At 40.5% G+C, this 72,089-nt stretch overlaps 2 protein-coding genes across 2 annotated transcripts in view; both read right to left on the reverse strand.

Moving 5' to 3' along the window:
- Nucleotides 1-1,849, reverse strand: part of hsd17b10 (hydroxysteroid (17-beta) dehydrogenase 10) — a gene marked incomplete at its 3' end in the record, with an annotated part of 7,955 nt that extends 6,106 nt beyond the window's left edge. The window contains exons 1-2 of the mRNA XM_079580886.1: nucleotides 1,777-1,849; nucleotides 14-178 (exon numbers count right to left, since the gene is read on the reverse strand). Coding sequence (XP_079437012.1) covers nucleotides 14-178; nucleotides 1,777-1,806 — 195 coding nt within the window. The 5' untranslated portion in view covers nucleotides 1,807-1,849. The remainder of the gene's footprint in view (nucleotides 1-13; nucleotides 179-1,776) is intronic.
- A 19,424-nt stretch (nucleotides 1,850-21,273) lies between these two features.
- Nucleotides 21,274-53,026, reverse strand: fam120c (family with sequence similarity 120 member C). Its single transcript, XM_079580855.1, has 17 exons — nucleotides 52,160-53,026; nucleotides 43,871-44,117; nucleotides 41,474-41,556; nucleotides 39,903-40,031; nucleotides 38,708-38,810; nucleotides 38,570-38,643; nucleotides 36,577-36,845; nucleotides 34,370-34,529; nucleotides 32,195-32,278; nucleotides 30,165-30,336; nucleotides 28,576-28,825; nucleotides 28,379-28,493; nucleotides 26,370-26,579; nucleotides 26,045-26,282; nucleotides 25,836-25,971; nucleotides 23,882-23,945; nucleotides 21,274-21,814 (listed from the first exon to the last, which is right to left on the reverse strand). The coding sequence occupies exons 1-17, from the start codon at nucleotides 52,667-52,669 to the stop codon at nucleotides 21,593-21,595; spliced, it is 3,066 nt and encodes a 1,021-aa protein (XP_079436981.1). The 5' UTR covers nucleotides 52,670-53,026; the 3' UTR covers nucleotides 21,274-21,592.
- Nucleotides 53,027-72,089: the final 19,063 nt, after the last annotated feature.

Below are 72,089 nucleotides of genomic sequence, written 5' to 3' on the forward strand. Positions count from 1 at the left end.
TAACTGGACTCACGTCGGCCGGGGCGAAGGCGCAGCGCTCCCCGAGGCTGGAGGCCAGAGCGGCTCCTTCAGACGAGGGCAGGTCCAGGATCACGGCCGAGGCCCCGCTCTGGACCAGGCGCTCCACTGTGGCTCTGCCCAAACCCGAGGCCCCTCCGCTCACCAGGCCCACCATGCCCTGGACACAGAAGGGAGAGACGTTACTCCATCACCGCCATGAAACATTACAGCAACATTTCTACACAGGTCATTCTGTCACAGGAAAATCATCAGTGTTCATATCAATATTTGATCATCATTTTAGTCAAAGTAAATCAGTGAAACAAATGTTGTACAATGAATGATGAGAGAATTGTTTAATAGAACATGAATGAAAATCCATATTTCCACCTGGTTTCACTATGTGGCACTATGTAAACCCTTAACTCCCACCTGAACCGAGCACGTTTTCTCCAGTTTGGCTTTACCCCAGTCCAAAAGCTTCTGGAAAAAAGGTGTGAAAATAGCAACAAAACTGAGACGAAAACAATGATGGAAATGTGACAAAAAAGTGATGAAAACATTGACAAAAAAGTAACGAAAAATTTATGAAAAAGTGGCAAAAATGTCACAAAAATGTCACAAGAAATTGACAAGAAATTGACCAAAAATGACAAAAATGTGACAAAAATGTGACCAAAAAAATGACAAAATGTGACAAAAATGTGATAAAAAATTGACAAAAAAATGACAAAAAATGACAAAAAAGTGACAAAAATGTGACCAAAAAATGACAAAAAATGTGACAAAAAAATGACAAAAAATGACAAAAATGTGACAAAAAATGACAAAAATTTGATCAAAAAAGTGACAAAAATGTGACCAAAAAATGACAAAAAATGTGACAAAAAAATGACAAAAAATGACAAAAATGTGACAAAAAATGACAGAAATGTGACAAAAAAATGATAAAAAATTGACAAAAAATGTGACAAAAAATGACCAAAAAAAATGACAAAATGTGACAAAAATGTGATAAAAATTGACGAAAAAATGACAAAAATGTGACAAAAAATGACAAAAATGTGACAAAAAAAATTGACCAAAAAATGACAAAAATGTGACAAAAAATGACAAAAATGTGACAAAAAATGACAAAAATGTGACAAAAAAAATTGACCAAAAAATGTCAAAAATGTGACAAAAAATGACAAAAATTTGACAAAAAATGACAAAAATGTGACCAAAAAAATGACAGAAATGTGACAAAATAATGATAAAAAAATTGACAAAAAAATGACCCAAAAAATGACCCAAAAAAATGACAAAATGTGACAAAAATGTGACAAAAAAATGACAAAAAAATGACAAAAATGTGACAAAAAATGACAAAAATTTGATTAAAAAAATGACAAAAATGTGACAAAAAATGACAAAAAAAATTACCAAAAAAATGACAAAAATGTTACAAAAATGAGTTGAACACCCAACAAAAAAAATGATGGAAAAAAAAAAATCTGATGACGTGAGGAAAAAGATCCTCTCGGTTCAGGCGGGAGTTAAGAGGTGAACCTCACATTATATCTTCTATGAACAATGTACAACACATGTACATTGTCTGCAAAACCAACTTGTATAACGTTTCCCGCACACTTTCAATGAACCCGCGCGGTGCAAACAGTTAGAAACAAACCAAAGGCACGCGCAGGAAGCTGAAAGGCTGACGCAACGACTCGTTTAAAGCTACATTAATTCCTGAACGCACAAACAAACGGGAAAGAGGAAAGTTTCTCTCACCTTGACACACCGAATGTTCGCCATGTTCATTCACAAACACGGCTCACGCGGAGATCGTTAATGAGCGCGAGGAGGGGCGGGCCTTCGTCTCCGTGGTCGATTCGAAAATGAAGCAGACGAGGATTATTAGGACGAAATGTGTCGTTTTATAATTTAAGTGTGAAAGAAATGTAAATATAATCAGCTGCAGGCACGCGCTTCCGCATGTGTGACGGATTTAAAATATGTTGGTTTTGTAGCGGGGAGTGAGAGGTCTGTCCACTAACCGAGCTTTGGTCACAGCGTATCAGGAAGTGGTGTAGACGAAAATCCTCCAATCAGAGAGAGTCTAACGGAACGCCTCTTCCGGGTTTATAAACGTTATTAAAAAAAAACATGTTCTTTTTTAAAATTATTTTCTTTAATATGTGCACTGAACATAGTGAGGTCTTTACGCTGAACTTTTTTTGTATTTGAATTAAAAATAAAAATAAATTAAAAAAAAACGTTATTAACCCCTTAACTCCCACCTGAACCGAGAAAATAGCAATAAAACTGAGATGAAAACAATGATGGAAATGTGCCAAAAAAGTGAGAAAACATTGACAAAAAAGTGACGAAAAATGGATGAAAAAGTGGCAAAAATGTCACAAGAAATTGACAAAAAAATTGACAAACAATTGACAAAAATGTGACAAAAATGTGACAAAAAATGACAAAAAAATGACTAAAATGTGATAAAAAATTGACAAAAAAAATTGACAAAAAATGACAAAAATTTGATTAAAAATCGATGAAAAAACAACAAAAATATGACAAAATGTGACGAAAAAAATTGACAAAAAATTTGACAAAAAATGACAAAAATATGACAAAATGTGATTAAAAAAATTGACCAAAAAAATGACAAAAATGTGACAAAAAATGAGTTGAACCCAAAAAAAAAAATTATGGAAGAAAAAATCTGATGAGGGGGTGTTTTTGATAAGGAAATAGCAAAACAACATGGCTAAAAGCTCCAAAAAGTCGATTTTTTTCAAGTTAGCATAAAAAACTCCATTAAAAACGATGGTGACGACCAACCCCACGCATTGTGACAACTTGCCCCGCACATGGGGCACACTGTCACAGTTGATTTTGTTTTGTTTGATGGTTAAAAACTATTTATCTCAATATGATTAAAAAAAAAGAGAGCGAGGGCTACTTCAAGTGAATGGTTCAAGCTTTCATTTAAAGCAACACTATGCAACTTGTTTACCTTAATAAATCCTTCCCACAGTCCCTCTGGGGGTAATACAAGTGCTAAAGGAATAGTTCACCGCAATGCCCAACTTCGGAGGAGAGAATACGAAGGCGGATCAAGAGGAGGTCGGGCAACAAGTGGTTTCGAAGCGCCCTCTTCTGGATCAAAGCGGTACTGCACCGCAGATGTGTCAACCCAACGGTCAAATAACAGCAGGACTTCGAGAAATTCATTACAAATGAGAGAACAGCCAACAAGGCATCCGGTATACAGAAAAAAAATGGACAAATTGGAGAGGCTGGACAAAAGGACAAGTTAAACTTAAAGGGATATTTCAGGATTTTTCACATAGGGTCGAATTTCCTCGTTAGCCAGAGTGTTGTTGATTTCTGGAAATATTTATATTTTTTTATTCATGCAGTTCTTATATTTGAAGAGTTCCGTGGTGCTAGGCTAGTGCAAGGCTAGTGCATTTCTATGGTATCAGCTAGCCTGCATTAAAAACAGTGTGACCCGCTCCACAGAGCACCTGAGGCAAATCACTTACAACACCAGACTAACCATATAAATGTCTGTGTCCATAGAGTCATTTCAACCGTTTTGCATTTAAAATAACTTATATTTGAGCAGCTTCGTGGTTGTATAAGCTACGCAGCGGCGGAGTGATCTGCTCGGTTACCGGATCTACAGTAGTTTGTTTACCTGCGGCCGCCATTACTACACGTGGAATTCACAAAGGAGCTTTCTACAAATCAGATATGGCAACGTTTGGAGGACGAGCCCATGATTTGGAAGAGGTTTTTAATGCAGGCGACTAGTTACCATAGACATGCACTAGCCTAGCATTAGCCTAGCACCGCTAAACTCTTCAAATATAAGAACTGCATGAATTATAAAAAAAATATCTCCAGAAATCAGCAACACTGGATAACGAGGAAATGACGCCCTATGTCTAAAATCCTGAAATATCCCTTTAATATGGACTGGCTTTACCCCAGTCCAAAAGCTTCTGGAAAAAAGGTGTGAAAATAGCAACAAAACTGAGACGAAAACAATGATGGAAATGTGACAAAAAAGTGACGAAAAATTGATGAAAAAGTGGCAAAAATGTCACAAAAATGTTACAAGAAATTGACAAAAAATGTAAGAAAAAATGACAAAAATGTGATGATAAAAATTTTACAAAAAATTTACGAAAAATTGACCAAAAAATTACAAAAAATGTGACATAAATGTGATAAAAAATTAACGAAAAAATTACAAAAAATTTATAAAAAATTGACGAAAAAATTACAAAAATGTGATGATAAATATTTGACAAAAATGTGATAAAAATTTGACTAAAAATTACAAAAAATGGACGAAAAAATGACAAAAAAATCACGAAAAATGACAAAAAATGACAAAAATGTGACAAAAAATTGATTAAAAAATTGACGAAAACATGAAAAAATGTGACAAAAAAATTACAAAAAATGACAAAAAATTGATAAAAAATTGACGAAAAAATGAAAAAAATGTGACAAAATTTTTTTAAAAATGTGACGAAAAAATGACAAAAAATGACAAAAAAGTTACAAAAATGAGTTGAACACCCAACAAAAAAATGATGGAAAAAAAATCTGATGACGTGAGGAAAAAGATCCCCTCGGTTCAGGCGGGAGTTAAGAGTTTAACCTCTTACCGCCCGCCTTAACATTAACGAGTGCATTTTCCCCAGTTCGGCTTTTTATGATCATTTTTTTCATTAGTATCATCAGCAAAAAGAGCGGGGGGCCCTAGAGCCAGTGGCCCTTCTGTGCTCTTCCAGAATGGACACATGGCCGGTCCGCCCCTGGACTAACGGCCGCGCCAAACTGGAGAAAACGCGCTCGGTTCACGCGGGGGCTAAGAGGTTAACAAACACTTCTCGTTCGTGCCGCGCTCGTCCGTAAATCTCGAGATATTTTCCGCGCACGATAAAGATGGAGGACGCGCGGCACCACCTGGTTTAACTCCGAGACGGCTGGGTTTTTTTTTTTTTTGGGGCATCGCCTTTTTAAAACTCCCAAAGGGTAAACGAACCCGGCCGAGAGTCCCCGCCGGGGCCGGAGAGCGCCCGCGGCCGGGTGTGGAGCTCCGCCGCCCGGGTTAAAGTGAGTTCGTGTGCCGCTGTAGCCTGGCGCTCCTGGTGCTGCTGGTGCTAGCTGACAGTTAGCTGACAGTTAGCCTCGTCAGGGCCAGAGGGGGTGAAGAGGAAGTCTGGGAAGATTCAGGATTGTGCTGAACAAGGAACAGGACGCGGGGTTCGTGTCTCCATCGGAAATGCTAAGGTGCGTTTTGAAATAACGCGTTTTGTCTTGGATTACGTGGGTGATGCGTGTGCGCAGAGGCCCGGAGTGAAACACCGGGGTTTGGATCAGTTTATCGGGTTTACTTCAGGCATTCCTTGACTCCACGGTCTGGCATGTTTCAGTCCTGGTTTAGGCTTCATTTTAGGAAGACTTCGGCTTTAGTCAAGTCATTTTTCAGTCCTGGTTTAGCTGAGATCGGTCCAAGTTAAGTGATGGGGGCCAGGACTCCCTTTGCCAATACATTTTTGTCAATTTTTTTGTCAAATATTTATCACATTTTTGCCACTTTTTCAGCATTTTTTTGGTCAATTTTTTTTTGTCATTTTTTGGTCATTTTTTTGCCACTTTTTCATCATTTTTTGCTCTTTTTGTCACATATTTGTCATTTTTTCGTATTTTTTTTTGTACATTTTTGTCAATTTTTTGTCAAATATTTATCACATTTTTGCCACATTTTCATCATTTTTTCATCATTTTTTTGGTCAATTTTTTTGTCGTTTTTTTGGTCAATTTTTTGTAATTTTTTTGTCATATTTATCACATTTTTGCCACATTTTTTTGGCAATTTTTTCATCATTTTTTGAAAATAAATTTGGTCATTTTTTTTGCCCTTTTTTGTCACATATTTGTCATTTTTTGTCATTTTTTCGTATTTTTTTGTGTCAATTTTTGTCAATTTTTTGTCAAATATTTATCATATTTTTGCCACTTTTTCATAATTTTTTTCATCATTTTTTCGTAATTTTTTTGTCCTTTTGTCACATATTTGTCATTTTTTTGTATTTATTTTTTCTACATTTTTGTCAGTTTTTTGTCAAATATTTATCACATTTTTGGCACTTTTTCATCATTTTTTTGGTCCAATTTTTTGTCTTTTTTTGCCACTTTTTCATCATTTTTTGTCCTTTTTTGTCACATTTTTGTCATCGGGTTTACTTCAGGCATTCCTTGACTCCACGGTCTGGCTTGTTTCAGTCCTAGTTTAGGCTTCATTTTAGGCGAACTCCGGCTTTAGTCAAGTCATTTTTCAGTCCTGGTTTAGCTGAGGTCGGTCCAGGTTTAGTCATGGGGGCCAGGACTCCCTTAGTCAATAAAACAAGCAATTCCTGCAATTTCATTCAAAGCAATTGAGCCAAAAATAAGGCCTTAACCTCTTAACTCCCGCCTGAACCGAGAGCATTTTCTCCAGTTCAGCTTTACACAAATCCTGTAGGTCAGTGTAATGCCTCATTTGAAAGACCTACAAAACTAAATTGATCTTTTTCCTCACATCAGATTTTTTTTCCATCATTTTTTTCATTCAACTGATTTTTGTAACCTTTTTTTGTACATTTTTGGTCACTTTTTGTCACAATTGTCATTTTTTTGGTCAAATTTTTGTCAATTTTTTTGTCAAAAATTTATCACATTTTTGCCACTTTTTCATCTTTTTTGTTGTCAATTTTTTTGTCATTTTTTCTATTTTTTTTTTACACCTTTTTGTCATTTTTTGTCACATATTTGTCATTTTTTCGTAATTTTTTGTGTAAATTTTAGTAATTTTTTTGAAATTTTTTTGTCAAATATTTATCACATTTTTGCCACTTTTTCATCATTTTTTGTCCTTTTTTGTCACATATTTGTTATTTTTTCAAAAAAAAATTGGGTCAATTTTTGTCAGTTTATAGTGTAAATAGTGCCGAAAACGGAACAAAAATGTGCAGAAAAAAATGGGACAAAAAAAAAAAATGGGGAAAAAATTAAAACACGACGACAAGTGACCCGAAAAAAGTAATAAAAAGGCAACAAAAACATGTGACACAAATACATTAACACCGTAACAATAATGTAATCGCTTGGTTTAGTAGGTCTTAGCTTTCAAATGAGGCGCCACACTGTTGCTCTCCAGTGGAAAAGCTTTCGGATTCAATAATAGTTCGAGACAGATCCACGACGGTGACGCGGATCTGCCGCGATAGTGCGCCCTCTGCTGGAAGGAGCAGATCCACCACGGTATCATCTGTTAGTAGTTTATTGTTTTTACAATTATTGTTAGGTTTAGTTTAAAATCGTTAGGATTAGGTTAAGGTTAGGGTTGTTAGGGTTAAGTTGAGACCATTTACCATTGAAAAAATACCAAGAAAGACCTCAGCCCCCCCTGGGACAAATGTCTGGTGGCATTTAAATCCAGGGATTATCTTGTCTTGCAGGTCTCCGTGTTTGGACTCTCCGGTCTCGAACAGCCTCCTCCTCCTCCTCCTCCTCCTCCTCTTCTTCTTCCTCTCCTGCTGCTGCTGCTGCTGCTGAAGTCTGGGCGCTGTGGGCTGAGGTAGTAGTTTGTATAGTTTTGGATCACACCAGATCTGGGAGATAACTATACAGCCTACTGTCTTTCTCACGGGCTTACTTAACCTCAAACCGAGCGCCATCGAGTTCTCCACAGGGCGTGAAACTAAAGCTGGAGAGGCAGTTTCGACGACTGCAAAACAAAGCGCACGAGCTGAAACATTTTGCGCTTTTCTCGCTCGTATCATTCAGAAACTACGACGCTGAAGGACTGACAAGAATATCCTTTGACCCTCGTTCATAAAAATAGAGCGTCTGCCCCTCTGAAATAGCTTTAAATCACGTTAATTTAACCCCTTAACTCCCACCTGAACCGAGCACATTTTCTCCAGTTTGGCTTTACCCCAGTCCAAAAGCTTCTGGGAAAAAGGTGAGAAAATAGCGACAAAACTGACGAAAACAATGATGGAAATGTGACAAAAAAGTGAGAAAACATTGACAAAAAAGTGACGAAAAATGGATGAAAAAGTGGCAAAAATGTCACGAAAATGTGATGAAAAATTGACAAAAAAATACAAAAATGTGACAAATTTGACAGAAAAAAATGACAAAAATTTGACAAAAATGTGACCAAAAAAATAAAATAAAAAAGACAAAAATGTGAGAAAAAATGACAAAAATTTGACAAATTTGACAAAAAAAATGACAAAAATATGAGAAAAATTTGACAAAAATTTGACAAAAAAAAATACAAAAAAATACAAAAATATGATAAAAAAAAGACAAAAATGTGATAAAAATTTGACAAAAAATTGACAAAAATGTGGAAAAAAAAGTGATTAAAATTTGACAAAAAAATGACAAAAAAATGACAAAAATTTGACCAAAAAAATAAAATTAAAAAAAGACAAAAATGTGAGAAAAAATGACAAAAAAAATGACAAAGTTACAAAAATGAGTTGAACACCCAACAAAAAAATCTGATAACGTGAGGAAAAAGATCCTCTCGGTTCAGGCGGGAGTTAAGAGGTTAATAACTATTCTACATTAGCTTTATAAAAATGCTTTGAGGAAGTTTATGTCAAAAAAGGTTAATTTACTCTTTTCTGTTTAAATTAAAAAGCACATATAATTCATGGCCTATTTTGTAATGAATTGATGAGTGAAACGATAAAGAACCGTATCAATAAGAGAAACTATATTCAGCTAAAGTCTTCATGCTTTAAAAACGTGACTGTGCTGTAAGCCACTGAACCCCGAACCCACAGACGTCTAAATCACCGTCGCCGTCGCCGTGTGGAGGAGACCTGGACCTGCCGCCTGGACCCGCTCCTGTTGCCACGGTGACTGCCGCCTCCGTCGCCGTTGGAGACCGTGGTTCTGCTGTGCTGAGGTAGTGAGTTGTGTTGTTGTGGGGAGTTTATGTTGAGCCCCGGTTTTTCTGGAGATGCAACGACTCGACTCACTGCCTTCCACGGTCCGGCCGCAGATCCTCCCGGAGCCCGATCCATCACAAATGTTTTATTTTAACTATAATGTGCTTTCTCTGCGGTATTTTTACGTATTATTGTTGTGTGTGCGTGTCCTGAAATGATAATAAAGCTCACGTTAAGCCGAGACGGGGTTTGATTTGATAATGAACAGTGTTACTTTAAACTGTAATGTATTCTATGTTAGTGGTTACAGCTATTTCATTTTTGTCATATTTTTGTCATTTTTTGTCATTTTTGGATTTTTTTCGTCCATATTTAATTTAAATTTTTTGTCCATTTTTTGTAAATTTTTGTCATTTTTTCCTCATATTTTTGTCATTTTTTTCATCCATTTTAAATCAAATTTTTTGTCACATTTTTGTCCATTTTTTATCAATTTTGTCCATTTTTTTTATCATTTTTGTAATTTTTTGTGACATTTTAGCCACCTTTTCATCCATTTTTCGTCACTTTTTTGTCAATGTTTTCTCACTTTTTTGTCACATTTCCATCACTGTTTTCGTCTCAGTTTTGTTGCTATTTTCACAGCTTTTTTCCAGAAGCTTTTGGACTGGGGTAAAGCCAAACTGGAGAAAATGTGCTCGGTTCAGGTGGGAGTTAAGGGGTTGTTGAGACTAAAACTATGACTAAAATCTCAACTCATAAGAATAGAAATAAGGAACCTCAGTGTCAGTAGGCCTAGTCTAAAATAATAATTTCTGGTTAATATAGAGTAGACCCATTCATTGTTTGTAAACATTCTGGGCTCAGCTGGAGGTAGAAAGCTAAATTCCCATCTATTTTCATTGTAGCTGTTGTCATAGTAACGATAAACCCTGATGCTTTTTAATTGAACATGCGTAAAGTAAAAAAAACAAAAACAGCCTTTATCACAGTAACACTATTAATGGATTTGAGGGACTATTTTCTAGCAGATCACTCCGCTTCTTACCACCCGCCGAAACCAAATGCATTTTGTCCTCTTTGGCTGTTATATAGGCCTGTGTAGCACCTCATTTGAAAGCTAAGACCCACAAAACTGATCTTTTTCTTCGCATTGTTGCTGTGTTGAGTCACCTTTTGTATGTTTTTTTTCTTTAATTTTTGTCACATTTTTGTAGATTTTTTGTCACATTTTTGTAGAATTTTTGTCACTTTTTTGAAGATTTGTCACATTTTTGTAGATTTTTTTGTCACTTTTTGGTTGAATTTTTGTCACTTTTTTGTAGAATTGTTGTCACTTTTTTGTTGAATTTTTGTCACTTTTTTGTCACTTTTTTGTTGAATTTTTGTCACTTTTTTGTTGAATTTTTGTCACTTTTTTGTCACATTTTTGTTGAATTTTTGTCACATTTTTGTTGAATTTTTGTCAAATTTTTGTTGAATTTTTGTCACTTTTTAGTTGAATTTTTGTCACATTTTTGTTGAATTTTTGTCACATTTTTGTTGAATTTTTGTCACATTTTTGTTGAATTTTTATCACTTTTTGCTGAATTTTTGTCACATTTTTGTTGAATTTTTGTCACATTTTTGTTGAATTTTTGTCACTTTTTTGTAGAATTTTTGTCACATTTTCGTTGAATTTGTCACATTTTTGTTGAATTTTTGTCACTTTTTTGTTGAATTTTTGTCACATTTTCGTTGAATTTTTGTCACTTTTTTGTTGAATTTTTGTCACTTTTTTGTTGAATTTTTGTCACTTTTTTGTCACATTTTTGTTGAATTTTTGTTATATTTTTGTTGAATTTTTGTCACTTTTTTGTTGACTTTTTGTCACATTTTTGTTGAATTTTTGTCACATTTTTGTTGAATTTTCGTCACATTTTTGTTGCGTTTACATCCTTCTGTTCTTCTCATTTTTTGTGGCCATTTTTGTGTTTTTTCCCCATTACGTTTTTAATATTTTCCACGGGCCAATTAAAAGTGGGCCGCGGGCCACAGTTTGTCCACCCCTGATCTAACCCCTTTAACCAATCTAAAACCAATATAGTCCATTTCATAATTTGTATCTGGTTGACTAAATTTACATGACAGGCCAAAACTTCAAAGTCTTGACAAAAAAACAAAACACACTGCTTTTTTTTTTTTTACTAAAAGAATAAATTTTATTTCAGCACTGTACGTCATTTCCCAACCAGTACAAACATGACTGCCATCTTTGTTCTCTCTCTTCGCCTTTTCTCCCCTCCCTCTGTGAGATCAGACCAACGACCAGACGAAATTAACAAAAAAAGAGCTCTCTTTGCCTTTCTACGAACAGTCTGGTGCTTCCATAATGCTAATGACAAAATTATACCAACCGTAATTCAACAGCAATAACTGATATTAATCTATTACAATATTATATGGATCTTTATAGTCTTTATGCTGCACAGATAAGTTGGGGATGGGGTGTTTCAAACTACAGATATCGGTATACAAAGTCATGAAATAGAGGCATTATTCAGAAATACAGTATAACATGGCGGTGGCCCGTACAGGGGGTTTGAAAATGGTGGTTTTCTTTAAATCTTTGGGAGGGGCAGTGGCGGCGCAGAGACGACAGACAGGAAAAAAAAAGGACAACGGGCGCGAAAAAAAGGTCCAACAACAATTTCTCGTGGTTGCTTTTTAAACAGAGTACTTGCTTTGCTGTATAACCTTGTTTATAAAATCGGCGTGTTGCGATAACGGTTCATGCGGAAAAGAAAATATAATCGGATAAGTGACCGACAAAGGTTTTTCGATGACACACGATTCTGGTGGCACAGTGTTTTCAACAACAAAAAATAACTATTCCGCATAATGGGGCAGCACAATGTATGATATTGGGACGTTTGGCAACACTTTGTAATAACTACGCCTTATTTAGCTTTGATAAATCATGCATTCAAACTTAATTCTTCATAAACAAGTAGTTAAGAGTGATACTAAATTGAGAAAACATGTTTCTTATAAATTAATAATAATAATGAGCTGTGATTTTTAAAATAAAAGCAAGAAAGGATTGTAATAAATGATAATCACGGCTTGCGCTTTTACCGCGTGGCTATAGATAGTCGGCATCTCGTCATAGAAGGGGGCGTGGCTTCGCCGAGGGGGAAATAGAATCTTTAGAGAAACAATTTTCCCTCTTTTTAGCCATTTTCTAGTAGAATATATTTATCACACAAATAAAGTCAAGTGTAAATCGGGCCCATATGGATATTTTCTCGCAGCAGATTGTGCAGTAGAAGTGAAAAAACGGCAGTTGTAGCTAGCATTAGCCCGATGCTAACATGTAGCATCAAGTTAGCATTCTCCGTTATACATGTATTTATGGGCTGTTGAACCACTTTGCCCCTCCCCATGTGTTTATATCTTTATTTAGTAGAAACTATGTTCATAATTCAGCGTTTGTTAAAGTAGTTTTTGAATAATTAATTGTTTTCCCCCTTAACTGTTTTTAAAAATGACCATATATGGGCGATTCCAGAGATGCCGTCTGTATCTATATTTATATCCTGATCTCTTATATCAGTGCCCTCTGCTGGAAATGTGTGGAATTCTTTCCTTTTTTTTAAATTTAAGATGCCCCCTAGTGGCTGGAATAAGTAGGGAGGTTACTTCCTTAAAAAAAGGAAATAACCCTCTTCCTATTACTGGTTATTTCCTTAAAAATTCACAAATCCCCACAGGAAAGGGCAACTTTTTACTTTTTTTTTTTTGACATGCTCATCTGTGCTCTACAAATCAGGGGCCAGATTAAATTACATCATGGGCCAAATTCAGCCCGCGGGCCGCCAGTTTAGCACGTCTGATTTAATGTCATAATGGTTCTTCACATGCTTCACATATTCTTAGTTAAGTTAATCACAGTTAACTCATGAGTTGTTCATGATTAATTAACTCATGATTTATTAAGGCTACATAAGGTGTAGTTATTATTAAGTGTGATTTTTTTGTCCCGTTTCTCAATTTGAAAAAAAGTTTGACCGTTTTTGTGCTGAATCAAACATTTCCCAGTAACAAAAACACCATTACTACTTTCCTTTGTGTCATATTGTGCTGCTGCCGTTATGTTTCAGAGACCATATCTGTGATTTCAAACGTGGCGTCTGTTTCAGGGGCTGCGTTTTCAAAATGTCTTTCAAACAAAAACGTCATTTTGTGCAAAAAAAAGTTTGATTTCGGTGGATTTGCAGTAAAAATATGCACCAGCAAAACAACCAAACTTAGTGATTTAAAAAAAAGAAAAGGACTTAGAAAGAGGCTGCGTTCATGTTGTGGAAATACTTCTCATGATCTCGGAGGAAGAGGCCAGAGCTGCTCTTCAGAGTTTAATCTTTTGTCTAGATATAGGTCAATCTTTTTGTTCAGTCAAGTAAAAACTTTGTGCCGCTTTAGTTCATCGGCGCTGACGAAGACGACCTCGAACTTTACGGACGCTTTTGCTTTTACACGGAAATGTTTAGACCATCCTTTTGGTATTTTCAATTAACCTATACATGCCTTTTGTTATGGCGGCCATTTTGAATACTGAAATAGAATTATGCAGCACTACAACAATATCTCTACTCGGGATATTAAAGACATTCACATCATTGAAAACAGTAAAAACCCGGCCCCAGAGACACACATTTATGTGAGGAAACCATGGACAGGTGCTAACCGGTAGCATGCTAACGTCTTGAGCAGAAACAAACACTGACTCAGACTGTGATTTTGAGAGTTTTTCTTGTCAACAAAGAAAGGTTTTCTGTCTCCTCTTTGATGTGTTCAGATCTGCTTCACTCTGAAGACTAAATTAAGTAAAATCCTGCTGTAGCTCGACAGACAGAGCTGCTACGTCTTACGTTAAATCACATAAACTTTCATCTCCGGGGCCGTGGTTTAACTGCTACCTTCTTGAGCAACGATTACGAGAATATAAAAATGCCACCGTCAATCAGTTGCTTTTTATTTTCATCCTGAGTCGAGATATTCTTAATGTTGTAGTACTGCGTAATGCCGCTTCGGTATTCAAAATGGCCGCTGGAACTATGCGATGTCATTGGAAACGCATACACTGCAAAAAGTATTTAACTAGATCAGTATAAACATCTCACTTTGAGCACAATAATCCAAATTTTTGTTGTTTTGACTAGTTAAGAAGTTGTTGGGCATTTGTCCTAGATTATTTCACTTGTTCTGAGATGTTTCTGACTCGTTTCGAAACATTTCGTCCTTATTTCAGGTAATTTTCTTTGCCAATGGGGAAAGAAAATTGTTTTTTTTTTCTCATTGGCAATATTACTTTCATATTTCAAGCGAGATTTACCCCAGAACTGGTCTGAAATGTCCTCGAACAAGCAAAGTAAACTCGGTCCGATCAGGAAAAGTGTCTAAATGAGTGAAAACCGACAAAAACAAGATACATTTCCTCAATTCAAGTCATTTAAGCCAATGCTTGATATTCACTTTTTGTAGTGTATACATAATAGAATGTTCAGCAATGTCATAATCTTCCAATTAATTTTGATTTAAGGCCCGTTTTACTCCAATTAATGACATTTAAGGACTTGTTCTTGGCGTAAATTCATTCAAAAACCCAATTGAAGATGTTTATTGTGATGTTACGGGAGTGCTCGCATTAAAGCTCCGCCTGAATGGAAAGTCTCACGTTCGGTTCTCGAGATATCTACTTTTATCGGCATTAGATTGAGAACTGATATTGAAAAATGTGTCGAGCTCTGGCCTCTCCTCCTCCTTGTGTTTTGTAACAATTCCCTGAACGCAACCCATTTCCAAAAAATCAATCAACTTGGGCGACTTCTTCTCCCCCGAATAAACCGCCCGTTTGTCCCTCTCTCGTCTGCGTTTCCACGCCGACCACGATGCTCTATCTACTCGGGTGACCTCACTTGTGCTGTATGTCGTTTCACATATAAACACATCCATCGGAAGAAAAAAAAAAAAAAAACGCGTTACTTTGGGGGGCGAAGTGGGGGGGGGGGGGGGGTGAACTTTCAATACGGGGCGATAAGCAACAGCGGAGGGCTTTAAAAAGTGGATTCCTAAGCGTTAAACTTTGGTAGAATTTTCAACTCTTATTGTGCAAAAAAGGGGCGCAGCGGCGATCGATATCACGACAAAGTTTTGCAAAATCGACGGGGGTGTGTGGGGGGGGGGGTGTGGGTGTGTTGAAACCGAACATAGTGCAGACAATAAGTTTCTGATTCAAACGAGAATAAAACGGGCGGTAGTCACTTATAACTACGCGTTTCAAAAAAAAAAGGTGGCGAAGTGGACTAAGGATGCCATATAAAGTACAGGTTAAGGAAAATTGCAATCGTTTACAAATCTCTAGGTTGGCTAAAAGCGTATCTTGCTGCTAAACCGAAGCGATGGTAGAAGGATTAGATAACATTAATAAAATAGTAAAGAGTAAAACACGTTTGCACATTGAATAAACAGTTTTCAATTATTATTTTTTTGATTTTTTTTTTGCTAATTTTCTTGTTTTTCCACTTTGAGACTGGCTAGATACATATAGAAACTGATTAATAATATAACTTCATTTACTGTTAGTGGGGGGGGAAGATTAAAGGGGGCGGGGCAGCCCAGAGAAAGAGAGAAAAGTGGCCGATAATAAGAAATGTTTCCAGAGCTAAAAGAGGGAAAAGGGGGGGGGGTGGGAGCGAACGGACAGAAAACGGAAAAAATGGAATAACGGGAGCTCGCGTGTTTCGTGTTGTTTATATATGTGGAGAGTGTGCGTTTTTTTTCCTTCTTTTTAAAGCCTACACAAGTGGACAGAAAGCTACACCAATCGAGTGAGTGTGTGTGTGTGCTGCGTTCTGGAGAAAGATTCGGATTAAAAGGTCCCGTGTCGTGCGAAATCGAGAATTTTTCACTTCGATGCCACCGATTTTTTAAGACGTCGTTGGCGAGCAGGTCGTCAGTAACAAAGTATGTTTACTTCAGTAGCTCGAGTAGTTCTGTGCTTTCCTCGGCGAGTCGTTGTGAAGTTTCAACTCGTGTGATTGGGCTTTAGAGTTTAAGTTTTGCCCGAACCAAATGGTTTATAGACATATTTTCCCACCTCAATATACTGAACTTAAAGAGTTATCCTGACAAGGATGTGGGGAATATCCAATTGTGTTTTCGTATAGTATTAGATTTGCCACTTATATAGATTACTTATGTTTGAGGGACGTCTAAAGTAAAGGATTAGCAGGCTTAGACCATTATAGTCGAGATGCACCGATCCAGCTTTTTTGCTCGAGTATCGGCCGATGTCCGATATTAACCGATACCAATAGACTTTCTTAAAATGGCTGCTGAGTAAAGAGTGAATGTTAATCTTTTCTCCAGTGTGGGATCAATAAAGTTACAGATCAATTATTAATTGTAGCTATTCATAAACATAATGGAAAAACAAAAGGATCCGAGAATTTTTCTAGTCTTTGGGTAATGACTGGCTATTTCAGTCACATTGTATCAACAACTTCCTGCTGTTAGATGTTATTCTTTATCATCTAAGTCAAGTAAAATACAAATACTTGCCCACTCCAGCAGTGGCTGATTTTATTTTATTAGGCTAATTTAGATGATTCAATCATAGTTTCCGTCCCAGCCTTGATTAGAGGCCGTTATTAGCAAACTGTTGCTAGCCACGGTATTTAGCGTGGCGATCAAAATACATTTATGAAGATTGCGATTGAATTCTCCACGTCCTGAGCAGTGTTAAAATGTAATTTAATTTTAGTCAAAAATGATTTTTTCGATTTTAGTCTAGTTTTAGTCGACGAAAATTGCATGTCAATTTAGTCGACTAAATTTGAGACTAATTTATGCATTGACAATATTCATCATAATCATATTTAATCAAGGTCCTCGACTTAATGGAGCTGCTTCCACATGAACAAAGCACAAGCCTGTTCATTTGGCAGTGAATTTAAATGATATGAGGCTTTTTCAGACGGTCAATAGAAGTTTGGATGATTTTAGTCTCTCCTTTTCAGTTTTTATTTAGTCATTTTAGTCATAGTTTTAGTCTCATGAGAAACTTTTAATTTAGTTTTCGTCCAATTTTAGTCGTCAAAAATATAACTTTGACTAAAATTAAGACTAAATATTTTAGTCGACGAAATTAACACTGGTCCTGAGCTTCAAAATGAGCTGCATCATGTCCATATTCACTGAGATTTAGATGGTGAAAGTTGTGTTTTTAAAAGTGGTGAGAACCAGAACAGGTCTAGGTTCAGCATCAGATATTTGTATCGTATATATTTCCAGCGTCTGCTCCGATGTCCGAGGAAATATAACCTAAATAAATGCAGACACCGTTCAAACTCCAATAAATCGGTGGCATCTCCCAATTCAAGCGCGTTTGGAAAGCCTGGAAAACCACGGGACGGGACCTTCAAATGCTTCGTTCGCTGTCGAGTGCGGGTGAACGAGTGCGGCGGATTCAGGAAAACGGAAAACTATGGGACAGATGACGGTGGGGCAAGCGAGAGAGTGGGGGGAACTTGGGGGGGGGAATCACGAAGCATAAAAATCACCAAAAAACTATCGAAACTAAAACTGACACGGACGTAAGCGGAACACTACATTGTATCGTGTTGAGTTCTTCAAATCCTCTAGCTACGGCGTTACAACTCAGGGTTCAAAAACATCGATGTGGACGTGGGTGTGCGTGGCGCGTGTGTGTGTGTGTGTGTTTTCCCGGCGTATGCAGATAGCTGTGTGCGCTAAAGAATCGAAACATGGGGTTGTTTTCGTCGTCTGCAGTCAGTAGAAAATGTTACCAAATGATCTCTTGTTATGGGACTGACGAAACACTCCACGAGAGGAACTGAAAACGGCACGTAATCTACTTCAGCACGAGAGCAGAGAGAATGCATTGGCTGGTAACAGATGCGACTGAATGACCCGGTCTGAGCGTGAGCGCTGTGTCTATGGCGTGTTCGCGTGTCCGTGTGTGCGGTAACTGTCGGACGGCAAGCCAATCTAGAGTGGCGATCGTCGCGCGGACTTCACTCCGACCCGCCGTTGAAAATACCCATCTTCTAAAAAAAGAAAAACGAAAGAAAAAAAAAAGGTACTTCTGCGGTTACGCTTTGTACTAATATAAATGTCACAAGTTGAAAGTGATTGACTATAGTTTGTCTAGATTTTTCACCCGGTGGAGCTATATCTCTAGCCTACTCTCGGTGTGTCGAGTTTAGCCTGGTGCCTACACTAGCAGCACCTGAACATTGGATGTGCAAATCCAAAAACGTCTCTTTCCTTTTGGTATGGAGCCATTACCGAGCGAAAGGGTGTGCGAGTTTGATAAATCAAGTTGTCCGCAAGTGTGCGCTTTCTGTCTGTGCGTCTAGTGTGGTTGAGATTTGTGCGCGTCCAGTGGGGTTTAGATTCACGTCTTGTGGGGGTTTGGATTCGCCTCTTGTGGGGCTTGGATTCGCTTCTTGTGGGGCTTGGATCCCCGTCTTGTAGGGGCTTGGATTCGCCTCTTGTGGGGCTTGGATTCGCTTCTTGTGGGGCCTGGATTTCGGGTTTTGTGGGGCCTGGATCCGCTTCTTTAGGGGCTTGGATTCGCTTCTTTAGGGGCTTAGATTTGCTTCTTGTGGGGCCTGGATCCCCGTCTTGTAGGGGCCTGGATCCCCGTCTTGTAGGGGCTTGGATTCACTTCTTGTAGGGGCTTGGATTCACTTCTTGTAGGGGCTTGGATTCACTTCTTGTAGGGGCTTGGATTCACTTCTTGTGGGGCTTGGATTCACTTCTTGTGGGGCTTGGTTCCCCGTCTTGCAGGCTTGCAGGGGCTTGGATTCGCAACTCGTGGGGCCTGGATTCGCTTCTTGCGGGGCTTAGATCCGCTTCTTGCGGGGCCTGGATTCGCCTCTTGCGGGGCCTGGATTCGCCTCTTGCGGGGCCTGGATTCGCCTCTTGCGGGGCCTGGATTCGCCTCTTGCGGGGCCTGGATTCGCCTCTTGCGGGGCCTGGATTCGCCTCTTGCGGGGCCTGGATTCGCCTCTTGCGGGGCCTGGATTCGCCTCTTGCGGGGCCTGGATTCGCCTCTTGCGGGGCCTGGATTCATGCTTCATGGGGCTTGGATTCGCATCTCGTGGGGCTTAGATCCGCTTCTTGCGGGGCCTGGATTCGCCTCTTGCGGGGCTTGGATTCACGCTTCATGGGGCTTTGATTCGCCTCTCGTGGGGCTTGGATTCGCATCTCGCGGGGCTTGGATTCGCATCTCGTGGGGCTTAGATCCGCTTCTTGCGGGGCCTGGATTCGCCTCTTGCGGGGCTTGGATTCACGCTTCATGGGGCTTTGATTCGCCTCTCGTGGGGCTTTGATTCGCCTCTCGTGGGGCTTGGATTCGCATCTCGTGGGGCTTCGATCCGCCTCTTGCGGGGCTTGGATTCACGTTTCTGGGGCTTGGATTCGCCTCTCGTGGGGCTTGGATTCGCATCTCGCGGGGCTTGGATTCGCATCTCGTGGGGCTTGGATTCGCCTCTCGTGGGGCTTGGATTCGCTTCTTTAGGGGCTTAGATCCGCTTCTTGTGGGGCTTGGATTCACGTCTTGCATGGTCTAGATTCGAGTAAATCTTCTGTGGTTCAGATATTTGAACGTCTTGTTTGGTTCAGATATGTGTGCATGTTGTAGACGTCAACACAATTGCTCAAAACTCTCCCCACATTAACATAATTTTAAGCACATTCTAATCCAAATTTCAACACAAAGCCTGGCACATTTTAGACTAACGCTCCTCATTACAGACAAAGTGCTTGAACACACAGATCCTTTCGCAGCGATAGCGGCTCCATGCTTTTGGCGTTTCCCAGACTGCGCCCGGAGCAGAGTGTAGGCCTACACTCCGCCGGCTCATTCTGAACGGGGATTTCTCACAGCTACATTTACACACTCAGGGTTTATCCTTCAACGCGGTGTTTTCGTACGAGCTAATTCGTGTTGATATTGTGGCGCGCACAATAAGTGTAGACCAACGTAATAAGAGAATAAGGTGCTTCTAGTTGGCCCACGGTTTAAAAAAAGCTCAATGTGTCCTTTCAGAAAGTTGATGCTTTTGGTTAGCATGTCTCGCGTGTCGTCTGCTGCTTTTCTCGAGCAGCGGTGAAACCTGTACGGTTACTCAATACTCGCATGTCCTTTGTCAGATATATATATGTATATAATATCTATTTGGGGGCATCTCATTGTCTAAAACATAAGTGCTATAAACTAAGGTGTTAGGTCTTAGATTGTAGGCGGTCGGTCCCTCTCTTCAGGGCTAAGTGCTTCTGCGCCTCACGGGCACAGCTCAGTGTCGAACAGCGGATGGAGGGTCAGGGACAGCAGTGCCCTGTGTGTAAGACTGTTGGCTCTTTCAGCCAATCCATAAAATAGACTTTGGAAATGTTCAGAAATCTGAAATCATGAGTAGAAGTCCCTGATGGAGGGAGTCTTGGTTGTACTGTCGTGGTAAATGGAGGTGGTGACGCTCTGCCTGGCAGTGGTCCCAAAACCTCACCATATAAGTCCATAGATCTGTCTCTTTTTTGGCCTAACTCCGAAGGTGCCGCGAGTGTTGAACTGGCACAGGGCAGTCCAGTGTGGGTAAGATTTTAAAACAAAGTGCTTCGTCTGAACCACTCTGTTCACATTCGGACGTCTCAATAGAATCTAGCTGTAGTTCTACAGGTCATAGGTTTATTTAGGCGCAGGGGCCGCCCTCTCAGACTGGAGGAGCGTGTAATTCATTTAAATACAACATTAAGTGCTTCTGTTGACGATACAATCAAAGCTTTGGGGCGAGGGGTCGAGGGGGGCATACTCTAATGCACTTTAGAAGGAGCGGGGGATTCTCTTGCATACTTCAGGGCGTAAGGTGCATAAATGCTGGGGTCTCTTAGCACAGCAAAGTACTAGGCTATGCTACATAGGTCAGAGTGAATTAGCACCTGAGACCAGGATGGTGCAGAGGTGCTCCACTGAACCAATGGTTTATAAGGACTGTTTGCATGCACACATGCGTCGCTGATCAGAACAAGGGGAGGACACTGCACAAGTGTGAGATACTATTGAAATATTAGCAGAGAATGTCTTCAAAACCAATTTAAGACAAAACGATCAGTTTGTCCTGGTCACAAACTTCATCAATGACCAGACGCAGAGTTGGTCTGACCAGGCCTAGGGCTGTACCACGAAACACATCCAGTCTGTCTTTAGCTTTGTCTTTAGCTTTGCTGTGCAGAGATTCAAAGGGCGTAAAACAAATAAAACTTTAAAAACTAAAGGCGTCAAAGGTGGCTCGGGGGCGGGGCTTTAAGCTTATTCTGTTTGTGGCGGAGGGGCGGGCGGGGCGCTTACAGACTCATGGAGAAAATCTCTTCAACAGAATGGAAAACCACATGAAACTCAAGGGGCGGCCGCTGCTGCTTCAGCGCTGACGTGAAGCAGGACACACTTCCTGGTTCACGTGAGCGCGCAGCGAGGGCGGGGCTACAACAGGGAAGGCAGTCGAACACAGAAACTCTCATCATCATAATCATCATCATCATCATCGTCGTCGTCGTCACTCCTCCGTCCGCAACGCTCCGTCTGACGCGCAGTCTGCAAGGCAACAGGGCGCCTCCTCTGATTGGTTGTCTCTGCTGGCTAAGGCACATGGGATTGGCTGGGCCAGAGAAGCCAGGTCCAGGGGCTGGCCAATGGCAGCGGCCGAGCTCCCGTTCAGCTGCGACACGGCGTCTGGCACTGAGCCCGAATCCTCCTTTGGACTGGAGGGAGGAGAGGTCTGAGGGCGAGAGGAGAGCAATGAATCACATGAGCGCCGTGTTCAGAGCAGTGCCTGGTTTCTACTCGGCAACTGGAGCCTCGTGAAAAGGGGCCAGTTTGGAACCGGCGTGACGATTGCACTAGTTTTACTTTATATTTTTGCAGCAGAGTGAAACAATGCGGCTCCTGACTGTTAGCAATGTAATGTTTTCCTCTATTTATCATATTGGGTTAAGTACTTATAACACCAGACTAACCATATAAATGTCTGTGTCCATAGAATAATGTTTGGAATATAACTGACCTGCATCACATGAATGACCACATTTTGAGGGACTATTTTCTAGCAGATCACTCCGCCGCTGCGTCGCTTATACCAGTGGTTCCCAACGTTTTTTGTCTTTCGTACCCCTTTGGCCTTTCAGTGGTCAACCGTGTACCCCCTACCTCGAGGGTGTTACAGTTCATTTAGAAAGTAATTGGTATTTGTGGTATTTATAAGAAAAAGGACAATGTTGCAGTCAAAAATAAACCTAAAATTCTACCAAAGCAACACATTTTCCCCTTTTTTCAATCTGAACATTTATATGGTTAGTCTGGTGTTATAAGTGATTTGCCTCAGGTGCTCTGTGGAGCGGGTCACACTGTTTTTAATGCAGGCTAGCTGATACCATAGAAATGCACTAGCCTTGCACTAGCCTAGCGCCACGAAACTCTTCAAATATAAGAACTGCATGAATTACAAAAAAAATATATCTCCAGAGGGGTACTCGAGGACCTAGCAGGGGGTACTTGGAACTATTTCAGATTGAAAAAAGGGGAAAATGTAACAATTCTTTATAGGAAAGGCTATATTTCTCAGTAAAATGTGTTGGTTTGTGAGAATTGTAGGTTTATTTTGACTGCAACATTGTCCTTTTTCTTACAAATACCACTTTTAAGTAATTACTTTCAAAATAAGCTAGAACACCCTTGAGGTAGGGGGTACACGGTTGACCACTGAAAGGCCAAAGGGGGACGAAAGACAAAAAAGGTTGGGAACCACTGGTCTGGATAACTAGGAAATGAGGCCCTATGTCAAAAATCCTGAAATATCCCTCTAACCCAATATGATAAATAGCGATTTAATGTTATCCTCTAACCCAGGGGTCACCAACGTGGTGCCCGCGGGCACCCAGGGGCCCTTTGGGGCATGTCCAGTAGCCCTTGGGACTTTTTCTAAAGTATAAAACTCTTAATTTTCTTGAATCTAATTCTTAAAATTATAGTTATTTCGTTTTTGTGACTCAGTATGAGTTTAAAATAAAGCTATTTTAATATAATATGGGGTCAATATCCTATAAGTGAACAGTGTACGTTTAAGTCTTTAGGATTTGTTTTTAACTGGTAGCCCTCGAACAACTTAATGCTCCTAAAGTAGCCCTCAGCTGAAATAAGGTTGGTGACCCCTGATCTAAACCCTTAATGGCTTAACTTCAAGTTTTATTTAGTCAAGAATTATCATTCTCTAAATGTGCTCGATTTGGACGTGAATGAAGTATACACGCCGTTCTAGCCACTATACTTTCTTATTTTAGAAATCGGTACTTGGTACTTTGTTTACAATACCTGATACTAAAATATTTGTCATCTTGAATTTATTCCACAAAAGTCAATTTCTTTTTAATCTGTATCATTTATCTGAGTTGAAACAAAAAAAAAAACTTCTTTAATTCTGTCCCTGGATCAACAGCATCAAAACTTGGTCCAAAGATATAAAAAAGGAAATTTGGTGCCTTGTCTCGATACCAGCTGTATGTAAACCTTCCGATACTGGTATTGTAGCGGTATCAGTTTATATTCCCCACACCTTTATTTAGGCTCTGACTCGGTTATAAATCTGTAGATTCATCAAATAAAGCCTGAGAGCCACCGAAAACTGGTCTGAGATCCGGACATTTGGCACCCTGATCTAGATACGTGACACCAAAAGGCACTGACAAAAGTATAAACCAGGTGAATGCAAAAGTTTGAACAGGTGGGTTTTGAGTTTTCTTTGTCGCTCGTGTTTATAGTTCTGTAATATTCCTTCTGTGGAGATCTGTACCTGGGATCTGTTGGCAGTGGGCTTCTTTCCTCCCCTCATTTTCGCTGGAATATCTTTGCCTCTTCTGTTGAAAGAGAGAAATGCACAGTAAGAGAATCATAGTAAACTTGAATAACATTAATGCAATATTCCAGAACTAAACCGGCTTCTCATACACAGCGTTTTGGAAGAAAAAGAAAGAACAAACCATGTGGTAGGAATAGTTGGGCAGTGTCAGGGTTTACACTGAAGAAATGCAATACTTAAAGCAATTTTAATGCCAAGATACTATATTTTTATCACATTTCGATCACAGCCCCCACTCGCCGCCCTAATGATGCGTTCAAAGGGGAAAATTTCCATGTGTAGTAGGTGTGTTTTCTTACATTTAGAACATTCATATTTCTTTTAGAGCTCAACTCAAAGCCCAAGAGTCGTATTTTCTGGACTTTAAGTCGCACTGGTTTTTTATAGTTTGGCAGGGGACTCCGGAGCGACGAGTGAGATGGAGAGCTTGGCGTGATCTCAACTGTTTATGTGACATTAACATACCAGACTATTTAGTTTGTTGTTTATGCTTCGTGTAGCTAACCATCAATGTGCTACGTTAGCATTCCGTCCTGCACCAGGTCGGGTACCCGCATAAGTTGCTGAAACGGGCGGATTTTACGTCCTGGATTTTACCTGCAGGTTTGCGGGTGGGTAGTGGTTACACACAGACAGGTCGGCGGGAAGCTGCCACCAGCACAATATTTAATCTATATTATTATGACCGAACCACACGGCCTTCTAAGATATGAAAGCATGGTGAATGAATGGTGACAGTTTAGGTTTACGAGTGGACATTTCTCTGACACTTAAAGGGGCTGGAAGCAAGTTCGCCATTTTATACTCACTACTGCCACCTCAGGCCATATGTGTAACTGCACCTTCTATATTAAGCTCGTGCATGACGGCAATTCGGGCCGAAGTGACACATTTTTGAGTGACAGTACAGGATTTTAGAGGCAGTTGTGGTGAACAGGTCTGAGCTCATTCTACACATTAGGACATGGCTGGAACATGTAGGGGAAGGAAAACACTTAATTTTAACATTTTTAAACTCCTTATAGTCCCTTTAAGGCAAATCTCGCCACATTCCTCTCTCCCTCTCCTGGATATTATTTCAATTCGTGTGGGTTTGGAGTGTGTAGTACACCTGTCTGTCGAGCCAGTGTTAATTTTGACAACATATTTTATTTTAGTTTTAGTCTTTTGACTAAAATGTAATTTAATTTTAGTCGAGATTTAGTAAAAAAAAAAACTTAAGACTAATTTAGTCGACTTTGCATTTATAATATTCATTATATCGACTTCATGGAGCTTCTCCCACATGAACAAAGCTCAGAGCTGCTCCTTTGGCAGTGATTTAGATGATATGAGGCTCTTTCAGACGGTCAATAGAAGTTTGGATGATTTTAGTCTCTCCTTTTCATTTTTATTTCCTCCCGACCTCCATCCGCCTGCTGAATAAATGACTGTGTGGACATTGGTCTATCAAAGGCCCATTATATTGTTTTTTTAATGGATTTCTTTTTGCTGTATGTTGTTGAATGTCTGTGGATGTATTGTTTTTATCGGGCCCGTACTGGCACTTCTCCTGCAAATGAAGTTCCTAACGGATAAATAAATTTTCTTCTTTTCTTATTTTAGTCGACTAAAACATCTGGACATTTTAGTCAAAGTTTTAGTCTCATGAGCAACTTATAGTCTGGAAAATACAGTATCAGTATTTAAAAACAAGCTGATCAGTGCATTTAAATAAAAGTTGTTTTCAGAATTTTCGAATTTAGATTTAAGCCACATGAAATGAACTGTTCCTGTTTTTTAAACCCTGAATATATAGTACAGTCCTACAAACAAGTACGAGCAAATGCAGTAAACTTGGGTCACAGTAACCTCTGATGTATTATTGACAGTATCAACACGGCCTCACCCTCGTCCTGCTCCAACCGACACCACCTGCATGTTGAAGCCGCCTCTGCCGCGCACCGGCTTGTTCCCCGCCCACTGGCCCACCACCATGCCGGCGATCTCCAGCTTCCCCCCCTGCGGCGGGATGGACTGGAGGCCTGCGGGACAAACACGTTATTCACCTGTGTCGACACGGGCGAGGGGTGGGGGGGGCGTGTCAGAGCAGCTCACCTGGGAAGGCTCTTGGTCTGTGCTGGCCCGGGTGGTGCGGGTGATGCGGGTGGTGATGGGGGGGCATTCCCATGGGTCTGGGGGGGTACAGAGGGGGGAGCGGGTAGAAGGGAGGCACCATGGAGGGGGGCAGGAAGGCGGGCGGTGGCAGAGGGGGAGGCGGCGGAGGCGGGCGGGACAGGTTTATGCCCTCGAGGATGGCCTGGCGCATCTTCTCCACTTTGGACACGAGCTCCTCCTGAAAGAGACACACGGGTTCAGTCCGGCTCCGTCTCTCGGGCTCAAAATAAACCAAACTCTGACGGGACAGAAGCTCGACCCGTACCTGTCCTTCGCACATGTCCAGCAGGGCGGCGCGGTCTCGAGACGCTCGCGACAGTTTGCTCTGGAACAGTTTTCCGTCGAAGAAGCCCCAGGGGCAACAGTGTTCCCACGGCAACGGCTGCCCGCACACGTCATTGACGAACAGGGCCGTGTCGACCCCCGCCATGAAGAGAGAGGCCAGCTGCACGCCGCGCGCATCCACCTTCTCCACCTGGGGGCGGCAAAAACACAGGTAGAAATGAGCACAGAATGAGTTCGTAAGTCAAATTTTGTTTAAGGGGGGTAGAGGCAAGTTAGTCATTTTATACTCACTACTGCCACCTCAGGTCATACGTGTAACTGCAGCTTCTATATTAAGCTCGTGCATGACGGCACTTCTGACCCGAATTAACAACTTTCTGAGTGACAGTGCAGGATTTTAGAGGCAGTTGTGGTGAACAGGTCTGAGCTCATTCTAAATGGTCTCAACTTATATAGAAATTATTTAGTTTTAACATTTTTAAACTCCGTATAGTCCCTTTAAGGCTACACACTGCAGACAAAACACTTCTTTAAAACCTGGAAACAAAAGAAAATCATAAACTTCACAATAACATTTTTATTTATTGCACTGATTCAATGTTTCTCCAAGGATTTTTTTTGGGACATGGTCATTTCAAGGCCAGAAAAATATTGCTCAAAATGCATTTTTCTCACATTGTTGAGACAATATCTCCACGTCAAGAGCACCGATAGACTTCAAATGTTCCAGCCTTGTCAAAAAACAACAATGTCAACAAGATAAAACCATGAATTTAAACCTGGATCGATCCATTATTCAGATTTAGGAAATGTTGGGTAGAATCAAAGATCAAGAAAACATACATTTTTTGCCATATTGTCCAGCCCTAATCCCAAGGGTAGATAGTGCGTTTTTAATAAATATTTTAAGATTCACATGTGCTTTATATATGCATCTTGCTATATAACCACGTCACTAACAACTTCCTGGACTGACAAGTACTTTCCCCCTAGGGCACGAGCTGAAAAAGTTCCTCAAAAAGCGGCTTGGTGCCAGCTCAAAAAGTGATCAAAAGGGGAGCAGGTACTTCCAAAGAACCAATAACTGCTAAAGGTTCCTGTCCTTTGGTAAAAAATAGATCCATGATTTGTTAACCTCTTACCACCCGCCCAAACCAAATGCATTCTCTCCTCTTTGCCATTGTCATCACTTTTTATTTCCCTTATTTGTTTTTGTCACTTTTTTATTGCACTTTTTCTGACTTTTTTGTTACTTTATTGATGCATTTTTGTCACTTTTTTCTGGATTTTTGTCTTTTTTTTTGCTGGATTTTTGTAGCTTTTTTCTGGATTTTTGTTTTTTTTCTGCTGGATTTTTGTCTTTTTTGGGGGGGATTTTTGTCTTTTTTCTGGATTTTTGTCTTTTTTCTGATGGATTTCTGTCATTTTCTTTGCGGGATATTTCTTTTTTAGATTTGGAGAATTTGGAGAAAACATGTTCAGGTGGGAGTTAAGAGGTTAACTTATTGACTGCCAATGGCGTCTATACACGTCAATTGGGTGTTTCAATGGGAACAGCTGCAGCAAAGCCTTGAGCATGTCTGGGTTTAAAATCTTAGTTGTGCTGTGGTTAATGCTGCCACCTAGTGACTCAATAAAAGAACTTGTAATTATTTTATTGAGTCACTAGGTGGCAGCATTGCTCTTTCGTTTTCTCAGCTTTTTGGGTGATTTCACCTTTTTCTACGGACGATTACGAAAGAATGGAAAGAGGTACAAACAAACTTTTTTTTTAGATGAAAGAAGAGAGTCTAATCTTTATTTTGCTGGGTTTCATATTGACATAGACCTAGACCTAAATTTTCTGTGAGCCTTGAAAAAACAGTCAAAAACCTCTGGCAGTGGGAGCTCTCTGATTGGAAAATGGCTGGCAGTCAATGAGTTAAGTAGTTGATGAAAGAGCAGGCCTTTGTTTTCCCTCTGGCAGCTTCGAACAGTGAGCGCCGTTACCTTGAGTTCTTGCAGCTGGTCGGGTTCGTAGAGCTGACTGGAAACGGCCTGAGCCAGAAAGGCATCGAGTTCGTGTCTCTGCAGAATCCTCCCCCCGGGCCACTGCATCATATACCTGCAACGGGAGAGACCGGTCACCCCGAACTCCGACACCCCCCCGCCCCCCCCGTCAGACGCTCGGGGTGCAGTGTGTTCACCTGAGCACGCAGCACATGAGCAGCAGGTGTTGTGGGACCTGCGCCGGGTTGAGCAGCGCGGGGCAGTCCGAGCGGAGGCAGGCCAGGAAGGCTCTGGTTCTCCTGGAGCGGTCCTCGGAGGCCCGGCCCAGCCACAGCCGCCGCAGGTTGGGGCAGGTCCACTCCCTGAAGCACAGCGCGGGCACCAGCTCCGGGGTCAGCGCCGATTTAGCCTTCCCGCAGCTCCACTCCTTCACGATCACTGGAGGAACTGCGGAACAGACGGGGGAACACGAGGTCAAGGTCAGGTTTATTCACAAACAAACTGCCCCAAACTGCTGCACACCAGTGATTAGGGCCTGATATGGAAACGGATATATAGGCGGATATTGAAGTAGTTTAATTTTATGTCATTCTTTTTTATCTAAACATGTATCATAGTAACGGCTTCAATCATAGAAATGTACAGAAATATCTAATAGGGGTTTTTTCCTAAGGCCGATATCCATAAGCGCCAATGTCTGGTCTATAATCCTGTGTATGATGTTTCTTAATATCAGTGTTGAACTGTGACAGCAGGGGGCGCTGTATGAGGGGCATAGGGCTGCTTTATTCAGGACATTCAGGTTTAGTAGGTACTTTAGAGGGGGCTTATTCTACAAAATCTGTAGATTCCAAAGCAAAATATGGTTCTTATTGGTTCCAAGTCTACAACATAAGATACATAACATAGTGTACACATATTTTAGGTGTTCACTGCAATGTTCCCCCGCTCCCCTGAGGCCTAGGAAGCTATGGGAGGGTTTATTTTAGGGCTGCAACTAACGATTATTTTGTTATCGATTATTTTTACGATTAATCGAGTAATCGCTTGGCTGTGAATTGTGCAGGAAAATTGTATTTTTTCTATTTTTTTAAATCACATATAGCTTAAGTGGCGCTGCTTGAAGATGTGCTGATGGAGTAAACTAGAGGGAAATGTTTGTTGGAGGCTCCATTCATGAAATTTACAGTGATCTAAATGTACACAGACCCTAACTACAAAAACAAAGTAGGATTTCATCAAAAATACTACATTTTTATGTCAATTTTGATCCATTTTAGTCTGTGTGAACCAGAAAACGATTAATCGATTACTAAAATAGTTGTCGACTATTTCAATAATCGATTAGTCGTCGATTAATCGGACCGGAGTCACCAATACACACTAATGGAATCACGAAGAAGAAGCTAACAGGCTAACGGGCAAAGCTAACTGCGGGCTAGCGCCACTTAAACAGTATTTACAGCCAAGTTTGAGTGAATAAAATGATCTCCATTGTGTTGGATTGGATGAACAATATCCCTCTATCCCTTTGTCTTTTCTGTCTTGCTTCTTAGTACTGCGTTAATTTTCATCCTGGACCTTGACAGCTTGTATTGTCAGGGTCATTATGGACTCATTATGGTCTGGCTTTGAATTATTTTGAATATTTTAAGATGTTTTACTTAATAATTTACTACAGATGCTTTTGAAATACGATTTCCTTATTGCAGTCCCATACGAAACCAGACCTCCCTTTCTGACCATGTCCTCTGTAGATACAGTGTGTCCGACTGAGGAGCCGTACCCTCCAGCGGGAGCCTCTTCCTCAGGGCCAGCCTCTCCAGTCGGCGGTGCGTCTCTGCCAGGCTGAACAGGACTCCGTAGGCGTATTGTCGAGAGGCACGGAACAGCAGCGAGGCCGGGGGCAGCTCCGCGTTACACTCGTCCTCGATGCACACGGGCATCTTCATCTCCCCCTGAGCAAGAGCACACAGACGGTCAAGACACGGGACAAAGCCACTCAGGTCATACCAGTGGCTTTCAACCCGATGGGTCCCAAGAGAGCGGTATTGATGGATTAACCTCTTTTTGTTGGGTATTCAACTCATTTTTGTAACTTTTGTCATTTTTTTTTAAAAAAATTGTCGTCACATTTTTGTAATTTTTTGTCACATTTGGATCACATTTTTGTCATTTTTTTTGTCATTTTTTTTGACAGATTTCTTTCATTTTTTTGTCAATTTTTAATCAAATTTTTGTATTTTGTCACATTTTTTGTAATTTTTTTGTCCATTTTTTATCACATTTTTGTAATTTTTTTGTCACATTGTCAAATTGTTGTAATTTTTCACATTTTGTCAAATTTGCATTTTTTTCTGTCACATTTTTGTAATTTTTTGTCACATTTTTGTAATTTGTCACATTTTTGTAATTTTTTGTCAATTTTTTATCACATTTTTGTAATTTTTTTGGTCATTTTTTGTCACTTTTTTTTCATTTTTTGTCACATTTTTGTCACATTTTTGTTTCATTCTTTAATCCAATTTTTGTCATTTTTTTGTCACATTTTTTGTCATTTTTGTGTCAAATTTTTATCACATTTTTGTAATTTTTTTGTCACATTGTGTCAATTTCTTGACATTTTTGTGACATTTTTGCCACTTTTTCATCAATGTTTCGTCACTTTTTTGTCACATTTCCATCATTGTTTTCATCTCAATTTTGTTGCTATTTTCGCAGCTTTTTCCCAGAAGCTTTTGGACTGGGGTAAAGCCAAACTGGAGAAAATGTGCTCGGTTCAGGTGGGAGTTAAGAGGTTAATTCTGTCCCTGCAACAAAAGCATCTCTAAATTAGATCTAAAGATATATTTTTATCAGTGCCTGCTTTGGACGCTTTCAATCGTAACCATTACAAATCTCATAGCTTTGTCAACTGGACCTATATTTGGAACAGGACATTATCAGACACATAAATGCAGCGTATTCACTGTGTGGTTCTTTATTTGTGATGAGGACTTTAGATTCACGCTGCTGTTGAACCGGGGCCAATTAACCCCTTAACTCCCACCTGAACAGAGCACATTTTCTCCAGTTTGGCTTTACCCCCAGTCCAAAAGCTTCTGGAAAAAAGCTGTGAAAATAGCAACAAAACTGAGACGAAAACAATGATGGAAATGTGAGAAAAAAGTGAGAAAACATTGACAAAAAAGTGACAAAAAATGGATGAAAAAATGACAAAACTGACAAAAAAATACAAAAATGTGACAAAAATTTGATAAAATTTGACCCAAAAAATACAAAAATGTGACAAAAAAATGAAAATTGGATAAAAAAATGACGAATTAAAAAAAAAATTTAATTCAAAAAAAAAAATGTCAAAAAATGTGATAAAAATTTGACTTTTTTTTAATTTTTTTAAATGTGACAAAAAATGACAAAAATGTGATACAAAATTGACGAAAAAATTACAAAAAAATGACCAAAAAATGACAAAAATGTGATAAAAAAAATGAGTTGAATACCCAACAAAAAAATGAGGGGAAAAAAATCTGATGACGTGAGGAAAACATCCTCTCGGTTCAGGCGGGAGTTAAGAGGTTAACAAAAACAGCTGGTCAAAAAAGTGTTATATTAATGTAAAAATACAACTTCTCATCAAAACTTTTGGAAAAACGGCCTGTGAAATCCTGGAGGGAGTTCCGTTTGATGAACTCTGATGAACTATGAGCATTATGTTTCAGTATCGTAACCCTAGTACCAAAACCCTCAGAGTTAACTAGGCTTACAGACACACTCCAGCGCCCCTGGTGGTGGGAATATGCAGGTGCGGCGTACCTTGGTGAGGATGTGGTAGATCTGTGGATACATGAGTCCTCTTCTGTGTCTGTGCTCGGCCACACGCAGCACCTCCGCGCTCACCTGCGTCACAGGAGAACCAGAGCTTCAAACTCGCACAGTAAGTCGGCTGAGGACGGTTTTCGGTTTAGGCACTGCAGGAAAAACTCTTTCTTTTTCGTTTTCAGGTATGGGGCTCTAACATTCACCTGGAAACAGAACTGCCTGATCTTCCTTGTCCATAGTGATGTAAATCATTAGTGATAGATAAATAAATGTGCTGTATTTCCCCCACTTCCCATTTAACTGTGTTCATGTGGAGAAAGTGGCTGTGGGCCAGTGTTAATTTTGTCGACTAAAATATTTAGTCTTAATTTTAGTCAAAGTGATATTTCTGACGACTAAAATTGGACTAAAACTAAATTAAAAGTTGTTCATGAGACTAAAACTATGGCTAAAATGTCCAGATATTTTAGTCAACTAAAATAAGACTAAATAAAAATGAAAAGGAGAGACTAAAATCATCCAAACTTCTGTTGACCGTCTGAAAGAGCCTCAGATCATGGAAATTCTCTGCCAAAGGATCAGCTCTGAGCTTTGTTCATGTGGAGCAGCTCCATGAAGCAGAGGAACAACATTAAATATGATTAGAATGAATATTATCAATGCAAAGTCCACTAATGTAGTTTTAAATTTAGTCGAATAACACTAGACTAAAATTGAAACAATTTTTTTTGACTAAATCTCGACTAAAATTGAAGTACATTTTAGTCAAAAGAGTAAAACCAAATTAAAATATGTTGTCAAAATCAACACTGCTGTGGGCCAGAATACATTTTACACGTTATATATTTTCTTATTCTTTACAAAGTCCTGCTTTTGAACAGATACTAAAGCAGGCGTGGAGCTGATCAGGCGAAGGAAACGTAAGGAGCATCTACAGCAAATAGAGCCAAAACTAGCTCTGACTGAATGAAATATAAAGATGGCGCTTTGATGTCCTGCCTTTGAGCAGCAGAGGTGCAGTTGACTGAGGCCCCGCCCACTGAGGCCCTGCCCACAGGAGCTCCGCCCACTGGAGCTCCGCCCACAGACCCACGTTACAAAGAAAACGACTCTTATTCATCAACTCTTATTGATCAAACCTCAATAAAACTGCCACGTCTGTTTGAAACGTCTCTTTCACATGATTGTGTCGGTTCAGTCGTGTTTATGAGAAGTCGCAATAATAAAGTTTGTCCACAAGAGGTCAGTGTTCAGAGAGAATGAAACGGCTCAGAGACCTCGAAGCTACGACACTTTTTTGCAGCAGTGTTAATTTTGACAACATATGTTATTTTAGTTTTAGTCTTAGTCTTTTGACTAAAATGTAATTTGATTTTAGTCGAGATTTAGTCTTAAAAAAAAAACTTTGATTTTAGTCTAGTTTTTTAAATTGCATGTCAATTTAGTCGACTAAATTTAAGATGACTTTGCATTGATAATATTCATTATAATCATATTTAATCAAGGTCCTCGACTTAATGGAGCTGCTCCACATGAATAAAGCACAAACCTGTTCATTTGGCAGTGAATTTACATGATCTGAGGCTCTTTCAGACGCTCAATAGAAGTTTGGATGATTTTAGTCTCTCCCTTTCTTTTTTTTTGGTCGACTAAAACATCTGGACATTTTAGTCATAGTTTTAGTCTCATGAGGAACATTTCATTTAGTTTTAGTCCAATTTTAGTCACAAAAATATCACTTTGACTAACATTAAGACTAAATATTTCAGTCGACGAAATTAACACTGTTTTGCGGGAAAACCTCAAAGTGTTACAAGGCTTCACTCGCCCATCACTATTTTCAAAATGAATGAAAAAAAACACTATTTACAAGTTTATTCAAAAACTAAATATGATCTGAAATCCCCCTCAATTAATGTCATTAAAATAAACCCACACATATTTCATTTCTCGAGTTTCCAAAACATATTTTAGTGATAATTTTGGTGTTTACTATGAACTTAATCAGTAAAAATTGTTGAGCGATGTCATATTTTTCCAATTCAATGCTTTTTAATGACATTTATGGCCCGGATTTGAATGGCTTTAAATCCTGCACTTGTAGTGAGGCTAAATGGTCGCCTGGACTGGACTGACGATGTGTTCTCCCTGGACGAGTGAGAGCGGTACCTGTGGTAGTGGGGGTGTGGTGATGTCCATGTGGCTGCGCGTGGCCATGGACAGCAGCGACGGGATGTTGGAGCTCGGGCCGTTTCCTGATGGTGCGTCTCCAGCGCCGGAGCCGGGCTTCGCAGATGGCTCCTCCCACCGAGACTTGTCCGTCAAATGGCTGAAAACAACACGGCGTTCAGGGTGTGTGAAGTTTGCTGAGCTACATTAACCTCTGGGAAAGAACTACATGTGGATTTCAATATCTACACAAGTCAACTTTTACATGAGTGAAGGAACAGCCTGAATTATTGCCTTTTTTCCTGAAACCGGAAGCGATGAATCATTTAAGGCGAGACACTGCAGGTGAATAGAGGAAAAAATAAATGTAGAGACATCAATTTTAAACTTTTGCTGAACATCACAGATATAAATATGAGCAAAAAATTTATTTTTTTCTGTCATTTTATGTTTTCACATAAAAATAAGGCATTTTGAGCATTAAAATGGCCAAAAATGCCTATATTTTGGGCAACGAAATGTAAATAATGGATTGAAATTGAGATTTTTTCAGAGGGGATTGTGGATATTTTGTTTAGTTTTTCAATAAACTAATCATCAGTGAAAAAATCTGTAAAAACTCAAATTCCGCCTGTTTTTTTGGTTTCAAAGCTGAATAAATCAGGCTAGGAATTAGATATTAAAAAATCCTTCTGAAAAAACCTTCAAAATATTGTCAGGTCTCAGACTGAAAAGTTTGGAGTCTGTTGGAGCTTCTATAAGGGCTCAGGCTCTGCCCGAGTGCGGCTTCTCTCATTCAGAGAAAACCAGCCCTGAAGTTTTGTAGCGAGTGCTCATGCTCGGCCCGTTCTTCCCTATTTCCGCTCCAGCGTCTCGTAGGAGGAAAAACACCATATTTGGGTGAAAGCGTCATCACGGGGCCCCTTAGCAGGACACGTGGATGTAAAATCTGTCAATATTTATGAATGAAAACCCGCGGGAAAGACGGACTTTCTACGCGGCGCAGCAGCTACTTCCGGGTCGCCCCCACCTCGCAGACAAAACATCATAAAATAAACATCATCATTTTTATATCTGACATGAAAACTAAGATGTAAAGGGAGGAAAATAGATCAAAATCTCCACTTCGACCACTGTGTGAAAAATCAATACTTTCACCTGCCGTGCCTCGCCTTAATAGTTCAAGTTAAGGTCAGCAGCTAACGTAGGAAAGAGGCTTGAAACTGTTCAACAATAATCATCAACTAATCGATTATATTTTAGTCATGGATTAATCGTTTTCTGGTTAAAAAGAAAAATAGTAAAATTAAATGAAATTTTAGTCGAGATTTAGTAAAAAAATTATCTTCAATTTTAGTCTAGATTTAGTCGACTAAAACTGCAAGTAAATTTAACTAAATTTAATACCGTAAATGCTCTAATATAGGCCGGGGCCTTTATTTACTCAAGTGCATCCAGGACCAGGCCTTTATTGGAACCAGGCCACAATTAGAGACAGGCCTTTATTTCTATTTGAGCAAAACGGACGACCAGGAAAACGAAGAAAAACGAGATTTGTGTCGAAATATTAGGTTCATTTATTAATTAACATTTCAAACATCGAACATAAACGTAGGAGGAGTAGTTCGAAATCCACGCAGTAATCTTCACTTTACTGTGCAGATGCCAAACTACTCCTGGTATTATTACGCCTTACAATATAGTTCCCCCTTTTATCCGCTTAGAAAATCCACATTGTTTAATTTTGTGTAATTATACTTTGTAGTGGAACACTTCACGTAACCATATTTAAATCGGGAAAACGTGGAAGAGCTTGGTAGCTTCTATCTTGACCTGTTTTGGAGCTATAGAGGAGAGAGGGAGAGGCTAAATGCTAACGCCGTCTGCGCTGTGTTTACGTGACTGAAGATCAGACAGGTCCTAAAGAACTCGTCAAAGCTATGGTAAGAACATATCTCAGTGTGGAAAAACGGTGGAATATTCCTTTAACTTGAGTAAAAACATACTTTTTCTACTGTGAGTAAATATTTAAGCGGCAAATGTTTTGTTTTGATCAATTAAAGCAGTACTAATTAACTCTTGCCCCTAGAGGCCATAATCACCACTGCAGTGCTTTTGGAGATGTCGGCCATCGCTGCTTCACCAGATGCATTGTGGGAAGTTTCGAGAACACGACTAGCGCTTCAACAACATTCTCCGCCGCTTACTTTGCGTTGCTGTCGCTGGGCTCGTCTCCGTCCGATGAAGAGGAGGGCGAAGGGGAGGGGCCGGACTGCGTTCCTGCGTGGTGATTGGGTAATCTGTTCCCGCCCTGAGTGGAATCGTAAGGAGCCGACCAATCGGAGAAGCCCATTTTGTTTGACAGCGAGTCGTTGCAGTCGGAGGGGGGCGGGCCCTGGAACAGCGCGGGGCCGGGGCCAAACGGCGAGTTCGGGAACGGAGGCTTCAACCCGGGAGCCTGTGGGGGAGGGGCGAACTGAGGGAGAAGGAACAGTATAAAGGTTTCATTTTGTCAATCGAAACAACATTTTAAAAGCAAAGCGCCTCTGCACGCCTGTGGGGGCGCTGTAGCAAAACCTTCTACAGGAAAAACAGTGAACAAAAAAAGATGCTTCTCTGATTGGTCGAATCAGCTCCACTTCCTGTTCCGTATTTTGTTGACAAAATGGAGCGGAAAGGACTGACAAAACACCAAAACAGTTCTGAGGGAAGCTTTAAGATTTGTGGAGCTTGTTTTGGACCATCTTGTTTTGTAATTTAGTTGAACTCATTGAGTGATACGTCAATACCAGCTGGAATCCAGATGTAATAGACAAGATTATTAAAGCTTTACTTTTCTACACTGAAAGGCTTCATTAGCCCATGTCTAATTTATCTACATCATCACTGTAACAGTTTAACAAATCAAGTGCAAACTAGAAGTAAAAGTATAAACCAATTTTAAAGTTTTGCTCCATTTTCTTCCTGAAATCCACCTTGAAATCCTGCCCGTGTCGGGATCAGGATAATCCTGTTTTTTTGGATCAACGTTATCCAGATCGGACTGAAATGTTTTAAACACAAAGGTTTGATCCAGATTAAAACTAGGATTGGATTACATGATCTGCTCAGATTTCAGAATCCTTCTTTCCCTTTTGAACAACCCATTTTCAAGATTTGATTCAATCTGAAAACCAAAATTCAATCAGATTACCTTTGAAAAACTGTCCCCTAATGATGTTTGAGGCCTTCATTTTGACCAAATCCGTTTAATGACCATTAAAGCCGTTTAATTCCCTGCACATAATAATAAATCTACTTCTCTGAGCTTTGATTGCTTCATGTTTAGGTGGATTGATTTCTGCAATAGAGCCTTTGACGTGGCAAAACATTAAAATCGTCCATATAGATGTTTAATATTGGTAACACAGGAGTCTATAACACGCTACTTTTGTAGTAAAGCAACGAGTTCTCCAGAAGAGTGACAAGAAAACTTAACCCCTTAACTCCCACCTGAACCGAGCACATTTTCTCCAGTTTGGCTTTACCCCAGTCCAAAAGCTTCTGGAAAAAAGCTGTGAAAATAGCGACAAAACTGAGACGAAAACAATGATGGAAATGTGACAAAAAAGTGAGAAAAATTGACAAAAAAGTGACAAAAAGTGACAAAAAAATTACAAAATTGTGACAAAAAATGACAAAAAAATGACAAAAAATTCGACCAAAATGTAACAAAAAAATGACAAAAAATGGATGAAAAATTTACGAAAAAATTACAAAAATGTGACAAAAAGTGACAAAAAAATTACAAAATTTTGACAAAAAAATGACAAAAAATTCGACCAAAATGTAACAAAAAAATCACAAAAATGTGATAAAAATTTGACAAAAAATTACAAAAATGTGATAAAAATTGACAAAAAAGTACAAAAAAAATTACAAAAAATGACAAAAAAATGTGACCAAAATGTGATAAAAAATTGACGACAAAATGACAAAAATGTGACAAAAAAATGACAAATAAAGTTACAAAAATGAGTTGAATACCCAACAAAAAAATGATGGAAAAAAAATCTGACGACGTGAGGAAAAAGATCCTCTCGGTTCAGGCGGGAGTTAAGAGGTTAACAAGCAACGTTTAAAAGTAACAGCACCAACACTGGATACCTAAAGGTTTTAAACATTCCCTTCTGAAACTCCAGGCTCACGTCTCTAACCTACCTGGTTCTTTCCGGGCTGCATCGGTCCCATGGGGCCCGGCGGCCCCCCGAACGGAGAAGGCCCAAACCCGGGCACTGCGAACACAAGCAGCGTTAGACTCTCCTCCACCGACGCCGACTCGGAGCCGCAGATACTCACGGATGAAGGCGGAGTGGCCCATGTTCGGAGAGCGAGGTTTGGAGGCAGCGGAGAAATACTCGACAGCTTTTTTGAAACGCTCAATCTTGTCCTCCATTCGAGACTGGAAACCGAAGACAGAATAATCAAGACTGAAGGAATAACACGCACAAAAGACATTAAAGGGTGTTGCTGATTTCTAGAAAATAGTCCCTCAAAACGCGATCATTCATGTGATGCAAGGTCAGTTATATTCCAGACATTATTCTATGGACACAGACATTTAAATGGTTAGTCTCGCTTCTTGCTCTTTCTTTCTGCCGCTCAGTTAGCCTGCAGTGCCCTCTAGCGGCACGTGAAACTATATATTTCAATAAACCGCTTACCACCCGCCAAAACCAAATCCATTCTCTCCTCTTTGCCATTGTCGTCACTTTTTATTTCCCTTATGTGTTTTTGTCACTTTTTTTGCTGGATTTGTCACTTTTTTTGCTGGATTTTTGTCTTTTTTTTTGCTGGATTTTTTTCTTTTTTTTGCTGGATTTTTGTCTTTTTTTGCTGGATTTTTGTCTTTTTTTTTGCTGGATTTTTGTCTTTTTTTGCTGGATTTTTGTCTTTTTGTTTGCTGGATTTTTGTCTTTTTTTGCTGGATTTTTGTCTTTTTTTGTGCTGGATTTTTGTCTTTTTTTTTGCTGGATTTTTGTCTTTTTTTGCTGGATTTTTGTCTTTTTTCTGCTGGATTTTGTCTTTTTTTGTTGGATTTTTGTCATTTTTTTGTTGGATTTTAGTCTTTTTTGCTGGATTTTTGTCTTTTTTTGCTGGATTTTTGTCATTTTTCTGCTGGATTTTGTCTTTTTTTGTTGGATTTTTGTCATTTTTTTGCTGGATTTTTGTCTTTTTTTGCTGGATTTTTGTCGCTTTTTTGGGTCACTTTTTATCTTTGTTGCGTTTTCATCCTCATTTTCTTCTCGTTTTTTGCCTCTGTTTTGAAGAAGCTTTTAGATTTGGAGAATTTTGAGAAAACATGTTCAAATTAAGTATTTTCCTCCCCCTACATGTTCCGCCATGTCCTAATGTGTAGAATGAGCTCAGACCTGTTCACCACAACTGCCTCTAAAATCCTGCACTGTCACTGCTGCAGTTACGTGTAAGACCTGAGGTGGCAGTAGTGAGTACACAATGGCAAACTTGAAAATTTCAACTTAGTCTTAGTTACCTGCGACTGTTTGAAGACGTCTTTGGCGATAGCGTCCAGGTTGTTCAGGTCTTTTATGGAGGAGACGTACTCGGACACAGCTTTGATGACCACCTCACACGGCGGCAGCACCAGCTGATGCGCCCGAACCTGAGAAAGAACAAAACGTTAGGCTCAAAACAAAACCCTTTTCTGGACCCGCTCCACATGTAGGCATATCCGGCTCCACTCGAGTGGGTTTAAAGCACATTTACTGCCCCGAAAACAGTGCCAGAGGAGCCGCAGGCCGTGAGAAAGAGTGAAGTAAAAAAGACCAATCAGAGGCTCAAGAGGAGGCCAGGCCTTTGTGTTTGCAACAAATGTATGTAATGAGCTGCCTCTGCACATTAGCCAGGCCTCTAATGTGACTTTTTAAACCTCTTCCTTGAATGCATTTGTTCAATTTGGTCATTTACACAGCCGAATTTTGACATTTTCTTAAAAACCGCATAAGAGAACCGTCTGTTGTGGTCACACCAGCTTCAGCTCATCCCTGGGGTCGACTGATAGGGTTTTTCTCCGGCCGATGTGCTCCACCAATATTGCCGTCTGATTTTTAAAAATGCCTCAGCTATAATCCTGTGTACGATGCTTCTAAACTGTCAAATGTGACCGTGTTGAACTGAGACAGCAGAGTTAAACTGATAGTCTCCATCTTTTTCAGTGTTAATTTTGACAACATATTTTAATTTAGTTTCAGTCTTAGACTTTGATTCTGAAACATTATTGTAAGGCAAACTTTTGACAAAAATATTATGCGACTAATTTAAAACACGAGGAATAAAGAAAACTGAAACTAGCACTTTTTTGGTTAAATTTAATGCTTTTAAAGCAGTACTAAGTAACTCTTGCCCCTAGAGGCCATAAGCGCAACTGCAGGTGTCGTAGCAAGTTACACTTTAACTTATTAATTGTCTTGGAGAGTAAATACTACGCTGACAGAAAAGGCGAAGGGACAGAGGGATATTATACATCCAATTACACAATGGAATTTTTTTTTTTCACTCAAACTTGGCTGTAAATACTGTTTAAAGTGACGCTAGCCCGCAGTTAGCTTTGCCCATTAGCATGTTAGCTTCTTCTTCGTGATTCCATTAGTGCGTATTGGTGACTCTGGTCCGGTGGCAGTGAAGATGCAAACATGGTTTTCTGGCCAGAGACACCAGGGGGCGATGAAAGACCCTCCAATCATCCCATAAACACTTGTATCACCCCCACAGGGACTACGGGAAGGATTTATTAAGGTAAACACGTTACTTAGTACTGCTTTAAGGCGCCATGCTGACCACTCATGCAGCCGCCGGGTCACTGAAAGGTCAACTACGTATTAATATCAACTTTTTTTTAGTGAACCTTTAAGTACAGAATATAATAAATATTCTCCAACTAAATAAATGAGCTCCAAAATTGCAGATGACCCCAAGTATCACTGGAATAATCCAAAGTACCACAGTCTGAGACACACAGCGAGCGTCAAACCATCAACCTGTCGCTCCAGGCATCATAAAACTAACAAAACATGGAGAAATCTAGACGTCTCTTTGAAGCTGCACCTTGAGAGAAGCGAGAGGGTGCTCTGGTCCCAGAAGGCTCCAGTGGAAGGCAGCCAGGTCCTCATCGGGCAGAATGTGGTTTCCTGCAGAACACAGGGCACACGTGTGAAACAGAGCGACATGTGTCCATGAATTTATTACGAATATCAGCCGTCAAGCAGCAAGACTGATCTTTAACTGGAGGACAGAGTTTAAATTCACATAAACCAGGAGGAAAAACAGGATTCAAAAAGTGGAAAATTGAAACGAGATCAACGACAACTTCATTAAAATGTCCTCAGCTCAGAATAAATGTTCCTGTGTGTTGAATGGACACAAATCTGTAACAAAACACAAACACATGATTAAATAAAGGAACCCGTATCTGACATAGGGCCTCATTTCCTAGTTATCCAGAGTGTTGCTGATTTCTGGAGATTTTTTTTTTGTAATTCATGCAGTTCTTATATTTGAAGAGTTTCGTGGCGCTAGGCTAGTGCAAGGCTAGTGCATTTCTATGGTATCAGCTAGCCTGCATTAAACAGTGTGACCCGCTCCACAGAGCACCTGAGGCAAATCACTTATAACACCAGACTAACCATATAAATGTCTGTGTCCATAGAATAATGTTTGGAATATAACTGACCTGCATCACATGAATGATCGCATTTTGAGGGACTATTTTCTAGCAGATCACTCCGCCGCCGCGTAGCTTATACAACCACGAAGCTGATGCTGCTCAAATATAAGGTATTTTAAATGCAAAATGTTTAAAATGACTCTATGGAACAGTTACTCGCCGTTCTCTGCTATCGAGAACCTGCTCATTTTGAATGTAAAAGATGCAGGACATGAAGGACAGCACTGATGTTACTGTCCAGGATTAAGAGTTATTACAAAAACATAAACCAATGGCTGTGTCCGAACATCCACCCTCGTCGAAACCTGATTCACTATAAACCCGCCTGTGCAGACCAGTGGTTCCCAAACGTATGGCCACTACCAATGACTCAAGAATGACTTATTTCAAACAAATATACTGAAGTTTGAGTGTTTGATGCACCCGTAGTCTTTTCTCAGTCAGATTCGATGTTTTTTTTGCTCAAATAATGAAAATCCCCTATGACGTCTGCATTCCCAGGGCCCCAGGTTAGGAACCACTTTAATACAGTTAAGTGAAATGTTGTCGACCAGTACTTTCTCACAGCGCGTCGTCACACGAGCTGCAGAACTGAGTGACGACAGCTACAATAAGTCGCTAAACTCCAGGAATAATGCATTTCTATGACAAAGACCGACGCAGCACCCACAGACTCAGAATTAAAAATGGCCACGACCTATGGAGCTCTTTTTCACACAGAAAACCATGGATATATCTTTCAAATGGCGACGACATGTCTTGATATATAAACCCTGTCCACACTTACGACGCAAGTGCGGATGTGACACTTCCGTAGAAACCACAAGGCAAGTGCGCTTTATATTATAAGTAGGGATGAACCGATACCACGACTCATACACGAGGTCCCGATACCAGAAGCCGATACCACTTACAGGACACAGCTCCACTGAGGAGAGAAAATAGCAACAAACTGGAGAATTTTGTAGTGAAAATACAATAATCCACATGGAGCTGACTTTATTACAGACGACACTCCCTAAACCAGAGTCTGAGCTGGATTTAACCAGAGCTAAATGTTGTTAGTGCTGCAGCGTCTGCAGTGTTTACAAGATACAGGCTAACGTTGCTAACTAGCCGCTAACTCACAGCTAACAGTTCTGGCGATTCTTACACCTTCTTATGCCCAGGTGCTTATCCATCTGAAAAACTAACCCAGAGACTAAAAAGTCCTCAGAAAATCCAACGAAAGAGATACAGCATGTTTATATTGAGCCAAAATGAGCTGTAAATGTCAATCAAAATGCTGAAGCTACTGGATAAGCTACTATAAACACACGAGAAAATCCACACGGAGCTGAAGTAAAGACGAAAAGAGACCATTTATCTGCAGTAATGAGTAACATCTCAATACTATTGTTAAATAAAAATAGATAAATGAATAAAGCACAAGCATTGAGGAGCTTTAGGACATGAGCTGTTCTGTCTGTGATGGACAGAGCAATAAAGATTAATAAGATTGAATGCAAAATAAAATGGCGTCTGTTAAATTCTGATATAACTTCTCTTAAAAGCGTCGCCTACTTTACTCAAGGAAATGTAAATGAGTTAATTAATTAATTACAAACCATCTGCAGTGGAAAAAGTCTGTTGAAGAAAGTGCCTTGTACTCGTATCGGTAAGTACTTGAATCAAAGTACTGGTGTTGGTTTTAGATAAAGTGGTATCGGTGCATTCCTGATCTCTTGTATATAGTACACAGTGCAAACACAGTGACACAGCGGCGGTCCGGGTGGTACCTAGCAGAGCAGCGAAGCAGGGCAGGTGTTGTGTCTTGAGTCCGAGCTGCCGGGCCGCCTCGGACAGCAGGTACTGGTGTGTGGTCAGGTTTTTGCCGTTCCAGCTCAGTTTGAGGGCGTGAGACGAGAAATACGCCGGGACGTTGCACAGAGCAAACTCCGAGTCCTGCGCGATCAGCCCCGCGAACCCGAAGTCCCGGTACAGGGACAGCACCTCCTGGTGGTGGTCCTCCAGCGTCTGCACAACCTGCGGCAGGAGAGGAAACAGAGCATTCAGTTATAATCCTGATGAGTCAGAGCAGTTTACTGTGAAGACATAGACTCTCTCTTCCCTGATGGCACCGGCTTATTCCAAGATGACACTGCCGGGATTCATCAGGCTCAGATAGTGAAGATTCACTGACTCAACTTTATTATTGTCCTGATTAGGGCTGAAACGACTAATCGATTAAACTGTTTTAGTAATTGATTCATCGTTTTCTGGTTCACACAGACTCAAATAGAGACAAAATGACATAAAAATGTAGCATTTTTGATGAAAAGCTAATTTGTTTTTAAAGTTAGGGTCTGTAGTGTTTTGTATATTGTAAATTTCATGAATATCTGTCTGTGTCTCATCCAATCAGAAGCAGAATTAGCTCCAAGAGCCTCCAACAAACATCCACTTAAAGTGAATGTTTGTTGGAGGCTCTTAGTTAAATCTTTAGCTAAAGTTGGCGACACCACTTATGCTATATGTGACAACAAAAAAATTCCTGCGCCATTCACAGCCAAGCGATTAATCGTAAAGAATAATCAACAGATTATTCGATTACAAAATAATCGTTAGTTGCAGCCCTAGTCCTGATCCAGTCAAAGCAGAGTTCAGAGTTAAATCATGAGCAGACGACGACCAGCGCATTTATATTCCCATTCTTATTTATATTGACACGTCCAGATAACAAAACTATTTGTGTGTTTTTTTTTTGTATTGACCTTTATTTAACCAGGATAGTCCCACTGAGATTAAGAATTTCCTTTTCAGAGGAGTCCAGGCCCCATAGGGGGACCTATTGTACATGTTTTCTAGTGGTAGGGGAAGCCGGAGTACCCGGAGGAAACCTACACAGACGCGGGGGGAACATGCAAACTCCACACAGAAAGGCCCCGTCCAGGTGGTGGTAAGCCACTATTGTAGCCGCCATGAATTGTGCTCCGCCCCTTTTCTCCAGTCAGTAGGAAGCGTTCACGTGACATCACAACATTCTAAAGAGCCCATAGTTTAACATGGAGGTGGAGCGACTGACGGTAACTATGGCAACGGTGGTAACTGAAAAAATGTATATTTTTATGTCTTTGTTTTTTGGCTCATTTATCAGTCATTACTGGAGGAATCCACATGAAACAAAAACTGTCACAAAGTTAATTATCTCCTCTGTTGGCTCATATGAACTAATGTCCAAATATTCTCTCAGAAAACCCTCAAAAAGTGGTGACAATATGCAAAAACATGACCGTGATGCTGTCCAATAAAAATAATATCACAGGTTTGTGAATCCGATCACGATTAAACACTGAGGAGGAAAAACAATTGTCAATTTTGGTTTTGGAGATTTCTTCCAAAAACTACATTTCTCCTATAGTATTTTTGGCATTAGTCGTCAAAAATATTACTTTGGTCTAAGCCTCCCATCCAAGTATTGACGGATCAGGCCGAGCGAAGATGCCCGTGATTATTGTGACAGCTGCTGTTACAGCGTTAGTCATTTGTTTACAAAGTTTATTCGTCTGAGCGCTCGGAGGACAGACTTTCTCGTAATTTTCAATTTACCAGTTGCCTTGAATGCATCATTTACAGCTGGCGTCCGCGTGACACAAAAGACAACCGTAAATAGTCGTATTATGTCAGCTCAGCCTGATTGAACAGCCTGGCTCTAAACAATGTCCGTCAGCCATTGTTCAGCTCAGCAATAACAGGTTCTGGAGCCGAGTCTGGAGCTGCATAATGGAGTTTATCCTCCTACAGCCTCGGGAATACAACCAGCCCTGGTTCTTATCCGGGGCTTTCTCCACAGCGTCCGGAGGGGAGTAACCTACACTACTTAAGAGGAGATGGACGCTCCATTATGTGCTGGACTTCACTCACGGCTAGGGTTGCAAAACTCCAGGAATTTTCAACATGGGGAACTTTCCATCAGAATATATAGGAATAAACAGGGAATCAAATATAAATCAAAAAACAGCATCGCACACTCAAGGAGCCGATGTCCAAAAATCAGATCATTCTTTTTTCATCTTTGAACCACAGTGTGTGAAAAATAGGGAATTAATGCGACTGAAAGTTGCCTCTTAACAGATAAAGTTAAATCATCTTTTTCGTGTCTAACACCAGGGTTTAAAGAGAAGAGGGTTTTCATTTGTGGCTGATACAAAGAGCTTTTGGAAATGAATAGACTCAACCCATGTTTGTTTCTATCTTACTTACAGGATATTCATCATCGTACTACAGCAGCATTACAATATTATATTGCTATAACAGACTACAGGGGCGGACAGGGACTGAAAAACAGCCCTGGACTCTGACCAGCCTGGCCCAAATGAGCGTAATTGTGCACTTCCACAAATACATATTTTAACCTCTTAACTCCCACCTGAACAGAGCACATTTTCTCCAGTTTGGCTTTACCCCAGTCCAAAAGCTTCTGGGAAAAAGGTGAGAAAATAGCAACAAAACTGAGACGAAAACAATGATGGAAATGTGACAAAAAAGTGAGGAAAAATTGATGAAAAAGTGGCAAAAATGTCACAAAAATGTTACAAGAAATTGACAAAAAATGTAAGAAAAAATGACAAAAATTTGACAAAATGTGACAAAAAAATGACAAAAATTAAGCAATGAAAACAGTGACCAAAAAATGACAAAAATGTGATTAAAAAAATTACAAAAATTTGACCAAATTTGACAAAAAAATTACAAAAATGTGACAAAAAAATTTGACAAAATGTGAGAAAAATTTGACAATAAATTTATGAAAAGTGACCAAAAAATGACCAAAAAGTTACAAAAATGAGTTGAATACCCAACAAAAAAATGATAGAAAAAAAATCTGATGACGTGAGGAAAAAGATCCTCTCGGTTCAGGCGGGAGTTAAGAGGTCCTCTTACCACCCGCCTTAACATTAACGAGTGCATTTTCCCCAGTTCGGCTTTTTATTATTATTTTTATTGGCATCATCAGCAAAAAGAGCGGGGGGCCCCAGAGCCAGTGGCCCTTCTGTGCTCTTCCAGAATGGACACATGGCCAGTCCGCCCCTGACAGACTATCATTGTCTGCTCTGTGTCGGCCCTCGGTGCAGAACACACGAAGTGTTGGAAACCAGTATTAGCCTTGAAAACAGTCGAGCCAACCTCCAGAAATAACACTGCACCAAAATATCAAACTAAAGGCAGACAAAAAGATTACTTTTACAAACTACCACAATGTCAGGCTGTGAAACAAACATGGAAGTCTCTGGGGAAGGTTTGAGGATAGAAATGTTAAAGAAGCAGTACTTTATTAACCTCTTAACTCCATTTCAGCTTTACCCAAATCTAAAAGCTTCTCGACTGGAGCGTACAGCCTTTGGGCCAGTGTAACCCCTCATTTGAAAGCTAAGACCTACAGAAGTCATCTAAACGTCTTTTGTTTGTTCTTTTTTTGGCATTCTTTTTTATATTACGTCAACAATTGCATAAATATCACTGTTTTCTAACCATTTAATTTGACTGTTTTTTCCCAACAAATTTTCAAGCTAAAGATCCCATTGAAAGTTTCTGGAAAATGTCCGTAAATTGTCCTGAAGGCCCTTTGGCTGGAGACCTACTGCTTTAGGATTAAACATGGCTGAGGTGGGGTAATACAAATGTTAATGGGATGATTGGGGGTCTTTCATCTCCCCCTGGTGTCTCTGGCCAGAAAACCACAATTGCAACTTCGCTGCCACTGGGCCGGAGTCACCAATACACACTAATGGAATCACGAAGAAGAAGCTAACAGGCTAATGGGCAAAGCTAACTGCGGGCTAGCACCACTTAAACAGTATTTACAGACAAGTTTGAGTGAAAAAAATGATCTCCATTGTGTAACTGGATGAACAATATCCCTCTGTCTCTTTGTCTTTTCTGTCAGCGTAGTATTTACTCTCCAAGACAATTAACCTCTTAACTCCCGCTGAACCGAGAGGATCTTTTTCCTCACGTCAGATTTTTTTCCATCATTTTTTTGTTGGGTATTCAAATAATTTTTGTAAATGTCATTTTTTGTCAAATGTTTGTATTTTTTTTGGTCAAATTTTAATCACATTTTTGTAATTTTTGTCACATTTTTGTCATTTTTTTGTCCATTTATTATCACATTGTCATTTTTTTAGTCACATCTTTGTAATTTTTTTTGTCACATTTTGTCACATTTCTCATTTTTTCATCCATTTTTATCACATTTGTCATTTTTTTTGTCATAATTTTTTCGTCCATTTTTATCACATTTTTGTCAAATTTTAATCACATTTTTGTCATTTTTTTGTCCATTTTTATCACATTTTTGTAATTTTTTTGGTCACATTTCTGTCCATTTTTTATCACATTTGTCGTTTTTTTGTCAAATTTGTATCACATTTTTGTCACATTTTTGTTTTGTTTTTTTGTCATATTTTGTCACATTTTTGTCAATTTTTTGTCAATTTCTTGTGACATTTTTGCCACTTTTTCAAACATTTGGACACATTTCATACATGGGGTAAAGCCAAACTGGAGAAAATGTGCTCGGTTCAGGTGGGAGTTAAGGGGTTAACACACGTTTTTGTTGCTTTTCTAGCACATATTTGTCATCCTTTTGCCACTTTTTTTGCTTTTAGATTTGGATAAAATGTCCTCAGTTCACGCAGGGTTATTCAAATTTGTAGACGACTGGGAACTGACATAATGATGCCCTCTCGTTTTCCAAAGCCTCCAAGTAAACATGACCAAACAGTAACAGAGTATCTGACCGAGCAGGAGGAGGAAAAGGAAGGAAAAGTTCAGATGTGGAAACAGATACACACCAGCCACAAAACACCGGCAGTACTGTTGGTATCATGGACACGCAGTATATCTCCAAAGTATCACAAGAAGTGTTGGAAACCAGTATTAGCCTTGGAAACTATCAGTCGACTCCCAGAAATGAAACAGCAGCAAAAATATCAAACTAAAGGCAGATTAAAGAAGATTATTTCCACTGAACAAAACACCTTCGACCTCAAGGCTCTGCGGAACAAACATGGAGGTCTCTGAGGAAGGTTTGAGGACGTGAACTTCTTAAACCCCGCCTTCACTTTTACCCAAATCTAAAAAGTTACAGCCTGAGCCTATAGGGCCGAAAATCTATAGCACAATATAAAGAAATCACGATAACGATATAATTGTGACTTCAAAATCCCAGTCTTAAGCCTATAGGGAAGATTCAGTGAGATTTCTTCTTTGTTTTGTTTTTTATACTCACTACTGCCACCTCAGGTCTTACATGTAACTGCAGTTTCTATATTAAGCTCGTGCATGACGGCACTTCGGACCCGAACACTTTTCTGAGTGACAGTGCAGGATTTCAGAGGCAGTTGTGGTGAACAGGTCTGAGCTCATTCTACATAAGGACATGGCTGGAACATGTAGGGGAAAGAAAACACATTATTTTAACATTTTTAAACCCAGTATAGTCCCTTTAACACAGTGGTTCTCAACCTTTTGGCGCCACGACCCCCATTATAACAGCTAAAGGGGTTCGTGACCCCCCTGCCCGGGTTTTACCGTGAAAAATAGGAACATTAGCCTTCATAATTCTTAAAAAACAAAGAAAAAAACAAATGGCTGAAATGAAATTCATCAAACTATGATCAAATAATGGCACTCTGGTAAAGTAGCAAACGCAAGCTACAATAAAACATTTGATTATATGCTAATGAAAATATGTATATTTTATCTAAATGAACTGGCGACCCCCCCCCCCAAATTTGTCTCGCGACCCCCGGGTTGAGAACCACTGCTTTAACAGGATACTCATTTACTCGCAAATATGTTCTACTCAAGCAGTTTAAATCTTTAATTTCATTTTACTTTTTAAGCACCGGCCCCCGTGTTCTACAGTCAGTGTTTATGCTGCTCTGATGGAGCTGAACATAAGTTAATTCATGTCCACATGTCACGTTTTTGTCATTTTTTCTGTCAATTTTTGATCATTTTTGGTCACATTTGTGTCATTTTTTTGGCAATTTTGTATAACATTTTTGTCACATTTTTTGTATTTTTTTAATCAAATTTTTATCATTTTTTTGGCACATTTTTGTCATTTTTTTGTCAAATTTTATCAAATTTTTTTCACATTTTTTTGTCACATTTTTGCTACTTTTTCATACATTTTGTCAATGTTTTCTCGCTTTTTTGTCACATTTCCATCATTGTTTTCGTCTCAGTTTTGTTGCTATTTCCACACCTTTTTTCCAGAAGCTTTTGGACTGGGGTAAAGCCAAACTGGAGAAAATGTGCTCGGTTCAGGTGGGAGTTAAGGGGTTAAATCAGTCTCTCCTGAAGAGGGGCATGTTTTTGTTCAAATTTTCTCACTTTTCCATCTCTTTTATTGTGACAAGTTATTCTTTGGCTGCTTCCTGTTGCATTTTCATCACTATTATGTCACAACTTTTTGTCAAGAAGCTTTGAGATGTGAGTTCAGCCAAACTGGGGAAAATCCGCTTGGTTCAGGCGGGGGTTAAGAGGTTAAACGCAGTAGTTTTTTACCAACGCGGACGAGCGAGAGCAGGGAAACGAGCCCTCGTGGGAAGAGACGGAGGGACGGAGTAACTGCACCGCGCGCTGTGACGTGGGTGGGATTTCTCTCACAAATCTGCTCATCTCGTAACAAAAATAAATCATGCAATATGTCAAGATATGGCAACCTCGGCATCTGTGAGTCACGCACATAAAAGATGAACTCCGGTTCTCACTGTTCAGACCGATGGGGAACGTGTGGAGCAGAAAGGCACAGATTGTTATGCTACAGCCATGGAAACGCATCAGAGACTACGGTTCAGTGGGTTCATGTTATGCAATCTACAGGCTACACTGGGTCACGCTGTACATTGAATGTTTAACCGCTTAACTCCCGCCTGAACCGAGAGGATCTTTTTCCTCACGTCATCAGATGTTTTTTCCATCATTTTTTTTGTTGGGTGTTCAACTCATTTTTGTAACTTTTTTGTCATTCTTTGTCACATTTTGGTCATTTTTTTCTCACATTTTTGTATTTTTTTGTCAATTTTGTGTCACATTTTTGTCATTTTTTTTGTCATTCTTTGTTACATTTTTGACATTTTTTTGGCACATTTTTGTTATTTTTTCGTCCATTTTTTATATCATTTTTGTCACATTTTGGTCATTTTTTGTTCATTTTTTATATTTTTTCTGTCAATTTTTTATCATTTTTTTGTCACATTTTTGTCATTTATTCGTCAATTTTTTATAATATTTTTGTCATTTGTCAATTTTTTTTTAATCAAATTTTTAGCATTTTTTGTCACATTTTGGGCACATTTTTGTAATTTTTTTGTCACATCTTTGCCATTTTTTCGTCCATTTTTTATATCATTTGTCACATTTTGGTCATTTTTTGTCAATTTTTTTTATTTTTTTTGTCAGATTTTTGTCATTTTTTCTGTCCATTTTTTATCATTTTTTGTCACATTTGTCATTTTTTTGTCATTTTTTTTGTCACATTTTTCGTCCATTTTTTTTATAACATGTCAAATTTTTGTATTTTTTTAATCAAATTTTTATGATTTTATTGTCACATTTTTGTCATTTTTTGTCAAATTTTTATCACATTTTTTTTGTCACATTTTTGCCACTTTTTCATCAATTTTCCATCACTTTTTTGTCAATGTTTTCTCGCTTTTTTGTCACATTTCCATCATTGTTTTCGTCTCAGTTTTGTTGCTTTTTTCCAGAAGCTTTTGGACTGGGGTAAAGCCAAACTGGATACAATGTGCTCGGTTCAGGTGGGAGTTAAGGGGTTAAATCAGCCTCTCCTGAAGACTTTAGGATATCCAACAGAAGTCGCCTTATGCAGCTGCTCAATACTACTCTGTTGCAGGATGTGATGCCATAATAATTAACCTCACAGTCACCTGAACTGATTGCATTAGACACGCAAAGAGTCAACCTGCCCATGACGTAACGTGCTGAACACTCGTGCACAGAGGGGCATGTTTTGGGGGGGAAATGACCACAGACACAGATAAGACGCTCACCCGCACTCTGAAGCGGAACATGGCGAGGCGCACACAGTGGCTGAGGCAGGCCGGGGGCAGGAACCAGGCTCGGGGAGGCGGGGTGGCCTTGCTGCCGACGTGGTTCACGATGAGCTGCGCGGTCTGCCGCTGGCCCTGCACTCGCCGCGCCCACTCGGGCCAGCGCTCCTTCCCCAGGGTCCCGTTAAACACCACCACCAGCTCCAGGCCGCCCTGGTACAGACAGGCCTGCGACAGCGCGGCCAGGTACCCCAGCATGGCGTTCCACTCCCCGCCGCACACCCAGTCCGTCTGGTACCCCCCGTACAGCCGCTGCAGGCCCGAGTCCGCGTCCATGAGGATCCGGGTCGGGGGTGGGGGAGGCACGGGCCCGGGGTGATGAGGGTGATGATGGGGATGGTGGTGTGGGGGCTGGCGGGCCGCTGTCCGGGCCAGCTTCAGCAGGTCCACGGGGACAGCGGCGCCCGGGCAGCGCTTCTCCAGATACTCCTGGAAGCCCTGCACTCCCATGACGGTGTTGCTGAGGCGGTGCGTCTGTCCGGGAGCGGGCTCTGAATACGTCCTGTACGCCGTGTTTGGTGCGTGTGTCGGGGCGAGACCGAGGCTAGCTGTGCGCTGGAGGCGAGCTAACTCCGTGTCTCTGTAGTGCTGACTGTTCCGAGCCTGTAACAAGTGCTACGGCGCGAGCGTTGAACCGAAGCTAGTTCAGAAAAATACAAAAACCCGGTCTCAGTTTTGGTCGAGTGTAGTGTCCATCTTTTTTTTTTTTTTTTTGGTGAAATGCCAGGCAAGGCCAACGTCGCCACCTACAAGCAGAAAAAGTTCGGTTTGCGTTTGCCCATAATTCGCCCTTAAAACCCGATAGCTAAGGCAAGCTAACAGCGGATACTCGATGCAAGTGAAGTGCGGAGTAACGGGGTGGTAGAGGAAAAAGATGATGGAGGGATACTGCGCATTAGTGAAGGAGCCACAGGCTGCACGGCCACTCCGCGGACATGATGTTTGAGCCCGTTCTTTTCTCTTTTTTTTTTCTTTTTTTTATCGGACTCCCGAAACGCTCCGCATGGATTCCGCTTTTCGCTTCCCTCCCCCCTCGGTTGTTTTCTACACGACAGCAGCCTGTTGCCCCGGCGTGTGTCAGAGCACGAGCGGGCGGTGGCAGTTGGCGGGGCTGGAGCCGGACTAACGTGTGTTAACGGCTGCGAGCTTTTAGCCGCTTTAGCTGAGGCAGGTCCCGGCGTGATTTGACGCGTCACTCCCGAGGATGAAGTCCGGGGCCCCCGACGCGACGCGGAATGAGATGGGTGTTCGAGAAAAGAAAAAGAAAAAGTAACTAAAAGAAAATAAAAACAAAAGCCCGATGGTGCCTCCCTCGCGGTCTCGCGCTCTCACGGCTTCATGTTGCAGAAGGGAGCAGACTTCCAGCCTCGGCAGCCATCTTGAGACTTCCTCGCGGCCCGGAGAAGAGAAGGCGGGCGGAGCGGAGGGGGGCGGGCGCGGCGTGAGGGATTCTGGGAAATGTAGGCTTAGAGCGGCACGCCTTCCTATGTTTACAAAGGGAGGGGAAATGTGCGGAGAACTACAACTACCAACAACGGCGTCGATCTAACGGTTAACCTCTTAACCCCCGTCTGAACCGAGCACATTCTCTCCAGTTCGGCTTTACCCAAATCTAAAAGCTTCTTGACTGGAGAGTAACGGTCTTAGGCTTCATTTGAAAGCTAAGCCCTATAGCCTAAGTGGTCGTAACTTTTTTTTTTCGTGTCACATTTTTGAAGTGTCTTTGTCGCGCTTTCCCCACATTTTTGTCACTTTTTTGTTGCTTTTCCAGCACATTTTTTGTCGCTCTGTAGTCGCTTTTGTCACGTTTTTGTCACGTTTTGTTGCTTTTTCATCCGTTTTTGTCACGTTTTTTTTTTTTTTCAGTCTCACTTTTGTCGCTCTTTTTTTATTTGAGTTTTTGTCACTTTTTACGTCATTTTATTGTCACTTTTTTGTCGTGTTTTCGCCGCGGTTTTGTCACTTTTTGTGGCTTTTTTTTGCTTGTTCACTTTTTTTCATTGAGGATATATATATATATATATATATATTTTTTTTTTTTTTTTTTCTTTTTTTCATCCTTCATTTCGTTTTGCGTTTTTGTCACGTTTTTATGTCATTTTATTGTCGCTTTTGTGTCGCGTTTTCGCCACATTTTTGTCACTTTTTTGTTGCTTTTCCAGCACGTTTTTTAACGCTCTTTAGTCGCTTTTGTCACGTTTTTGTCATGTTTTCGCCATATTTTTGTCACTTTTTGTTGCTTTTTCATCGCTTTTTTTCATTGCGTTTTGGTCACGTTTTTTTTTCCAGTCTCGTTTGCGTTTGTGTCGCTCTTTAGTCGCTTTTATTTGCGTTTTTGTCACGTTTTTAGGTCATTTTATTGTCACTTTTTTGTTGCTTTTCCAGCACGTTTTTTGTTGCTCTTTTGTCACGTTTTTGTCACTTTTTTGTTTTTGTTTTTTTGCTTGTTCGGCACTTTTTTTTATCGCGTTTTTTGTCACGTTTTCGTCAGTTTTTTTTTTCCACCCTCGTTTTTGTCCCTTTTATTTGCGTTTTTGTCACGTTTTAATGTCATTTTATTGTCACGTTTTTGTCATGCTTTCGCTATATTTTTGTCACATTTTGTTGCTTTTTCATCGCTTTTTTTTTCATTGTATTTTCGTCACGTTTTGTTACGTTTTCATTCGTTTTCGTCACTTTTTTTTTTTTTTTTTCTTTTTTACTTTTGGATTTGGGTAAAGCCAAACTGGAGAAAATGCGCTCGGTAAGAGGTTTATCGCTAATCATATAGTGCTTTGTAACATTTATCCTCGTGCATCGAGTTTTGCAGGTAATTTGACTTATCCATCCGTCTTATTAATTTCGTTTGACAGATTAAAGTGTTACTACTTGTACTCTGCACTAACTAATAACATTCATATTACTTTAAGGGTCATAATAAATTGTTAAAAATGCAACGACTGAAGGAGTAACAGGTGGGTGTTTTTCCAGTGTATGTCGCCGCCTGGTGGAAATACAATAGAAAGGCATGATGTCACTGTTTGCTACGGGGCTGCAAAGAGGCGACAGTAACACATATTTGATCAGGAAGAGAAAATGTGCTCTGCTAAGGTGGGTGTTAAGAGGTTAAACAAAAAAGTTGACTTCTGGAAAATTCCCTGTTACCATGGAGATACGCCATGTTTGTTTTCCACTGACTAACATTAGCTGAAAACAATATTAAAAAGTGGAGGAAGAAGCCAAGGAACAACTCCACTAGCTGTTGAGTCACATAAATACATCTTACTCATAAAACACTCATAAATACAACTCAAACAGGGCCGGATTTAAGTAGAATGGGCCCTGGGGCTAAAGTTTTTTCAGGGCCCCCCATAATCAATCAATATTTATTTATATTGCGCCTTAGCAGCATCTGTACATATACTGTCTGTCTGTCTTATTAAACATGGTACTAGTTAAAAAAAAAAAAAAAAAAACACAACTGTTTAACATCATGACCCCAATTTTAGCTCTGTGGCCCTCCCGGAAGAACCTTTGCTACTGCCAGACTGGTGGGGGGACATGTTTAAAAGGGGGGGGTCCTCCCACAAAGATTTTAATGGTGCATTTTGGTGCATTTTAACAGAAAACACAGTCAACTCAATGAAAAAGCTCAGACCTTGTTTAGTCCTGGTCTAGTCCTGGTTTAGTCCTGGTTTAGTCCTGGTTTAGTCCTGGTTTTGTCCTGGTTTAGTCCTGGTTTAGTCCTCGCTTAGTCCTGGTTTAGTCCTGGTTTTGTCCTCGCTTAGTCCTGGTTTAGTCCTGGTTTTGTCCTGGTTTAGTCCTGGTTTAGTCCTCGCTTAGTCCTGGTTTAGTCCTGGTTTAGTCCTGGTTTAGTCCTGGTTTTGTCCTGGTTTAGTCCTGGTTTTGTCCTGGTTTAGTCCTCGCTTAGTCCTGGTTTAGTCCTGGTTTAGTCCTGGTTTAGTCCTGGTTTAGTCCCGGTTTATTCTCTCGGATTAAATAAAATCATCTGATAAATGTGTGGGACTCTGCAAAGAAAGAGGGAACTAGAGGGAACCTTCAACCTGCCGGGCCCCTGGGCTGAGCCCCTGTGAGCCCCTTCATATATCCGGCCTTGCTGTGTTTCAATGTGAACGACAACTCCAGTACTTTTTTTCATTGCATTTTGGTCACGTTTTTTTTTTTTGTCAGTGTCGTTTGTGTCGCTCTTTTGTCGCTTTTATTTGCGTTTTTGTCACGTTTTTATTTCATTTTATTATCACTTTTTTTCGCCTTATTTTTGTCCATTGTTTGTTGCCTTTCCAGCACGCTTTTTGTTGCTCTTTTGTCGCGTTTTTGTCACTTTTTGTCGCTTGTTCGGCACTTTTTTTCATTGCGTTTTTTGTCACGTTTTTTTTTTTTCCCAGTCTTGTTTGTGTCGCTCTTTTGTCGCTTTTATTTACGATTTTGTCACGTTTCCGTCCGTTTTTTTCCGCCCTCGTTTTTGTCCCTTTTATTTGCGTTTTTGTCGTTTCATTGTCACTTTTATGTCGTGTTTTGGCCATATTTTTGTCACTTTTTGTTGCTTTTTCATCGCGGCCTTGCTGTGTTTCGATGTGAACGACAACTCCAGCACTCCAGATCTTATCTCCCATAGTTTGTTATTGCTGCAAATCCCATGATGCATAGTTTATTTTATTTATTTATTTGATCATACATTTTGCTCAAAAGGAGGAGGCCCAAACTTATGAGCGCCTACCCCCAACTCAATTTGATAAAACATTTCATTTCACATACAATCAATGTAAACAAAACAACAACAAGGAACAATATGTAGCGATGTAGGCGCCTTTTACTGATTACTGCTTTGCACATTTTTGACATATTCTCAATGCGCTTCACAATATAATCTTTTCTATGTTTTTTTCCCCCCCAGGTTTGACACCACCCACTACGTGCCTTTGGTTCGATGGTGCAGATGAGCAGCTTCGCCTCCGTCAGTCGATCCCAGGGCTGTGGAGTGAATAATGACTACAGCGTGTCGCTTTGAGAAGCTCGTCAAGCTTGTAAAGCGAAGTGTAGGTCAGTATTATTGTTGTTATTCACTGTGTAAATCCTTCCACTTTTCAGGACGCACAGCAGTCTGAGTGAGACAATGTTCCCATAGTTGTGTAGAACAGGGATTCTTTAACATAGAGCTTTAGACCCATGGAAGTACAATACAGGAGAAAGGTCAAAGGCCACATGTTCTTACTTAAAGGGACTATACAGAGATTAAAAATGTTAAAATGAAGTGTTTTCCTCCCCCTACATGTTCAGGCCATGTCCTAGTGTGTAGAATGAGCTCAGACCGGAAAACAATGACGAAGATGTGACAAAAAAGTGAGAAAAAAAAGAAAAAAATGACAAAAAAATGATCCAAAAAATGTGGGAAAAAAGTGACAAAAAATGACCAAAAAAATGACAAAAAATGTGGAAAAAATGACAAAAAGAAGAAAAAAAATGACCAAAAAATTACAAAAAAAATACAACAAATGTGATAAAAATGTGACAAAAAATGTGACAAAAATGTGACAAAAATGTGACAAAAAATTACTAAAATGTGACCAAAAAATGACAAAAAAATGACAAAAAAATGACAAAAAATGTGACAAAAATGTGACAAAAAATGACAAATGACAAAAAATGTGACAAAAATGTGACAAAAAAGACAAAAAAATGACAAAAAAATGACAAAAAATGACAAAAATGTGACAAAAATGTGACAAAAAATGTGGCAAAAAATAACAAAAAATGACAAAAAAAAATTGACAAAAAAAGACCAAAAAATGACAAAATATGACAAAATATGCTTTACATCATGTTATTCTGTCATTCCCTCATTAAAAACATGGCTGAAGTGTTGCCTTGGCACATTCACGTATTTCTGAGTAATCGGTAAAAACTCTGATGGCGGCCATTTTAGGGACAGGTTTGCCTGAGTCCTCCTAGGAACGCCCCCACCTCCCGGAGACGCCTCCGAGCTTTCGTCACCAGCCGAGTAACCAACCACTGCTCCTCAGCAGAACCCCCTCCCCACTGATGCCACAGACAGCGTGTGGAGGGGGCGTGTCGGAAAGGCTCAGAGGTTCTTAAAGAGACAGAGGCCTATTTCAAGACATTCACTACAGCCATTTTGAGAGAGACATTTTATACAAGGCAGTTTTTCTAATTTACTGCATTTACAGACCAACAGAAGGTTTGTCATCATTGTAGTGGGATATAGACTGGTGCTATGGGACTGAAAAAAGCACAATACCCCCTCTTTAAAGTAAACAAGTTACTTAGTACTGCTTTAAAGGTCCATTATGCAACTTTTTATGTGGGAAAAAGGTGATATTTGTGTGTATTTGACCTCGTAGTGACCCAGAGGCTGTATGAGTGGTCAGCATGGGGCCTTTACTTTCCATCACAGTGGTCTCTACAACGCTCCAGGATCACTGGTTTTGTAGATTTCCTGGGGAGAGGCTCCGTCAGCAGTGGAAACCTGTTTTTGAGAGAAAGCGATGCAAAATGACCCTACAGGACTTTATTTTACACATTTGGAAATATCTGATGAGTTTATGTCCTGCAGCTCTGCCTCTGTGGTAATGACTGTTTCAAACCACACGGCGGTGCTGTTTTGTGACGCCTGTTGAGGATGTTGTGAATTCCTTTGGCTTTAACTTTATATACAGATCATTTGAGGACAGGACAGGGAAGGAAATCTCAGTCACACAAGGTCCTTTTCCCTTTCCCGCATAGTCTCACGTCCAGATATCAACCTGCTCAACAAGAAATGCAGCTGAGAGGATTTATATTAGGGATATACAGTATTTAATATAAAACTACAGAGTTGTAAGTTAACCCCTTAACTCCCACCGGAACCGAGCACATTTATTCTAGTTTGGCTTTACCCCAATCCAAAAGCTTCTGGAAAAACGGTGAGAAAATAGCGACAGCGACAAAAAAATGACCAAAAAATGACCAAAAAATGAAGGAAAAGTGGCAAAAAATGTCCCAAAAATTGACAAAAAAAATGACAAAAATGTGACAAAAAATTGACAAAAAAATGAAGAAAAAGTGTCAAAAATGTCACAAAAATGGACGAAAAAATTTGACAAAAATGGACAAAAAACTGACAAAAAATTGACCAAGAAATGAAGAAAAAAGTGGCAAAAAATGTCACAAAAATTGACGAAAAAATGACAAAAATGTCACAAAAATGTTTAAAAAAAATGGACAAAAAATTTGACAAAAAATTGGCAAAAAAATGAAGAAAAAGTGGCAAAAAATGTCTCAAAAATTGACAAAAAAATGACAAAAATGTGATAAAAAATTGACAAAAAAGTGGCAAAAATGTCACAAAAATTGACGAAAAAAAGAAAAAAAAATTGACAAAAGGACAAAAAAATGACAGAAAGTGACCCAAAAAAATGACGAAACATTTTTTTAAAAAAAACGAAAAAATTATGAAAAAGCGGCAAAAATGTCACAATAATATTGACAAAAAAAGGACAAACATTTTTACGAAAAATGACAGAAAAAAAGACAAAAAATGGACAAAAAATTATGAAAAAATGATAAACATGTGACAAAAAGTGACAAAAAATTTACTATTTGACACAAAAATTTACAAAAAGTTACAAAAATTAGTTGAAAACACCCCCAAAAAATGATGGAAAAAATTATAAAAATGTGGCATAAAATGACAAAAGATGTGAGAAAAATGTGAGAAAAATGTGAGAAAAATGGCAAAAAAAGGAAAAAAATGACCCAAAAAATGTGACAAAAATTTGACAAAAAATGACAAATAAAATGACAAAAAAAGAGAAAAAAAATTACAAAAAATGTGACAAAAATATGACAAAAAAGCTACAAAATGAGTTGAATACGCCCCAAAAAAAGATGGAAAAAAATCTGATGACGTGAGGAAAAAGATCCATTCAGATGAGTTTTGTAGATCTTAGCTTTCAAATGAGGCGTTACACTGATCTACAGGATTTGGGTAAAGCTAAACCAGAGAAAATGCTCTCGGTTCAGGCGGGAGTTAAGAGCTTAAATAAACTGGTCTTATTAACGTCTCCCTTGAGGAAATAACATTACTACAAAGTCTGTCTGCAGTTGTGTGAGCACAACGGGGAGGTCCCGTCTCATGAAGTGTGTCGTCCCGGTACAGAGGGGTCAGGCAGAGGTCAGGAGCTCCTGTTTTCATCCTTAAGCGACGCATGGATGAACCTTAAATATTCCTCTGCAGCAGCTGGCCTCCCAAACCTCCCCGCAAAGGTTAACACATGGTTGAAAAAAATGAGGACTTGAATGGAAAGTTGAGCCGTCGCAATGGCTCAGGAAGGCTCCGCAAACCCGGGAGGCGATCGGGGAGAAGGCACGGTAACTTATGCAAGAGATTAAAAAAAAAGCTCCTGCCCCCTGTTTCACTCTTTTAGACATTTATTTTGGCAAAGTTTCAGTCACTTCCCCCAACAAACAATAACCAATCAGGGGTAACACTTTACACTGATATCGGCGACTATTCTGAACCCAAGTATCGGTATCGGGTGGTTGGGAAAAGCTGGTACCGGAGCAACCCTAGTCCTGAGTTGATCTTGATCTGGTACAAGGTCGAACACTTTATCACGTGGCTCTTGAAGACGTTTGAAACCCCCTGCCGCCACAGTCCGGTTTAGTCCTGCACGAGTCCGCTGGGTCTTAAGGCGAGACACTGCAGGTGAATAGGGAAAAAATGTATATTTACAGATATCAATTTGAAACTTTTGCTGTCGATCACTGGCATAAATGTGAGAAAAAAATATATTGCAAGTTTTCTGTCATTTTATCTTTTCATAGAAGAACAAGGTGTTTTATGCCTAAAAATGCCCCAAATTTCCCATCTTTTCAGTGACGATATCTGAATAATGGATAGAGCTACATTCAAATTTATGGTTTCATTTTATTGATGAATGAGTTACCAAGACTTTCTCAGAGGGGATTTAGGATTTCTTGTTTAGTTTTAAAATAAGCTGTTTTTTAGTGGAAAAATTTGTAAAAATGTAATTTTCACCATATTTTTTGACATTCAAAACTCAATAAATGGGGCTTAGGGATTAAATAATAAAAAATCCCTCTGAAAAACTCTTCCAAATATTGTTCAGTCCAAGGCTGGAAAATGTGAAGTCTTTAGGTCCGACTGACGTGGACATAGTGTCGCCACAATGACAGAAAAATGTGTTTTGAGAAAAAGGCCCTTGAAATTGTGTTCTCCCATATAAGTCTATGGGGGAACATTGAATCAGCGCAATATTTAAACATGATTTTGTTAAGATTCGGCATATTTTCTGCTTCCGGGTGAAAGTTTATATGTTCAGAGACCAATTTGGCCCAAAACCTGAAAACTGAAAAAAATGAGTTTTGCCTGTAGTGTCTCCCCTTAAGAGCCAAAAGTCAACGTCGAGCACAAAGTCGCCCACTGGACCGTGGATTGATCGGGGGGGGGGAGGGTTTGGGGAAGGGTCTGGCTGCTCGTCTCTCTCTCCCGCAGAGTGAAGCCAGTGGGTGTTTAAGGTCTCGCAGTGGGCCCCCCGATAATTAGAGGATTCTCCAAACGAGGAGCAATTGAGGGGAAGGAAAAAGATTACAGGGAAAAGAGGGGGAGAGGAGAGGGGAATGCACCGCGGGGACGGGAACACGCTTAGAGAAACTGCACGGCTTTCTAAATGATCGGGAGTGCGAATGCGAGACAGTATACAAAGAATAATACAGTGCGGTGTGTTTACATGCATGTGTCTCATAAACATGCACTCTCCCAACCAAATGTACAAATAATAGTCGTCTAGAATGAGCCGAATGCACATCCCAGGTCGCCCGTTACATTATGGGTAATAGTCCAAATCAAAGCTTTGATTTGGACCGTATTAAGTGTTTATGTTGTCGCCGTGGAGCTTGTTACAATGTTAGCTTAAAGTCTATTTTTTGCAACCAGGGCTGCGAACGGAGACAGACAGAAACGGAAAGAATATGTGGAGATGCTTCAAAAGTGACGATCCAGTCCTTGTTCACAGCTAACCTTACCTTAGCCCTAACCTTAAGGAACTAAAGCTAACCTTACCTTAGCCTTAACGTTAAGGAACTAAAGCTAACCTTACCTTAGCCCTAACCTTAAGGAACTAAAGCTAACCTTACCTTAGCCCTAACCTTAAGGAACTAAAGCTAACCTTACCTTAGCCCTAACCTTAAGGAACTAAAGCTAACCTTACCTTAGCCGTAACCTTAAGGAACTAAAGCTAACCTTACCTTAGCCCTAACCTTAAGGAACTAAAGCTAACCTTACCTTAGCCCTAACCTTAAGGAACTAAAGCTAACCTTACCTTAGCCCTAACCTTAAGGAACTAAAGCTAACATTACCTTAGCCGCAACCTTAAGGATAGTCGAGTTTACAAACTAAAGCTGGTGAATAAAAGCTCAGGTTAAAATAAAGTGATCAGAAAAACATATTAGACACAAAAGAAACAAAATTCCCACCATGTTATTAGCCTGGCATAAAGCCAGCCTGACTTTATTTCTGTATTTATAAATGCATTATGAGGACGGTCTGGAATTGTGGTAATTGGACACAATTTCCTAATGGAGACTGGAGGCGGGGCTAACGATCACAGTTTGAACAAGAGCGAACCAATCAGACACAAAGCGACTTAAGCTTTGCGTTCACGTCCGCCGGGATTGTTTGTCGTCCACACGTGCAGTCGAGTAAATGTTCCGGTGAAAGTCCTCAGAGCAGCTTCTGCTGTGGCTTTAAGGACAAGTCATTTAAAACAGAGGGAAGGGCACTGGTAAAAGATCCTTCACTGCTTTGGTTACGGCCCGGAGGAGCACTGGTGTTTTATGGAGAGATAAGATAGATGACGCACCATTAACTCATGTATCTCTTAACATGGAGGATCAGTCTGGCTGATCCCCATGTGACATGTTCTACCCCATGTGACATGTTCTACCCCATGTGACATGTTATACCCCATGTGACAAACAGCCCCGAGTGTCCACTTTACCAACAATGTCAACAAACAGCTTTAGCATGTTAGCTTTAAAGCGGCTCAAATCGAAGCTAACGTCTCTGTCTTTCAGATCAGTGTCTTTTGTTTAAAGAGACTAGATGCAAGTTGGCCTTTTATTTTCACTACTGCCACCTCAGGTCATGTGTGTAACTGCAGCTTCTATATTAAACTCGTGCATGACGGCACTTCGGACTTGAAGTAAAAACTTTTTGAGTGACGGTGCAGGATTTTAGAGGCAGTTGTGGTGAACAGGTCTGAGCTCACTCTACACATTAGGACATGGAGGAACATGTAGGGGGAGGAAAACACTTAGTTTTAGGGGGCATGTGGGGTGAGGGGTGGGCTGTGAGGTGAGCATGGATCTATTATAATAAACGGGTGAGGGAGGTGCGAGGCGCAGCGCTGGTCTTCATCTAGTGGAGCTTATTGGTAATGCATCGGTGCCGGACCAGCTTTAACTTACTTTAACTTAGATATGTAGAGGCATGACAATCTGAGCGACATAGATCCAATGTTTTTGTGGCTTTTTCCATCACTCTCTTTAGTCGTGTTTTTGTTGCTTCTTATTGTGTTAATGTTGCTTTTCTGGCCGTTTTTTTCCATGAAGCTTTTAGATTTGGGTGAAGCCGAACTGGAGAAAACGTGCTTGGTTTAGGTGTTTCGGGGTAAAACCTCTTAACCCCAACCTGAACCGAGCACATTTCTCCAGTTCGGCTTTACCCAAATCTAAAAGCTTCTTGGAAAAAGCATCAAAATAGAGATGAAAATGAGACGAAGTGTCTTGCCCAAGGACACAACCACAGTGTGCATCTTCAGGAGGCGGGAGTCGAACCCCTGACCTTTCCATCATGGGACGACCCGCTCGACCATCTGCACCACTGTGGCCCCACTGTGTGGACTTCACATGTTCTCCCCGTGTCTGCGTAGGTTTCCTCCACCACTAAAACATGTACAACAGGACAGAGTGGATGTAGTGAGTGGTGGTGGTGGTCGAGGGACCGATGGCACAGACTGGTTGCCTCGCTTCCATCAGTCGACCCCAGGGCAGCTGTGGCTACAATAGTAGCTTACCACCATCAAGTGTAGAATGAATGAATAAGTAACGTAGCGTCTTTGAGTGCCAGAAAAGCTCTAAATAAAACCAATGCATTATTGTTATTATCATTATAATAATAATAATAATAATAATAATATTATTAATATTATTATTATTATTATTGTTATTAATATTATTATTATTAATAATAACATTATTAATATTAATATTATTATTAATATTAATAATATTATTAATATTAATAATAATAATAATTATTATTATTATTATGACGAAGTGAAAACGTTTTTTGTTTGTTTTTCAAATGTATAATTATATTAATATTAATTGTTTTTTTATTGCACTTTTCCAGATGCTCAAAGTCGCTTTACAGTTTTATACTTAGTTATAGTGAGCTACTGTTGTAGCCACAGCTGCCCTGGGGCAGACTGACAGAAGCCATCAGCCTCCCGACCACTCACTCACTCACTCCGTTCCCCCAGACCTCCTGGTCTCAAACGTCTCCATCCAAGAACCGACCAGGCCGTTCCTGCTGAGCGTCCGAGGTCTGACGGGGTCGGGCAGAGCAAAGGCCTGTGGCCTTTATGAAAAATAAACTGTGAAATATCACATGTACAGATGAATTCATGAACCCTTTACTCTGACGCTCAGAACTGAACTCTGGAGCAGCTTTTTTCCACTGATGGTCCTTGAGATGTTTCTACTCCCTGACTGGAGTGGACTGATGTTAAATGATGCAGTGTGAGCCTAAATCAGCAGCTTAGCACCAGGAGGACGGCGGGAATGAAGAATGACGACAGTGCAGCACTTTGAGAAACTAGTAAAGTGCAATACAAGTGTTATTCTGATGATGATCTGGACTTGAGAAGGTCCCACAGCTGACAGTGACATGAGAGCAGAGACTGCTCTGACGTGCTCTGTCAGCTGAGGGACCTGACAGAGCTGTGAGCCTTTCCAAAGCTCGTCTCATCCATTTCCTTTAGCACAGGTGGACTCCAGTCAAGCTGTAGAAACATCTCAAGGACGATCAGTGGAAAAGGATGAGCTGGAGCTCCTGAGTGTCGTAGCAAAGGGTACGTGAAGTACATCTGTACATGTGATATTTCAGAGTTCAATTCTTCCAGAACGTGAGCGGCTCGGTGGTGCAGCGGTCAGCGCTCGTAACTCACAGCCAGGAGGCCCTGGTGTCTGTGTAGGTTCCTCCAGGATTATGTCCCATGAATCAACACGGTTAATGCAGCAGGTGAATTCTCCAGCCGTGGTCCTCACCTCAGCCAGATGGTCCGTGAAGTAAAGAGACACGAGCTCAGGAGGGAAGAAGTCAGGAGAGCCACGCTCAGAAGGGAAGAGACAAAGTACCCTTCACTCCCTCCCAGTGAACTCTCTGGACCATCCAGGCTTTGGGGGAATTGCTGGTGTTGCTGGACGTCCGTCCAGGCGGGGGCTGAATTACCGGGGCTGCAGTGACTGGACGTCCATCCAGGCGGGGGGTGAATCGCCGGTGGTTCAGTGATTACAGGAGGTTTGGACGGCGTGTTCTGATATTTGACCATCATAGGAGGAACGATGGCAAGTTTAGCGTCAGATAAGCGGAGACGGAGCAGTGACCACAGAGGGCAGCACAGCTGGACACCTACAGGATGGAAATCTACCGGATGTGTCGGGTTCGACTTAACGGAGACAGAGATGAGAGTCAGACTTATAGTACACGGAGGGAGAGACGAGCGGGACAGAGACGACCAGAGAGACGCCACTGTAGGAAGGTACAGATACATCGAGGGGTTGATCTTCATCGTCCACGCATCGTCCCACGGCACAAAGTGATCCATCAGCGTTATTGACAGGTAGGAGTGTTTGAAATGCACCCAGTCCGGGAGATGAAAGGGATACAGAGACAGCGGCGAAAGAAACAGTGTGACAGGTCCAAAGTTGACAGACAGAGGAAAGAATAATCTGAAAATCCAATCGTCCACCAACGGCCCATCCCCGAGGACGAGACGTGCATACAGGCCGAACAGAAAAGAGAGGACGAACAAACGCAGGAAAGACTTCCACGAGGACGGGATAATCCAGTCTTGCAGCTCTTCCAGCCTGGAGACGATACTCATTTTGTCTGTTGGAGAAGTAAGAGCAGCAGGTCAGAAGTTTAAATAAACAGCGAAAACCACCACGGACCTCGACTCCAGCAACAGGCGTCACAGAGAATGTTTACAAATCCAAGTTTGTCGGCGTGAACTGAGCGAAACGTCTTCAGATACTCAGCGAAACGTCTTCAGATACTCAGCGAAACGTCTTCAGATACTCAGCCAAACGTCTTCAGATACTCAGCGAAACGTCTTCAGATACTCAGCCAAACGTCTTCAGATACTCAGCGAAACGTCTTCAGATACTCAGTGAAACGTCTTCAGATACTCAGCCAAACGTCTTCAGATACTCAGCGAAACGTCTTCAGATACTCAGAGAAACGTCTTCAGATACTCAGCCAAACGTCTTCAGATACTCAGCCAAACGTCTTCAGATACTCAGCCAAACGTCTTCAGATACTCAGAGAAACGTCTTCAGATACTCAGCCAAACGTCTTCAGATACTCAGCCAAACGTCTTCAGATACTCAGCCAAACGTCTTCAGATACTCAGCGAAACGTCTTCAGATACTCAGCGAAACGTCTTCAGATACTCAGCCAAACGTCTTCAGATACTCAGCCAAACGTCTTCAGATACTCAGCCAAACGTCTTCAGATACTCAGCCAAACGTCTTCAGATACTCAGAGAAACGTCTTCAGATACTCAGCGAAACGTCTTCAGATACTCAGCCAAACGTCTTCAGATACTCAGCCAAACGTCTTCAGATACTCAGCCAAACGTCTTCAGATACTCAGAGAAACGTCTTCAGATACTCAGCCAAACGTCTTCAGATACTCAGCCAAACGTCTTCAGATACTCAGCCAAACGTCTTCAGATACTCAGCCAAACGTCTTCAGATACTCAGAGAAACGTCTTCAGATACTCAGCCAAACGTCTTCAGATACTCAGCCAAACGTCTTCAGATACTCAGCGAAACGTCTTCAGATACTCAGCGAAACGTCTTCAGATACTCAGCGAAACGTCTTCAGATACTCAGCGAAATGTGTCTCAGCGTTAAATGCTTATGGCTTAGAGACACAGGACATTCCGTTGCCTAGCAACATCCTGAGTTTGGAATGACATCGTTGGTCATGTGACTTTTGGTTGCCAAGCAGCGGTTTGGAACTGTGCCATATATGGTCATGTTTGAAAACAGTTAAGGGGAAAACAATTTGGAGAAAAATCTTTCTCTAATTTTTCAAAAAATACTTTAACAAACGCAGAATTATGAATATAGTTTCTACTAAATAAAGATACAAAGACATGGAGAGGAGCAAAGTGGTTCAACAGCCCATAAATACATAAATCACAGAGAATGCTAACATGGTGCTTCATGTTAGCATCGCGCTAATGCCAACGGTTAGCTAGTGCTAGCTACAACAGTCGTTTTTTTTACACTCTTTTACACTTGACTTTACTTGTATGTGATAAATAAGTTGATATTCCACCAGAAAATGGCCAGAAAGAGTGAAAAATGGTGTTTCTCTAAAGATTCTATTTTCCCCCTCGGCGAAGCCACGCCCCCTTCTATGGCGAGATGCCGTCTGTATCTATCTCGCGTCGCCCATTGCATTATGGGTAATGGAATTTATTTCGGCAACCAAACAATATTGATAGTGTAAAGCATAGGTGTCAAACTCTGGCCCGCGGGCCAAATTTGGCCCGCAATGTAATTATATTTGGCCTGCGAGGCTATACCAAATGACGACTCGAGCTGGCCCACCGGTATTATAATTTTTTTTTCAGATTTTGCATATCTGGACTATTAAGTTATATATTGTATAGTAATAAGCGTTGCTTGTTCCATATTCAATGTTAAAGCAAATCTTGTTTGGGTCCATATTAAAAGGTTCATTTGTTCAATGGTGGCCCGCGACTTTGTTCAAGTTTTACATTTTGGCCCACTGTGTACTTGAGTTTGACACCCCTGGTGTAAAGCAACGAAGGAAGCTCTGATTTGGACCGTTTTAACCGCTGGAAAGTTTATGATTTAAAGTGTTTTTGTCGTCACTGTGGAGCTTGTTACGATGTTAGCATGAAGTCTATTTTTACAACCTCGGCCTTTTTATGGGCTGTTGAACCACTTTGCTCCTCTCCATGTCTTTGTATCTTTATTTAGTAGAAAACTATATTCATAATTCAGCATTTGTTGAAGTAGTTAAGTTTAGATTTTTTTTTTTTTTAGAGAACAAATTGTTTTCCCCCTTGACTGTTTTCAAACATGACCATATATGGGCGATTCCAGAGATGCCGTCTGTATCTATGGACGGGGGTAGCACCGTTTCGTGTCCACCATGCAGGGGGCTGCCATTGCTGCAGCGCCTCCTAGTGGTGGCAGAAAAAGCTAGTTTTGCATTAGAAAGCAATGCTATTTACACAACAATTATTTTACATGGTTTCCAATAATGTTATTCTTTCTACAGTGATATATAAACTCTGTATAGTCCCCTTAACATAACAAGATCCAAAAACTAACCCCCCCAAAAAAACAGAACCCCCCCTCCCACAAAGACAGTGTAAATACTGTCCCTTTGCTTTGGGCAGGGCGGTTGGTGAAGGCCGATAATTGCTGCTTTGCGGCTGTATTTGTTGTTGTTGTTGTTGACTATGAGTGTTTGGGCAGTGAATGGAGAGGAGCTGGCAGCGGGACACGGTCGGTCGCCCTTGGAGTAACTCTCCCCCCCTCTCTCCCTCCCTCTCTCTCTTTTTGTCTCTCCCTCCCTGCCTCCCTCTCTCTCTCCCTCTCTCTCTCCCTCTATATACCCGCCCTCTCTCTCTTTCCCCCCCTCTCTCTCACTCTCCTACTCTCGCTCCCTCCCTCTCTCTCTCTTTTTGTCTCTCCCTCCATCTCGCCCTCTCTCCTCTCCCTCTCTCTCTCCCTCTCTCTCCCTCTCTCTCTCCCTCTATCTCAGCCACTCCCTCCCTCTCTCAATCCTTCTCTCGCCCTCTCTCCCTCTCTCTTTTTGTCTCTCCCTCCCTGCCTGCCTCTCTCCCTCTCTCTCTCTCTCACTCTCCTACTCTCGCTCCCTCCCTCTCTCTCTCTTTTTGTCTCTCCCTCCATCTCTCCCTGCCTCTCTCCTCTCTCTCAGTCCACTCTCTCCCTCTATATACCCGCCCTCTCCCTCTCTCTCTCTCTCTCTCTCTTTTTGTCTCTCTCTCCCTCCCTCTCTCTCCTCTCCCTCTCTCTCTCTTTTTGTCTCTCCCTCCATCTCTCCCTCTCTCTCTCTCTCTCTCTCTTTTTGTCTCTCTCTCCCTCCCTCTCTCTCCTCTCCCTCTCTCTCTCTCTTTTTGTCTCTCCCTCCATCTCGCCCTCTCTCCCTCTCTCTCTCCCGCCCTCTCTCTCTCCATGCCTGCCTCTCTCCTCTCCTCTCTCTCTCACTCTCTCTCAGCCCACTCCCTCCCTCTTTCTCTCCCTCTATATACCCGCCCTCTCCCTCCCTCCCTCTCTCTCTCTCTCTCTCTCTCTCTCCTTCTTTCGCCCTCTCTCCCTCTCTCTTTTTGTCTCTCCCTCCCTGCCTGCCTCTCTCCCTCTATATACCCGCCCTCTCCCCCCCTCTCTCCCTCTCTCTTTTCCTCTCTCTCTCCCTGCCTGCCTCTCTCTCTCTCTCTCTCTCCCTCTGTATACCTGCCCTCTCCCCCTCTCTCTCTCTCTCCCTCCCTCTCTCACACTCTCGCCTCTCTCTCTCCCTCTATATACCCACCCTCTCCCTCCCTCTCTCTCTCTCCCTCCCTCTCTCTCTCTCCTTCTCTCTCTCCCCCTCCCTCACTCCCTCTCCCCCTCTTTCTCTCCCTCTATATACCCGCCCCCTCTCCCCCTCTCCCCCCCTCCCTCTCTGTCCCCCTCTCTCCAGCGCAGCATGGACAGACGCGATCAGTCCGAGCCACAGAGATCCGAGTCGTTTGTGGAGCCGGACGAGCTCAGGGTAAGTTTGTCTCCAGATATTTCCTGCAGACTCTAGTCCCTGAACGAGCCCAGACGGGAGCATCGTGATGGAGCTCGGCCGGGGATTCTGTGCTTGAAACTGAGATGCTTTGAGTCACTTGAAGTAGAAGTACATGTACAAGAAGTATTACGAGGCGATTTGGTTGCAGTCAATTATGCTGCTTTGTAGAGCTGGGCGATGATGAAGTACCTTGTGATGTGGCTTTGCAATATTGCGATTTTCAGCAAATTGTGTGAAAAGAAGACTTAGAATCAACAAAACATGTCTTAAAAACATGATTTAAATTGAGCTAAGTTTGTAAATGTTTAACCTCTTAACTCCCTTCTGAACCGAGAGGATCTTTTTCCTCACGTCATCAGTTTTTTTTCCATTTTTTGTTGGGTATTCAACTCATTTTTGTAACTTTTTTGTCATTTTTTGGTCATTTTTTTAATCATATTTTTGTCACATTTATGTCTTTTTTTGTTGAATTTTTTGTATTTTTTTTGTCAAATTTTTATCACATTTTTATATTTTTTTGGCAACATTTTGTCACGATTTTGTCACATTTTTGTAATTTTTTTGTCCATTTTTTGTCAATTTCTTGTGACATTTTTGCCACTTTTTCATCAATTTCTCGTCACTTTTTTGTCAATGTTTTCTCACTTTTTTGTCCCATTTCCATCATTGTTTTCGTCTCAGTTTTGTTGCTATTTTCACAGCTTTTTTCCAGACGCTTTTAGATTTGGGTAAAGCCAAACTGGAGAAAATGTGCTCGGTTCAGGTGGGAGTTAAGGGTTTAACTAAAACTAAAACTTTTAGGCATTTCTAAGTTGCAGTGTGTGTGTTAAAACATGCTCACCTGTCAGTGACACGTAGATCTGAGTGTCGAGAAGAAAATATCGCAACGTTCTCCTTTAACCTCTTAACTCCCGCCTGAACCGAGAGCATTTTCTCCAGTTTAGCTTTACCCGAATCCTGTAGGCCAGTGTAACACCTCATTTGAAAGCTAAGATCTACACAACTAAATGGATCTTTTTCCTCACATCATCAGGTTTGTTTGTTGGGCAGTCGTCTCATTTTTGTCAAATTTTCGTGACTTTCTTGTCAGGTTTTCGTCAAGTTATTCGCAATTTTTTGTCAAATTCTTATCACTTTTTTGTCAATTTTTTGTCATTTTTTCGTCCATTTTTTCCTCAATTTTTCGTCAGATTTTTCTCACTTTTTTGTAAAATTTTTGTCCATTTTTGTCATTTTTTTGTCCATTTTTTGTCACTTTTTTGTCCATTTTTTTTAATTTTTTCGTCAGATTTTTCTCACTTTTTTGTAAATTTTTTGTCCATTTTTGTCATTTTTTTGCCCATTTTTTGTCATTTTTTCCTCAATTTTTCGTCAGATTTTTCTCATTTTTTTGTAAAATTTTTGTCCATTTTTGTCATTTTTTTGTCCATTTTTTGTCACTTTTTCGTCCATTTTTTGTCACTTTTTTGTCCATTTTTTCTAATTTTTTCGTCAGATTTTTCTCACTTTTTTGTAAATTTTTCGTCCATTTTTGTCACTTTTTCGTCCATTTTTTGTCACTTTTTCGTCCATTTTTTCTCACTTTTTTGTCAAATTTATGTCCATTTTTGTCATTTTTTTGTCCATTTTTTGTCACTTTTTCGTCCATTTTTTCTCACTTTTTTGTCAAATTTATGTCCATTTTTGTCATTTTTTTGTCCATTTTTTGTCACTTTTTCGTCA

The sequence above is a fragment of the Gobius niger genome (assembly GCF_951799975.1).
Source record: "Gobius niger genome assembly, chromosome: 22".
Taxonomy (NCBI): domain Eukaryota; kingdom Metazoa; phylum Chordata; class Actinopteri; order Gobiiformes; family Gobiidae; genus Gobius; species Gobius niger.

What these genes read in the sequence shown, in the direction of transcription:
- fam120c (XM_079580855.1), bottom strand. Translation starts at nt 52,669, where the DNA reads ATGGGAGTGCAGGGCTTCCAGGAGTATCTGGAGAAGCGCTGCCCGGGC. An exon ending in ACGTCTTCAAACAGTCGCAG is followed by an intron (nt 38,811 to 39,902) that starts GTAACTAAGACT and finishes TTCGGTTTCCAG; the next exon opens with TCTCGAATGGAGGACAAGAT. An exon ending in TGCAGCCCGGAAAGAACCAG is followed by an intron (nt 36,846 to 38,569) that starts GTAGGTTAGAGA and finishes CTTCTCCCTCAG; the next exon opens with TTCGCCCCTCCCCCACAGGC.